General features: G+C 37.8%; 1 protein-coding gene and 1 non-coding gene across 2 annotated transcripts; one reads left to right on the top strand and one right to left on the bottom strand.

Annotated features, from left to right (window-relative positions):
* Nucleotides 1-28484: 28484 nt before the first annotated feature.
* On the bottom strand, nt 28485-28591 carry LOC141625566 (small nucleolar RNA R71). Its single transcript, XR_012535343.1, has one exon. It is a non-coding gene; the product is annotated as a small nucleolar RNA R71 (small nucleolar RNA).
* Nucleotides 28592-56894: 28303 nt separating this feature from the next.
* Nucleotides 56895-58932, top strand: LOC141658243 (uncharacterized). The gene is made up of 4 exons (XM_074465378.1): nt 56895-57066; nt 57596-57769; nt 57868-58187; nt 58393-58932. The coding sequence occupies exons 1-4, from the start codon at nt 56895-56897 to the stop codon at nt 58930-58932; spliced, it is 1206 nt and encodes a 401-aa protein (XP_074321479.1).
* The last annotated feature ends 13157 nt before the right edge of the window (nt 58933-72089 follow it).

The following is a 72089-nucleotide window of genomic DNA, read 5'->3' as shown; positions in this document are numbered from 1 at the left end:
GGATATTAGAGTTAAATGAATATTCGTACATTGATAAGAGTCTTGTCATGTTCAAAGGTATTGGACATATAGAAATTGAATCCACTTGCTTCCGCTGCGGGATTAATTCATTACACTTAGATGTATCACCATTATTATACCTCGTATACTTGGAGTATGACGAGATGTTACAAATCGAATTTTTGAGAGAAGTCTCTATATAGCCATATAGTTCATTGGTTAGTTCTCTTGGAGCACTAAAGAAATGAAGCTAAGTGATTAGAGTTGATATGGATTTATGTGCAAGGAGTTACACGATAACCATATTCTAAACACACTAGGATGGTTAGAGAACCATCTTGGCTATATTATTTAAGGAGGATATTTGCTAGATACGCTCTAGGCAGTAGAATAATGAGAGATTTACAATGATAATTGAGTACACTTGCAATTATGAAAAATGCAAGTAAGAAGGGATGTTATTAGGATTCGGTTTTATGAATTGGAGGAACCATGGTAGTTCGTTCCAAAAACCGAAGGTCCTATCCCTAAACACTGTGAGGACAGTGGGAGTGATTCCAAGGCTAAGGAACCTATCTCTAGATTGGATCTGGACATGTACTCAAAAGGTTGTTATAATAAAGATTATACAAAGGGAAATGATATAAGGTTAGGGAAAGTGCAAAGTGTTTCTAAAACTTGCTAACCAAGGCCTTTTCATAGGCTAAGCATGATAAGTCATGCCATTTCAATTAAGTTGAGATGTATAGTTGTATTCAATATTGAGTATGGATTATAGATTATGTAGTAATTGATATGGTATCAATTTTACATATGTGATAATGCATTCATCATTTGAATTTTATTAAAACTCTTTTATTACTTTGTTATATCCAAATAGGTTTTAAGGAAAACGTTTAACCCTATTAAAGTGAACTGGATTAACATAGTATTGGCCCCTAGTTGCTTATATGAGGTGACGTCTCGAAGTAACTAGAGTGTGATGCGATTGATGGCAAGTTCAAGTGCCATAGAGTCACGAAAGATGACTAGTCGATCACATAGGCCGACTGTATGGGATACTCTGTCGGGTTGATGACCGCTTATAGAGTTCTGGAAATTTTTATAGCCTGGTCGTGGCGAGAGCTACTATAGTATTCTTATGAGTCGATTCTTTGACTAAAGACTGTTCGCCTAAGATAGCACAGTTTCAGAGTGACTTTGATTTATGTTCTACGATCTTCGTAATTGAGGTCAAATGGGCATGTTTTGGGTCATGATAAGTTGTGGCTATTCGAAGGGAATAGTGCAATAGGAATTGTCCATCCCTAGTCAGGGTTATCTTATATCTCAAGGCCACTCGAGGAGTAATGAACTGAAAATGCGTGGCCACGCTCGGAAGGTATCTACGGTAGATAATTTCGGTCAGACAGTTATTCTCCAGATCGAGGAAACCACTCATGATATGATCAAATGCAAGTACGACCTGCAAGACACCTTGCATTGAGTGGGAGATAGTAATGGGACCAGAGAATTGGTGACGCACACTTGTCGCGGACAAGTGGGAGATTGTTGGAGTATGTGTCCTCGACAATAATGCGATCACATGTTTAAATCTCATAATAAGAATACATGAGGAAAAGTAATATTTTATTGTCAACTGATCCACATTAATCGGTAATGGTTGGCTGACTAGAGTTTGACATTACTGTCGTATGACGGTGGTGATCAGTGTTGGAAATCATATTTTAAATATCACATATTTTAGTTTAAAGTTTTAGTCATAAAAACTTAAAGATCTTATGCATGCAAACATAAATAAGAAGAGATGAGAAAATCGTTTTCTCACCATCAAAAATTCGGCAAAATGGGCACAAATGAAGGTCTCCTACCTTCATTTGTTCTTGAGCTAGAAAATACATTATGATGTTCATCCATGACTTCAAAATAGAAGCCCTCCAATAAGTAGCACCCAAGACTATCCCAAAATCCCACAAAATAATATGTACTAGATATTTGAAATGTGGTTTACCTTAAAATCGATTACTAATACTCATATACTACTACTAGTATTATTAGTGATTGATTTGTACAAATTAGATTCGTAAAAATATTTTTTATGAAGAACAAGAGAGAGAGAGAGAGAGTGTTGGGTTTTCATAAACATGAGAGAATGAATAATTGAGAAAAAACTCTCAATTGTAGCTACCAAAAACCGGTGGGTAGAGGAGGTATTAGGACCCTTATTGTTTTTCCTTTTTGTCTTCACGAGACTAATTTGTGTAAGCCTTTGTCATAGTCAAGTCACTATCAAGTGTCATAGACAAATGAATAAGACAAAACTTCTAAAATTGCCCATCAATTTTCGATTATCATGTGTAACATGGAGTTCATTTTATTTTTGTCAATTGTACAATTGTATGTCATGTGACATGTCTTATGTCATGTTTTAATTTAAAATGCATATTTAACAAATTAAATATCATTTACAAATTAAATAAATCACATTTAACAAATTGACTAGTAATTCAAAATTACTTTCACATAAAATGGTCATTTAAATACTAGTTAGTATAATTCACAACATCTTGTAATTATAACCAACTTATCATTCTCATCTCGCGTGTTTCGCAAACACCGATTAATTTTAGTAATATAACTTCTTAAATTACTAAATAAAATCTTATTTAATCACATTATAATAAGATGTCATTTTCTCTCTTATGATAATAATTTGTTTAATTTTAAGGAATTAATTAATCTGTATTGACATACAATTAATTAACCTTTTTCAATTAAGGGGAATCGTCCTTTAGGTGTGACCTCAAGGGATTAACTTATCACCACCGTCGCACGACAGTAATGTCAAACTCTAGCCAGCCAATTATTACCGATATTTGTGGACCAATTGATTATATATATGTAATGTATCATCCCTTTCGTATTCTTGTTATGAGATTTAAATATGTGATCAATATGATCGACAATTGTGATCGCATTATTGCCAGGGACACTTACTCCAACAATCTCCCACTTGTCCTCAACAAGTGTGCGTCACCAATTTTCTTGTCCTATTTCTATCTCCCATTCAATGCAAGGTGTCTTTCGGGTCGTACTTGCAAGTGATCATATCGAGAGTGGTTTCCTCGATTTGGAGAATAACTGATTGACCGGAGTTATCTACCATAGATACCATCCGAGCGTGGCCACGCATTTCCAGTTCATTTCTCCTCGAGTGGCCCTGAGATATTGTTTTAACCCTGACAAGAGGGTGGACAATTGCTATCGCACTTATTCCCTTCGATTAGCCACAGCCATCATAACCCAAAATATGCCCATTTGACCCCATTTACGAAGGTCGTAGTAACACAAATCTAAGTTAATCTGAAACTCTGCCACCTTAGGCGAACATGCTTTAGTCAAAAGAATCGACTCATTAGAATACTATAGTAGCTCTCGCAACGACCACGCTATATAAAATTGCCAGAACTCTATAAGCGGTCACTGCCCGACAAAGTGTTCCTAACAGTCTGCCTATGTGATCGACTAGTCATCTCACATGACTCTATGGCACTTGAACTTGCCATCAATCGCATCTCACTCTAGTCACTTCGAGACGTCACCTCATACAAGTGACTATGGGCAAATACCATGTTAATCCGAGTTCACTTTAACGGGGTTCAATATTGTCTCTACGACCCGTTTGGATGTAACAAGGTATAAAAGGAGTTTTTAGATTTTAAAAAACTCGAACAACAAATGTGATTATCACATATGAATAGTCAATACCTGATTACTACTTCATGTTTTTATAGTCCATTTTCATCATATATGTAGTTGTTCATCTCAATGCAATTGAAATGACATATGACATGACTCATCATGTTAAGCCTATGAGAAGGCTTTGGTTAGTAGGTTTTATCAACTTCTTGTACCTTACTCAACCTTACTACATACTTGTTTTTCTTTGTAATGTATACATTTGCATCACAAAACTTTCTAAGTACGTGTCTAGATCCAATCTAGACATAGGCCATCTAGCCTTAGAACAGCTCCCACTATTTTCACAGTGTGTGGGACTCATCCTTCTTGCACATCTCATGATTGCAAGTGTACTCAATTTCCGTTGTAAATATCTCTCATTGTACTTCATTGCCTAGAACGATTCTAGCAAATCTATTTCTTAAATAACATAGCCACAATGGTTCCTAAACCATCCTAATGTGTTTTGATTATGGTTTTGTCGGAAACCATGCGCAATCTCAATTGTCAATTGTCATTTGTGTAACACCCTTGCACAAAATTGCATCAAAAACACTTTGCTTTCCATCCTTAATGCTTCCTCAAGCACTTAAGAATAATCTATATGGCTACTTGGTAACTATTACTTAAATTCGATTTTGAAACAGTTCATCATACTGAAAGCATATGAAGTATTATACATCATTACTTATTTAATTGATCCGGCAGCGGAAGCAAATGGAATCAATCAAATATGTTCAACTCGATTGAACTAATCATGAATCTTATCAACATAAGACTTCTTATTTGACGCTAATATCATGTAGATTTATCTCCATAAATCCGGATATTAAAGATGTATTATATTACTCCAAGTCTTAAATCATTCGCAATGATCAATATGTCATCCACATATAAGACTACTAAAATTTCCGTAACTCCCACTAAACTTCATGTATAAACACAACATCTCGACTTATCGAGAAAAGTTTTATAACATGATCAAAACATTGATTCCAACTCATTGATGTCCTACTTAAGACCCTCTCTTAAGTTTCACATTATCTTAGGATTGCAAGATTCTACAAAACTCAAGACATGTATCGAATACATTTCTTCTTTGAAGAAATGGGTATTTGGATTCACTCGCTATATATCTCATCATAATGAAATACAATCCTTAGACTTAAGCTTCTCAACTAGTGCAAAACCCTTTGCAACCAATCTAGCTTTGATATCTAACAAATCACTTGGAATTTATTTCGGATTTTCATGGCTCTAAGCCTTGTATTGAGTTGTGACTTAAACACCCTCATGTAAGTCATATGTTCATTACTTTCTAGTCGGTCGCAGCTATATTCTATTTTTCGGAACAATTGTCGTTGGAAGCACCTAGACCAAAAACACAATTTATAACTTCACTAACAACTCTACAATTAGTAAAGAGGCAAGTAAAGATCGGATCCCAAGGGACGGGAATTGAGATGAGATTTCTATTGAAACTAGTGGTGTCTTAGGGGTGTCACAATTTGGGTAGATGTAGAAGGTCACTAAACTAAATAGCAATGAAAGTAAACAAGCAAGATGAATTAAAAGGATTGTAAACAATTGATAAAAAGCACTAGGGTGTCATGGGGTCATAGGGGAATCATGGGAATTGATCATACAAACATGTTCTCAAATTATAAGCAAGCAATTATTGTTGTGATGGATTGAGTTGGGTTATATCTTATAATCCTAGGAAAGTTTGGGTCCCGGAGCCGAATCGATTAGATTGTACAACACCTACAAGTCGACTTAATCTTCCCTACTCAACAACATGCATGGTCTAATGAGACTCGAGTTGGTTTATGTCTTACAAGTCTCATTGAAAAGATAGGTGATGGTTAAAAAATGCAAGGATTCATAGGCTCGTATTTCATCAAACATAACATGTGCATGAGTTGAGATCAAAACAAGCAAGCAAATAAACCATGAAAGCATATTAATTTAAGCATGAATCATTCCCCATGTTGGTTTCCCCTAATTACCTATTAACCCTAGCTAGGTGACTACTCACTCATTATCATGTTGATCATGCTAGCAAGGTTGTCAATCATACCAACAAAGTAAAACATGATGAATAAATGAAAGTAATTAACAATAATTAAAAAGGGATTAAGAGGATTATACCTACTAATGATTCCAATAATAAAGCAAGAATAAAAGAAGTACTTGATGCTTGATTGAGAGGTTGTCAATCTCCCAATAATAACCCAAATAATCTTCAATTACCCAAAATAAAGGATGAACAAAAGAGAGATTAAGGAAATAAAACTTGTATTAAAACTTGAGTAATTGTTGATTACAAAACTAAAGAGAGATTTGATTGATATTAACTACTCTAAGAATTGATAAGAAGAACACGCTCTTCTAATTAGACTAATGGGGTATTTATAGTGGAAATTAGGTGGATGCATTAGGGTTAGCTAAGGGCTAAACTAGTAATTACACTTTTTAGAATTGAGTAGGGAAACGCCGGTATTTTTCGAAGGAAGGGCATCTTTCTTTGAAGCTTGAAGAAATGGATTTGTGCTGGACTGGAATCCGTGCGTCTTAGGCTCGGGACGGCCGGATTTGTGAAGCTCTGCCCGAGCGTCTTCAAGGGAATCCGGGCGTCTTCTGGGCTTGCTGCCCGGGCGTCTTTGGGAGAAGACGGTCGGATTGTGGAGGTGGAGGACGGGCGTCTTCAAGTCAATCCGCACGGATTGCTGGACAGCTTCATTCCTTTCTTCTTTTCTTCCTTTCCTTCATAAAATCCTTGGGGATTTCCTCGGGGATTGAAGGATCTTTCCTCAACATTGCCCAACTACTATAATATGTACAAAGGTCTTCTACTCTTGTCTCTCCTTGGTGCTTGGTCATTGAATTCAATCAATTTAGTCTCGTTTTGCCATGAAATGTAAGATTCTTACTCCTTTCCTACCAAGGGGATCAAAATCTCAAAGAATATGCAAAACAAAGAACTAAAGACAATAAATGACCCAAATATGCACTAAAAAGCATGGGAATAAGGCTAATTCGGGGGCTAAATATGCGCTAATTATGGTCACATCAAATATCCCCAAACCGAACCTTTGCTCGTCCCGAGTAAAGAGGTGACAAAGACTAGGACCATTATTTAAACTAACTTAATAACATAGCCGATATGAGACAATTACCGGGTCTCACTCCGCCCCTTCAACTTACAACAAGACAACCATGAGGTAGGATGCCTTCTTGCAAGGCAAGGTGGGTCTTGCCAAAATGGCGACACATCCAAACATTAAGCACACAAAGTCACATAATGGATGCATCTACAAAAGGAATAGCCACTTCCTCATCAAGTGGCGGAGGCACTAAAGAGGAACAAATTTAAGAGCATATAATCCTTCACATATACTAGTTCAACAAATTACTAAGGCTAAGAGGATGGCACTAAATCACCTCCAAATGGTGTTAAACTAGACTACTTTTGTCCTCAATTTCCAAATGCTTTCGTCAAGAGCGATCGGATGGTGGTGGAATGATGATCCCTATGATGCTAGTAGCATATGACATGACAAGTCTCGAATTCTCTACAAAAGTAAAGGTCATGGATCGTCCCAAGCTCGACAAAGTGGCTTGACAAAAAGGCTTTTTGGGAATGAAATGCTCAAATCGTTATAAACAAAGGGTGGATATGACTAGTATTCAAAAATTAACCTCATTCAACTTTCACATTTCAAAAATTTAAGATGGGGTTTGTCCCTGCCGGGCTAGTGTCCTTTGCTTTCTCCAATCGCTTATTAGGCAACCGGTTAACCTCTAGACAATAGCTTTTCGGGGTGATAGTCACTCTGTCTCTGGGCGGTTGAATTCACAACCATGTGGGGGCTCAATTCAATGGATCCCTCTCCAAAGCACATCGAAGTGGTACGCCTCCATCAAAACAATTAAATTTCTCAATATTTCAACATTTCATAACAATTGAGGTTTCCTTAGCAATAAATTACTTCCACATACAAAATCTTCGAAATGAGCACTTCAAACTTATTGATAGAAAGTATTTTTGGGTTGCCTTACCACAAGGTCAATCAAGGTCACCTAGACAAGTTAACCAAGTCCACATCGCATCACGGGGTTGGATAGGTGACTCACATGCAAACCCTTGACTAGGCTTTGGGTCATGGGTCAAAAGATACTAGTATGACACAATCTAGGGTGTTTTACAACCATTCTAGTAGGCAAAGTCTTAAGTTGAAAAAGTATTTGTAATGGGTTAGTTGCTCTTGTCAAAGTTCCTAATTAGGCATTTTTCAAAAATTTTATCTAAATGCAACTATATGCCATGATGCAACTATTATATACACATCCTAATGCAAGTGATTCTACCAACTAATATGACATATAAACTAAATGCAAGTCCTAAGTTCACATTGTTATACCGCATCAATCAAAATAAAGCCACATAGTCATTAACATAGAGAGGAAAAAGGAGATTGGAAAGATCATACCATGCGGTCTTCATGATCCTCATGTCTCGGATGTGGCTTAGTCGATCAATGTGAACAAGGATAGAACAAACACAATATATACAATAATATATACAAGACTACACTACAAAGGAAAAGAACTTGTTTTTGGCTTTTTGAATTTTTCAAATTTTTATGATTTGTCGAAATTTTTCAATTTTTTTGGATTTTTGAATAAGAAGTTAAGTTAGAATTCCCCATCCCCACACTAATATGGGCATTGTCCTCAATGGCCAAAATGATGGGAAATTATGCAAACATGATGCATGATTTCTATACTAAATGCAAGCTACACTAATCTACACTACATGATGCATGGTTTTTGTTTATGACAGAGAGGATAATTTAGATTACCTCCCGTTGTGAATGCATTGACTTCCCCAAACCGAGTTAGACATTATTGCTAATGTCCTAAGGATGGGTGTAGTTCATGCACAAACTATGCAATGCATGAAACTAATTTGTCATTTTGGATTTTGAAAGGTGGGAACAATAAAATGAGAACACCTCAATGGGGTCGAGGTGTGAGTCCTCTATGGTGCTAGGACTACTCCAACAATGATCAAGATTAATAAAATACAAGTTAACAAAATACAAACTTCTTTTCATGAAACTTGAAAATTAAAGAGAGGAGATGAGAAAACTTCACTTAAACTTAGGTAGGTGCCTCTCGCCCGCTCCACCTAGCTATGAAGTAATCCTCTAGACATCGGCATCATCTCCTTCTAGATCGCTATCCCATATCTCCTTTGATGCATCACTCATACTTGGGTCCATGAATTCGTCCTCTTCACTTTCAAGCTCCACTGTGTCTCCTCCACAAGAATTGCCGCTCCCCTCCTCTTGTCTCCCGTTTGCCCCTTCATTAGCCCTCTCTGAATTGGGGAAGAGCAAATCCAATTGAGCCCATGAGGGAAATGCTCCTTCCTCACTAATCCGTCCTCTTCGAACCATCTCGTGATATTGAGGATAGAGAGCATAGTAATTGTCCACGGAGGTTTCGTATTGACGGTAGTGCAAATCTTGTAAGATTCCCGTGACAAAGTCGTCACGGGGAAGGATGAAGGGGTTGGGATGGTTGTACGGTTGGTAAGGAAATGGGTAGGGAGGCACTTTGATCTTCTCATCTTGAGTTTGTTGTTCTTGTTGTTGTTGTGGTGGATTTGGAGGTGGTGGTGCTTGCCTTGTTTGATTCGGGATGAGGTAGGATGGAATTGGAGCTAAAGGTCCTCTTCTTGGGGAGATACGTGGTAGGTCGGCCATTGGAAGATAAATCGGATCGCTTCCTTTCATTAACCACTTGATCCGCTTATCGAACCCCTCAAGGGTTATCCAATGGTGATGAATAAGAACAAGATCTTTGTTTATCCTTGTGTTTCCCAAAAGAGGAGCATACTCATTATTCTTATTGAATCTCGGGTTGAAATGCTTCGCAAGCCTAGTAATGAGTCCTCCATTCACAATGTGCTTCATTCCATCATCGTCACCATTCCTAAACTTTGCCCATTTCTCTAGTAATACTAGAGGTGCTTTGAAGTGGTACACATTTCTTCCTTGAATATTGAGGTAGGATTCCATAAACACAAGGTCAAGTTGATTCACTATGGCCGGATCTCGGCGGGCAAGTAGAGTGCCCGAAAGGAATCGATAAGTAAGCCTCAAGATAGGGTTTTGGATATGAAAAGCGAGACATTCCTTGGTGTGTATGAAATCCCGGCCGGTCATGGCCCTCCACAAAGGTTCAACACTATACTTCTTTGGCTTCGATGTTCGGGTAGGCGAAACATCGAGACCGAGTACATTTGCAAATTCTACAAGGGTCATCATCCTAGAAACATTCTCCAACCTAAATTCTATGCATATTGTTTTGTTCAAGGTTGTAATCTTCAAAAAGCTATAAAATTCAAGCACAAGAGATCGATAAGTTTGTTCATACATGCGAAAAAGGGTTGAGAGACCAAATACTTCAAAGAGAGCTTCCACTTGGTGATAAATCCCAAGTTTCCTCAAGGTAGCATGACATAAAAACTTAGTGGGAAGAATATTCTTACTTAGAAGCCGGTGGAAGACTAATCTTTGCACATCATTGACAAATTCCACATTTGAGAAGTCATCAAGCCTTGTGAGATCTACAATCTCTTCATGCTCCCTTCTTAATGTGTTGACATGGGAGGTGGAAGAACTTCCCCTCATCCTTGGTCGTCTCCCATTCCTAAAAGAGGATCTCCTTGGTGCCATTATTTGATTATTGAGCTAGATTCTTTTGATTTGCGAAAGGATAAGGATGCTCCTTGTTGATTGAGTGTTGCCTTTGGAAACCCTAGAAAATTGGGGCTTTTTGATTTTGTGGGGTTTAAGTGTGATTTGGATATGCTTGGGAGTCATAAAGAGGTGGGTTTTATAATGCAAGTGGAAGGAAGAGTGATGTGTCACTAAATGTGTGGTGGGGTGTAATTTAATTAAGAAAAGACGGGTCATATCACCGCGGGAAGGCGGGCGGATTCGAGCAGAAAACGCTCGGATTCAGGCTTCTCGGGACGGGCGGATTCTGGGTAAGACGCCCGGATTCTGTCACAGCTATCTTTCCAAAAATATGACGCCACAAAGACGGGCGTCCCGAGCATGAGACGCTCGGATTCTTTCTTATCGGGACGGGCGTCTTCTTCTGAAGACGGGCGGATTCCTTTCCAGGGATTTTTCTTGTTTTCCTCAGCCAAAAAGACGGGCGTCTTTCAGTGAAGACGGGCGGCTTTTTGAAGACGGGCGGATTCTGTATCAGGACGCCCGGATTTGCTTACTGTCTAAAATTTCAAAAATTTAGCTCATAAAGGACGGGCGTCTTCTACCCAATATGCCCGGATTGTCTGAAGACGGGCGGATTCTCTTGAATCCGCTCGGATTCTAACCCTTTTACCCGGATTCAGTTCCATCCGTGTACTATGCATATCCCTTGTCATTTTTCATTCTTCTTCATATCTTGTGTTCTTCATTGTGGGGGCACTACTAAGGCATGGATAGCCTAGGCAATTGCTATCCCCACACTAAGCTAAAGCACTACACAATAATTGAAATCATTAGTCCCTCCCTCACTTCTCTCAAACATGACAATTATCTTGATCAAACTATAAAAATCCAAAAATAACAAAAATGCAATACAAGAATTGAAATGCGAGTTAGGGAGTTAGAAATATTTACAAGTGGTGGTTTAGGGAGGACTCCACCAAACTCTCCCTTTTGATGATTCTTTCAAGGATGAGGAGGCCCAAGGTAGGTGACCTCGACCTCTCCAATAAACACTCCCTCATAGTATGGCTTCAACCTTTGACCATTGACTTTAAACTTGCTTCCATCCTCCGCCTTGAGTTCAAAATCTCCATATCTTCCAACTTCGGTTATCACATAGGGACCCATCCATCTAGAGTTCAACTTTCCCGGAAAAAGTCGGTAGCGGGAATTGAATAGAAGGACTTTGTCCCCTTTGTGCAAGGCCTTTTGTCTGATTCTCTTGTCATGGAGTAATTTTGTTCTTTCTTTGTAAATCTTTGCATTTTCATAGGATTGTAGTCGGAATTCCTCCCACTCATGAATTTGAATCATCCTCTTTTGCCCACTCCATTTGAGATCAAGATTAAGTGCTCGGATTGCCCAAAAAGCTTTGTACTCCAATTCGATTGGCAAATGACATGCTTTTCCATAGACAGGCTTGTAAGGGGAGGCTTCTATGGGAGTCTTATAGGCCGTCCTATAAGCCCAAAGAGCATCATCAAGCTTTGTGCTCCAATCTTTCCGGGTCTTGTTCACAACTTTCTCAAGGATTTGTTTGATCTCTCTATTCGAAACTTCAACTTGACCGCTTGTTTGAGGATGATATCCCAAGCCGGTTCTATGTTGAACACCATATTTAGTCAAAAGAGATGCAAATATCTTCTCATAGAAATGCGTTCCTCCATCACTTATAATTGCTCTAGGAACTCCAAATCTTGGGAAGATTATCTTCTTGAAGAGCTTGGTGACCGTTTTTGCATCATCATTCGGAGTGGCAATTGCCTCCACCCATTTTGAGACGTAGTCTACGGCCACAAGGATGTATTTATTCCCATTGGATGTCACAAAGGGACCTTGGTAGTCGATTCCCCAAACATCGAAGATTTCCACCTCTAGAATGCCCCTTTGTGGCATTTCGTTCCTCCAAGAGATATTCCTCATTCTTTGACAAGCGTCGCAATGAATGATGAATTCTCTTGTGTCTTGAAACATTGTAGGCCAATAGAAGCCCGATTGAAGAATTTTTGCAACGGTCCTCCTTGCTCCATGGTGCCCACCGTAGGGTGATGAATGACAGCCTTCCAAGATTCCTTCGACTTCCCATTGAGGGATGCATCTCCGGTAGAGCCCATCACTACACTCCTTGTAGAGGTTTGGATCGTCCCAAAAGTACCTCTTAACTTCGAATAGGAATCTCTTCCTTTGGTTGTGGTTCAAATTTGGAGGGAGTACTTTTCCAACAATATAATTAGCATAATCGGCAAACCATGGGGTGATGTGCCTTTCAAGTTGTGTTTGAATGGCCATTAAAATGTCGTCGGGAAATGAGTCATTGATCGGGGTTTTTCCATTTTCATCATGAAACCGGATCCTTGACAAATGATCCACCACTACATTCTCGGCTCCTTTCTTGTCTCTTATTTCTAAGTCAAATTCTTGAAGAAGCAAAATCCATCTTAACAATCTTGGTTTTGCCTCCTTCTTTATCAAGAGATGTCGGAGAGGACGGTGATCCGAAAAGACTATCACCTTAGATCCAAGTAAGTAGGAACGAAATTTGTCCAAAGCATAGACAATGACAAGAAGCTCTTTCTCGGTGGTATCATAGTTCACTTGGGAGGGATCAAGAGTCTTGCTTATATAATAGATGGCATGAAGAGCTCTTCCTACCCGTTGGCCAAGAACCGCTCCAACGGCATAGTTACTAGCATCACACATAATCTCGAATGGTAGTTCCAAATTTGGAGGTTGGATGATCGGTGCCAAGATTAGTGCTCCCTTGATTCTATTAAAGGCTTCAACACACTCATCAGTGAATTGGAATTGGGCATCTTTAAGCAATAGTTGAGTGAGGGGTTTCGCTATTTTTGAAAAATCCTTTATGAAACGGCGATAAAAACCCGCGTGACCGAGAAAACTTCTCACCCCTCTAACATTCACGGGAGGTGGTAGTTTCTCTATCACCTCAACTTTAGCTTTATCGACCTCGATGCCCTTTTCCGAAATCAAATGACCCAAAACAATTCCTTCATTGACCATGAAGTGACACTTTTCCCAATTTAAAACAAGTCTAACATCTTCACATTTTTGCAACATAAGAGAAAGATTATGCAAATATGAGTCAAAGTCCTTTCCATAAACACTAAAATCATCCATAACAACTTCCATTATGGTCTTTAAGTAATCGGAGAAGACACTCATCATGCATCTTTGGAAAGTGGCGGGGGCATTACATAAACCAAAAGGCATCCTCCTATATGCAAAAGTACCATAAGGGCATGTGAAGGTGGTCTTATGTTGGTCATCCGGGTGTATAGGGATTTGGAAGAATCCCGAATACCCGTCAAGGTAACAAAAGAATTTGTTGGAGGCCAACCTCTCAAGCATTTGGTCAATGAATGGTAGGGGGAAGTGATCCTTTCTTGTTGCGGAGTTTAATTTTCGGTAGTCAATGCACATACGCCAACCGGTGATCATTCTTGTGGGTATTAGTTCATTCTTTTCATTTGTCACTACCGTGGTACCTCCTTTCTTAGGTACCACTTGGAAAGGGCTAACCCACAAAGCGTCCGATATGGGATATATGATTCCCGCATCAAGTAATTTCATAACTTCTCCTTTGACAACTTCTTGCATGTGGGGATTCAATCTTCTTTGAGGTTGAATGGTAGGTCTATGGTCTTCCTCTAGATGAATTCTATGCATGCAAAAGTTGGGACTTATCCCCTTAAGGTCATCTAGACTATAACCTATAGCCTTTTCATGTTGTTTCAACACATCAAGCAATTTTCCCAATTGGTTCTCATCAAGTCTATCATTAACAATCACGGGTTTGGTCTTTGATTCATCAAGGTAAGCATATTTCAAATTTGGAGGAAGGGGTTTTAAAGTAGGAGTTTGTACCTCACTTTCCTCCTTTGGAGTTTCATTGAGAATTTTCTCCATCTCCATTAGACATTCCATTCTCATAGCATATTCAACTTGTTCTTCATTCTCATCAACCTCATCATATTCAAACTCCATGATGGGTTCCTCTTGCTCTTGAGCTTGTAAAATATCTTCTAGGATAGATTGCTCATCTTCTATGGGTTGATGACATGGCTATCGCAACCCTATCAAAGATAAAACCTAACGGTCTCAACTAAAATGTAGCAGACGCAGTCGAGTATCGAATCCACAGGGAGGTAATGTAACTATAGCTGTCTATTTCTAATCCTATGGTAACAATTGGGGGTTTATTGAAATTGGTTCTTAAACTACGAAGTTTGAAAAGAAGAGAAATAAAATAAAGAGCAGTAAAGGCAATAAAATACGATTAAACTATCAAGAAAAGAGGGACATGTCGGGATTTCGGTTCACTACGGTAGTCCAATAACTCAGCTGTAAATGATTCAGACGAACTAATGTGAGACGGATGTTAAAAGGTCCTTTCGGTCCACTTTCTATCCTAAAATACCACTAACTTAACTTTCATCCTCATTAGGGTAGTCTACTGTTTATAGCAGGCCTATTTAGTCCAATCTTTCGATCCAGGATTAATTTTAGCCAGATTAAAGGTTGACATAGAAGCGTGCACTCAACTAGGTCGGGAATTACAGTTAAATTGCTATAGTGACAGAGTCTCGTGATTAATTCGTCTAATTCATCTACTAAATCGTCATCTTTCTACCGCAGAATCCTAATCCCAACATGAAGGGAGTTTAGCTACTCATATAAGTGATTAAACTAACAGCAGACAAATTTCCAGCAGAAAACATAATGAATAAACAATAAATCGCAATAATGAAAATTAGGGCAAAGGGAAATAAGAACACAATTGAGAAATTAAAGCAACAAATGATTATTATTAAATAAGGGAGAGAAAGGATTACAATCAGTGCGAATCCGGCGTAAAGAACAACTGAATCCGAGCAATAATAACCCAACGTAAAGTAACAGTAGGGAAAAGCAAAGCAACGTACTAAAGTTACAGTAGAGAGTTTGATAATATGATAGATCCTAATTAATCTAGTAATGCGTGCTTAAATAGCAAATAAAACAAGTTTATGCGAAATAAAACATCACGCGGCTAATTAAAGCCCAAACCCATAAAAACCACTCGATCGAGTGGATTAAAACCACTCGATCGAGCAACTGACCAGAAAGGCACTCGATCGAGTAGAGGGTATTTGTGCAAGCTAAGGATCGAGTGAAAACCACTCGATCGACCACCAGAGGGCAAGAAAACCACTCGATCGACTTGTAAAAGAGCTCGATTGAGTACTTGACTTCATTTCAGCTCACGTCTGCGTCTAAGTGCCTCGTAATGCGTGCCACGACGCCTCCAAATGCAGTATCTTACTCTGGGACAATCCCGTCTCCTCTAAATGCATGCAAAAAGGACAAAAAGGAGTGTGGTTCCACTACTTTCGCGATCATTCCTACAAAAAGGACAAAATACACCAAAGTAGCCAATTCGGGGCAAAATACCATAAAAACAGTATAGAAATGCATAGAAATACGTGCTGAAATAGGCTAAAAAGACTATACATTAGGCACGTAGCAAATCTCCCCAAACCAAACCTTTCCTCGCCCTCGAGTAAACTCAAAACTAAACTAATGGAACGGAAATGATAACTCAGAGCTAGCTTAACTTGTCTACTTGAACCAATTTAATGCAACAAAAATCAACAATTAAAGCCAAGCAGTCGATACGCAAACGAATTATAAGCCGTTCAGAAATAAAGCTCATGACCTATCGACCTTGCAAGACCAACAAAACTGGACTCTCGCGTGGTCACTCTTCTCTCATGAAGTAAAGGGCAAATGTATTATGTAAGAGAGAGAAGAAAAGACAGTCACTCACCTAACTGCGACCTACGTAGCATGCATGCAACAAAAATGAAAGACAATTCAAGTACTAATGCACAAATTCCAACCGATAATGTCCGTCACAGCCGAGGGTTTGCAAATAATATGGGAATAGTGAGGTTCAGGTGAGAAAAGGCAAAACAAGTTATGGAAATGTGGAGGTAAAAGCGTCAAGCTAGTTCCTAACAAGACCATAATGAAACCATCCGGATCTCAACTGACTGAAAAACTAAGTACAAGTGCCCTTCACTTGGCACAAAACTCACTAGACTCAAAGCATAATCTCCTCAAAAAATATGGGATAGAACGGAGGAGTCAGACGGTCACAAACTTCCTCTTTAAAAGCACCGTCTGAAACAACTGACTGAAACAAACAACCCTTTTCGATTGCACGTCTTCAAACATCTTCTCAACTCTGACAAGAGGGCACAACTGTTTTCATAATTTTTTCTTTCCTTTTTTTTTTCGTTCCAGCTCTTTTTTTTCTGTTTTTCATTTTTTTTGCTTTCTTTCACAATTTCCTTCTCCTTTTTTTTTTTGTTTTTTTTTTGTTTTTGTTTTCAATACTTTTTTTTTTCTTTCCTCCTTCCTTAGTACAAACACCAACTCCAAACAAGAATTACGGACCAAACTGCAATGGAAGACATACCACAAAAGAACATACTAACTAGCTTGACTAGGCAGACTTAGTTTGGAATGTAGCTAATGGGTCAAAAAGGCAAGTTTTGGCTAATGTGGAGCTAAATGGGTGAAAGATATAAAGAAAGGGGAATTTACGAGACCCTCCCTGCATGTGACACCAACCACAAACCCGAATATGTGCATTTGACGAGAAATTGAATGTCATAAATGTGCAAAAGAGATGAACATGCTATGCAAGGAGTACTACTCTCAAAATTCCTAATAAACTGGTCATAAATGGCACCAGTTATGGCTCTAAAAACTCAGAATTTTTAAGTAGTTTGCCAGTTTATAGGTCAAGTCTAAACAGTCAGCTTATATTTGAACAGAAATTCGTAGATTATGCGTATGACAAGGCTAGAAACTATCAATAAAAGTGCAAGGCTCAAGTAAATTGACAAGTTATAGTGCAATTTCATCACGGAAATCTACCGTTCCGACTCAACCTATATGCAAAAATAAACGTGAAATGTTATTGAATTTTTGAAATTTTCTAATTTTTTGGATTTTTTTGATTTTTTATTGAAAATAAACAACAATGCAAGCTGAAAAATTAAACGTGAATGTGAAACAAATGCAAATGCAGACTCAAAAGGATGCAATACCCTCCCCAAACCAAAACGGACAACGCCCTCGTTGTCCTCTAGCATACACCAGCAGAAAAATGGGGGATCGGGAATACACAACCTATAAATAAAGTGAATACAATAAATAAAGGAGACAAAATAAAAGAGTAAGAAAACATACAAAACACGAACTTCCCCAAACCAGCCAGAAAACTGGGGAAGTGAGTAGACCAGTAGCTACTCGTCGTCGTCGTCGCCATCTCCATCTCCCTCCCCCCGGTACAACGGGTCTCTCGCCTCCTCTCTCCTCTCCCGCTCCTCAGCGCGAGCTCTCTCCACCGCCACCTCTGGGTCCTTGCTCTCCTCCTCGTCCTCTGACACCGGGTACCCCTCGGTGGGAACAGGAAGAAGGAAGGGTGTGGCCAACCCTCGGGGATTGGTCTGTGTCTCCGCAAGTGGTACTCGTACAGAGGGTGTAGTGTCAAAGCTAAGTCCCTCTCCATACGAGCCTGACGCTCTGCAAGCTCAATCAACAGACCGTAAAATGCGCCCCCTTGGTCCTGGACCGTGGGCGCTACAAAGGGAGGAGGTGGTCTAAAAGTAGCCGGAAAGACCGGCTCGAGTCGAAAGTCGGGTCGGGTGCAGTCGGTGGGAGGTGGGGCGGGAGTAGGAGTAGTAGTAACAGCGGGAGTAGGGGTCGGATCGGGAGTAGCCGTAGAAGGCTGGGTACTCCTTGCAGGTGTAGACCCCTCTCCAGTCTCAACGCGCCGCTTTTTAGCGGCGGGCTCATCGGGAGATGGACGAGGCGGAAGGTGAAGTAAGGGCAAGGCAGGCAGACGGTGGCCCTTTGGCACGAGGTAAGGGCTCGGGACGGGGAGGCGTCGCAAGGTAAGTCAACAGACAAGGAGCCGTCAATCTTCCAAGTCCGGTAGTGCGGGGTAAGCCAATGCGAGCAAGCATGGCGGCGGACTCGGTGACCTCTCTCCGTGAGGTGCGCAAGTCACGAGGCCAAGGGGAGAAAAGGCGATGGGCAAGAATGGTGGCTATGCCACCGCAGGCAATGGTTCCGTCTCCTTCTTCCCCGGGTCGTGGAGGTCTTGGCGTGAGGTAGGCAATGTTGAAGGTAAAAGGACCCTCACAGTCGACATTCAGGTAACCGCCCAGGATGGAGAGCTCGCGGTTCGTGATGTTATTCGACTCCTTTCGGCCGAAAATAGAGCTCCCCATGAGTCTGAGAAAACAACGGACGGGGGGGGTGGACTGGTGGAGCTTTCGCTCTGAAAGCGGGTGCGGGCCAAGCACCGCGGACACGCTTGTAAACCTTCCTCGAGTCGCGTCACCCCGAGGAGGTAAGGTCTAGCAACCTACCAAACTCGCCGGGGGCATCGAAAGGTCCGGTTAAATAGCAGGAAAGAGACCGACGAGCGATCGGGGTCGATAGCGTATGCCCCCGAGGAGAAGGTAAAAGAGCTGAGAAACTCGAGACTCAGCTCGAAGAAGGTGTGGCCTCTCATGGTAATGAGGCTAGGCATCCCCGTGACCCGTAATAAATCACACACTGACTCGTAAAGGCCAAGTTTCTCTAATGCCGATTTGTCTAAAAATCGAGAAGGCATATGTTCACACTTCAGCAGGTTATAAAATTTATCGCGATGTAAAGCATTGACGAATAATACTGCGGGAAGTCCGGGTGAGAGTCCGGGAAGTGTCCCCTCGGACGAAGAATCGCATCTCGATAGTAGGCGGGTCGGCAGCTGAAGTAGAAGCAGAAGCGGGGGCAGCAGCTGTGGAAGGGCTGGCTATGGCGGAGGTAGAAGTAGCTGAAGCTGGTGTAGCTTTGACTAGTCTACGACCCCGGCCTCCGTCTCTGGAACGCAAAGCGGCGGCCCGCTCTCGGACTGTGTAAGGAACTAAAGCAGCTCTGAAGGCAGCTGAGGCTGCTGGTGAGTGTGCCATAGGTGTAGAAGTGGTGGCGAAGTGGTGGTGGAGTAGCTCGACCGAGCTCCCAGTGAGCGGGTTGGAGCGTAAACCGTCCCCATTTGAAACAAGGAAGACTAGGGCTGCGGTGGTGACGAAAGTGGAGCTAGTGGCAACAGCGGGGGCCACCGACTCGCTCAAAGACGGATTTGGAGGTGGTGCGCGAAGGTAAAGTACTAGACTCCATCCTATAATCAAAGCAAGGGACATGATAAGAAAGAATGGCCGCTAACCGTGGCTAAAACAACGCGTTAACCAAAGCATGTGACAAAGCATGTAAGTCCCTAAAAGTCGAAAAAATCGACTCTGACAAAGATAGCATTCCCAACAATCCTCAACAAATTCGAAATGGCAGCACATGAGTGGTGATAATGTGACAACGTAATGACTGCTAATGGAGGCTAAAACAAAGATGAAAGCGCATATGGAAGCATGTAAGACTCTAGCGATCGAAAATTCCGACTCACAAGACAAGATTTCCCAAAGCAATTCACAGCAAGTAATGGCGATAGGGGACGGAAAAAGCAGTTAACAACAGTAGTAAGTAAGAAAGAACTGAGGTTAAACAAAGCAAGGCAGCATAAAGACCGCCTGACAGTCGAAAAAGTCGACTTAAGAGCCCTAATCGCGGAAATCTCGTGCAAAATTCGAATTAAGCAAGCAACAACAGCAAGGAAACGGGATGCGATCATCAAGCAAGCTAACTAAGGCATACAAACACAATTAGGTCGAGAAATTCGACTGAACATGGATTTTCGAAACCCTACATTACCTCTACCTCATAAAATTCGAAATAATTGAAATTAAAATGCAAGAGGAATGAAGAAACACTTACTTGATGATAGACGACCTACAAATGCAATTAATCCTCAAGAATTAAGCAAAAACAAACGATTTTTCAGTCGAAAAACCGCAACCCTAAATCCCTTTTTAAAACCGCGAAAATGGACACAAATAGGGATGAAATTAAGGGGCTTTTGAAGACTAAAATGCAAGCAATGAAATGTAGGTGACGGATTTGGTGATTTGGGCAAGAAAATAAGGGTTTGGGGATGAAATCAATCGCACAAAAGGGAAGTGTTAGTCGAAATTTAGGGAAGAATGAGTTAGAAAAGGAATTAAGGAGTTTATGTTAGAAAACTCCCTTGTCCTGCTCAATTCCACTCGATCGAGTGGTTTTAAACCGCTCGATCGAGCACTGTTGATCCTCTAGCTTCCTATCGAGTAAACTGTTACTCGATCGACCATTCCCTTATTTGGCTTTACTCGATCGACTGGAAAAACAGCTCGATCCACCATATTTTCACTCGATCGAGTACAAAAAGTACTCGATCGAGGACTTCCTCTTATAGACTCTTGAATTTTCGTCTTTTCTTCCTTGAATTGCATGAAGCTTCCCCAAACCTGCATAAAAACACATCCAAAAGTTTCCCAAAATACCAAATACGCAAAAACACAGTCTATAGTCTTACGTCTATGCTAAAAATTGTCTAAAACTAATTGTCCTAATTAAAACGCAATAAAGCAAATTCAAAAGAAATTCAAAAATTGTCTATTACAAGGTGTTACACGGGGTATTTCCCCGTTTAATTCCCATCAAATTTCAGTAGGCCCTTCGTGGGCTTCTGACTGGAGGACGTCACCTCAGCAACGCTGACTGTCCTCTTCATCTTCCATGAGCTTGAATTATCCTTTGAAACAGTAGGAGGAATGTATTTCCAATCTATGTAGGTTCGAACTTGCTTCGTTCTTGCTCTTCTGTCATCTTCTTTGGCATCCTTTCTTCCAATTTGATTGATAATGGCTACACCATGTCCCTTGACAGCCCCATCCTTGCTTTCATCTGTACCTGCAGTGAGGAAAACAGACGAACTTTCCTCCTTTTTGCTCTCAATCTGAGGCGAAGGGTCAACAATAGCGGCACAATCCTCCAAACTTTCATTTGGAGTGTCAATAATAGGAACAATAGAAGAGAGAGCATTGCAAGGCTGGGCTTGCATGTGAGCTCTCCGGAACTTGGACTGATGAAAAATCAGCTCCTCATCCCCTACCTGAAAGGTCAAAGTCTTCCCCCTGACGTCTATTACTGCACGGGCAGTGGACAAAAATGGTCTCCCTAAAATGATTGGGGTGTGTGCATCTTCGGGGATATCTAAGACGACAAAATAAACGGGAATAAAGAACTTCCCGATTTGAACAGGTACGTCTTCTACTATACCTAACGGCCATGATAGACTACGGTCGGCCATCTGGACAGTCATGTTGGTGCAACTCAGTTTTGTCAAACCAAGTCTCTTAGCCAGAGACAAAGGTAAGACACTTACGCTAGCGCCTAAATCGCATAGCGCATTATCAATTAATTGCATACCGATATGACACGGAATTGAAAAACTACCCGGGTCTTATTGCTTAGGGGGTAACTTATTTTGAAATAGGGCTGACCCCACCTCAGTCAAAGCTACGGTCTCACTGTCATTAATAGTCCTCTTACGTGCTAAAATTTCTTTCATAAACTTTAAATAAGAGGGTACCTTAGTCAGCAATTCAGTGAACGGCACGGAGACTTCCAAGCTCTTCAAAAGTTCGACAAATTTGCCAAACTGTTGATTAACTTTGGTATTCTGCAGCCGCCTCGGGAAGGTAACCGTGATTGATATCTCGAGTCCCATGTTTCTCTCTTCCAACGTATCTTCCGGTGCAAGTTCGGTATCCTTTGGACGCTTCTTACCTCTAGAACGAGGTCTTTCCGTTGATATCTCACTTAAACGAGCACTAGCAGGCTCTCGTATAAGCTTCCCGTCATCAATACCACTCGATCGATCAACTTCTTGATCGATCGAGCGGTTTCTTCTTCAACAAGCTGATCGATCGAGCAAAGTTTCTACTCGATCGACCAATCTCATTATCGCTTCACTCGATCGAATAGGAATCCTACTCGATCGACCAGTTTGTTCTACGTTCACTCGATCGAGTGGAAAAATCACTCGATCGACCACTATCATCCTCAATTCTACTCGATCGAACACCGGTCTTGATCGATCGAGTAGTTCCTTTGTCGTGAGCCCTTTTCTCTCGACAGATTAATCGCATTCACCATCGTAATGGCTTCCCTAGGGTCTCGATTTCTTCATACGGTCCCTCATAAGAAAGACCGATTCTCAATTCTATCAGGTTTACCGTCTCGTGTGGATTCTTCTCATTTTGAGTCGGTAATTGACCCGGCTTTCTCGAGGATTGATTTGCAGCAAGTTGGGCAACTTGAGTCTCAAGTGCCTTAAATGACGCATTTTGCTGTTGATTTTGTTGATCATTCAGCTGCAATTGCTTCGATATGGCTTGCATCATGGACTTAAGCTCACCCATTTCACTCACCCCACTAGAAGATGATGCACCTTGGTTAGGAGGGTTGAAAGAAGGAGGCTTCTGATAGCCCTGTTTATTCTTGTGTGGAGGAATATACGGCTGATGCGGAGGGGCAGTGGGATTGAGTACATTCTGACTACTCCACCTCAAAATGGGGTGAACATTCGGCTCGTAGTAACTGTTGTTCTGCCTGTCGTGTTGGAAGGCAGCGCATTGCTCAAAAGGACTGGGACAATGATTTGAGACATGCCCCTCTCCTCCACATCTTCTACAGACGAAAGGACCGTCTGTCATAGCATTAACCTGATACATCCGTCCCTTGGAAGCTCCTCCTAGCTCATACTTGTCAAACCTTGCAGTAAGAGCTTCAAGCGCAGCGACAGAAGAAGATTCAGCAGCTCTTCTTTGATTTCCTCTCGAGTTCCCATATTCAGCCTTATGGTTGGCCAAATCATCTATGATCTTCCACCCCTTGGTTGCTCCCAAGTTTTCAGCAAATCGGCCATTGGCTGCAGCATCCAAAATAGCCCTCTGATCGTCGTACAGACCATTATAGAAATGATTGCACAAGCTCCATTTTTCGAAACCATGGTGCGGTATGGTACGCACTAGCTTCTTAAATCGAACCCATGCTTCGTGAAAGTTCTCGTCAGGCCCTTGTTTGAAGCTCGTTATCTGAGCTCTAATGGCAATAGTCCTCGATGCAGAAAAGTACTTCTTATAGAACGCTAAAGCCAGTGAATTCCAATCAGTTATACCGTGAGCAGCTCGGTTCAAATCCCTATACCACTCCCTCGCAGCATCACGGAGTGAGAAGATGAACATGGTTTCTTTTATCTGATCCGCTGTCACGCCAGCAGGTGGGGGTATGGAGCAGCAAAAATCAATAAAAGTCTCCATGTGCTTCGCTGCATCCTCGTTTGCCGCCCCACCGAACTGATTCTTCTCAACCATATTAAGGTAAGAAGGTTTCGGCTCGAATTTCCTGGATTCCCCTGGTAGCTCGAACCCCTTGTAAAGATCCTCAGCTGTGGGTTCAGAATGACTGGCAATGGTCGCTTCTTCGGCCATTTCGGGAAAGTCTGGAAAAATAACGGTTTCAACTGATGAATTGGAAACTGGAGAAGACGGTAGATTGACCTCGAACAGTTCGTTCTCGTAAAAGTTGGAATGAGAACTAGACTCTTCCTCTAACTGTTGATCTTGAAACAATCTCCTCTTTACGTGCAAAGATCTTTCAATCTCAGGATCGAATGGTAATAGTGGACCACCCTGCGACCTGCGCATAAGAAGAAACTACAACAGAAAATAAGAATAGTCTAAGGAACGGGTGTCCCTTAGACTGGAAAGGACTAAAAATAAAGCAACTAATAAATTGAACAATTGCCTCCCCGGCAACAGCGCCAAAATTTGACACGGCTATCGCAACCCTATAAAAGATAAAACCTAACAGTCTCAACTAAAATGTAGCAGAGGCAGTCGAGTATCGAATCCACAGGGAGGTAATCTAACTATAGCTGTCTATTTCTAATCCTATGGTAACAATTGGGGGTTTATTGAAATTGGTTCTTAAACTACGAAGTTTGAAAAGAAGAGAAATAAAATAAAGAGCAGTAAAGGCAATAAAATACGATTAAACTATCAAGAAGAGAGGGACATGTCGGGATTTCGGTTCACTACGGTAGTCCAATAACTCAGCTGTAAATGATTCAGACGAACTAATGTGAGACGGATGTTAAAAGGTCCTTTCGGTCCACTTTCTATCCTAAAATACCACTAACTTAACTTTCATCCTCATTAGGGTAGTCTACTGTTTATAGCAGGCCTATTTAGTCCAATCTTTCAATCCAGGATTAATTTTAGCCAGATTAAAGGTTGATATAGAAGCGTGCACTCAACTAGGTCGGGAATTATAGTTAAATTGCTATAGTGACAGAGTCTCGTGATTAATTCGTCTAATTCATCTACTAAATCGTCATCTTTCTACCGCAGATTCCCTAATCCCAACATGAAGGGAGTTTAGCTACTCATATCAGTGATTAAACTAACATTAGACAAATTTCCAGCAGAAAACATAATGAATAAACAATAAATCGCAATAATGAAAATTAGGGCAAAGGGAAATAAGAACACAATTGAGAAATTAAAGCAACAAATGATTATTATTAAATAAGGGAGAGAAAGGATTACAATCAGTGCGAATCCGGCGTAAAGAACAACTGAATCCGAGCAATAATAACCCAAAGTAAAGTAACAGTAGGGAAAAGCAAAGCAACGTACTAAAGTTACAGTAGAGAGTTTGATAATATGATAGATCCTAATTAACCTAGTAATGCGTGCTTAAATAGCAAACAAAACAAGTTTATGCGAAATAAAACATCACGCGGCTAATTAAAGCCCAAACCCATAAAAACCACTCGATCGAGTGGATTAAAACCACTCGATCGAGCAACTCTTCAGCAGTTTCTACTCGATCGACCAGAAAGGCACTCGATCGAGTAGAGGGTCTTTGTGCAAGCTAAGGATCGAGTGAAAACCACTCGATCGACCACCAGAGGGCAAGAAAACCACTCGATCGACTTGTAAAAGAGCTCGATCGAGTACTTGACTTCATTTCAGCTCACGTCTGCGTCTAAGTGCCTCGTAATGCGTGCCACGACGCCTCCAAATGCAGTATCTTACTCTGGGACAATCCCGTCTCCTCTAAATGCATGCAAAAAGGACAAAAAGAAGTGTGGTTCCACTACTTTCGCGATCATTCCTACAAAAAGGACAAAATACACCAAAGTAGCCAATTCGGGGCAAAATACCATAAAAACAGTATAGAAATGCATAGAAATACGTGCTGAAATAGGCTAAAAAGACTATACATTAGGCACGTATCAGTTGACATGCTTCCACAAGGATGTTATGCACTAATTCGGATTGTGCATGAGTAAGTTCTTTGTTAGCTAGAGCGGCCTCAAAAAGATCCACCTCCAATTCCCAATACATATTTTTAGCCTCACTTGCTTCCAAGGCTTCCAATGCTTGCATGGGATCTTTGAAGAATGGTATACTTAAGTGATGTGACCATAATTAGCGCATATTTAGTCCCCAAATTAGCCTTGTTCCCATGCTTTTTAGTGCATATTTCGGTCATTTATTATCTTTAGTTCTTTGTTTTGCATATTCTTTGAGATTTTGATCCCTTGGTAGGAAAGGAGTAAGAATCTTGCATTTTCATGGCAAAACGAGACTAAATTGATCGAATCCAATGACCAAGCATCAAGGAGAGACATGATTAGAAAGCCTTTGTACATATGATAGTAAAGGAGCAATGTTTAGAAAGGATCCTTGAGTCCCCAAGGAAATCCCCAAGGAATTTATGAAGAAAAGGGAAGAACAGAAGAAGAAATCTTGCTGAGGCACAATCCGTGCGGATTGACCACAATCCGGCCGTCCTCCACCTGCACAATCCGTGCGGTTTTCCACCAAGACGCTCGGGTTTAGCCACCACAATCCGCCCGGATTCTCTTGAATCCACTCATGTTCCTTCGCCAGAATCCGCCCGTCCCGACCCTGATCCGCTCAGATTCCTCTACAGCGCGATTTCCCCTTCTCCAAGTTACAAAGCAAGAAGCCCTTCCTTCGAAAAATACCGGCTCCTCCCTGCTAAATCTAAAAAGTGTAATTACTAGTTTAGCCCCTAGTTAACCCTAATGCATCCCCCTAATTTCCACTATAAATACCCCATTAGTCTAATTAGAAGAGCATGTTCTTCTTATCAATAATTAGAGTAGTTAATATCAATCAAATCTCTCTTTAGTTTAGTAATCAACAATTAATCAAGTTCTAATACAAGTTTTATTTCCTTAATCTCTCTTTTGTTCATCCTTTATTTTGGGTAATTGAAGATTATTTGGGTTATTATTGGGAGATTGACAACCTCTCAATCAAGCATCAAGTACTTCTTTTATCTTTGCTTTATTATTGGAATCATTAGTAGGTATAATTCTCTTAATCCCTTTTTAATTATTGTTAATTACTTTTATTTATTCTTCATGTTTCATTTTGTTGGTATGATTGACAACCTTGCTAGCATGATCAACATGATAATGAGTGAGTAGTCTCTTAGCTAGGGTTAATGGGTGATTAGGGGAAACCAACATGGGGAATGATTCATGCTTAAATTAATATGCTTTCATGTTTTATTTGCTTGCTTGTTTTGATCTCAACTCATGCACATGTTATGTTTGATGAAATGCGAGCCTATGAATCCTTGCATTTTTTACCCATCGCCTATCTTTTCAATGAGACTTGTAAGACATAAACCAACTCGAGCCTCATTAGACCATGCATGTTGTTGAGTAGGGAAGATTAAGTCGACTTGTAGGTGTTGTACAATCTAATCGATTCGGCTCCGGGACCCAAACTTTCCTAGGATTGTAAGATATAACCCAACTCAATCCATCACAACAATAATTGCTTGCTTATAATTTGAGAACATGTTTGTATGATCAATTCCCATGATTCCCCTATGACCCCATGACACCCTAGTGCTTTTTATCAATTGTTTACAACCCTTTTAATTCATCTCGCTTGTTTATTTACATTGCTATTTTAGTTAGTAACCTTCTACATCAACCCAAATTGTGACACCACTAAGACACCACTAGTTTCAATAGAAATCTCATTTCAATGCCCGTCCCTTGCGATCCGACCTTTACTTGCCTCTTTACTAATTGTAGAGTTGTTTGTGAAGCTATAAATTGTATTTTGATTCGGACGTGACCCAACGACCACATCTTTCTATTTGTGAACACGAAACGGACCGATCAAAAATGGCGCCGTTGCCAGGGACGGTGTTTGCTTGATTTAGATTTCTTTATATTGTTATTAGTTGTGTCATTTCTTTGCCTTGGGGAAGTAAAACTCCTCAAGGTTTGTTCTAATTGTTTTCAAGTTGTTTGATATTTTGCATGTCTAGAAGGTCACAAGGTGACTTGTTACCTTTTGATCGTGAAATTGAAAGAACTTTGACAAACAATAGGAGACTTGCTAGGAGGAATTTGAGAGGTATTAGTGAGGTTGTTCAACCAACTATTGAGTTCATCAACCCTTTTGCAAGAGAAGGTGAGGAGAACCCATTACACAATACCACCCAAAATCAACCTACAATGCCTAAGTTTTCATCACATTCCGTACCCACTGAGGAGAACCTACCCAATGGTACTCCTACACCACAACATCTAACCGGAAATTTTATTGCCAAATCCGCCTTTATCCAATTAGTCGAAAGAAGCCAATTTGGGGGGATGCCTAGTGAAGACCCTCATTCTCATATGAAAACTTTTTGCGACTATTGTGATGCGATTTCTCAAACCGGTGTAACTCAAGACCAAATTCGATGGGTCTTATTTACTTTTTCACTAATTGGCACCGCGAAGCAATGGTTGAAGGGCCTTGATAAGGCCACTCTCGGAATTGATTCTTGGAAGAAGTTGGCTCTAACTTTCTACAAAAAATTCTACCCACCGAAAAGACTAACATGCTAAGAGCTCAAATTACGGGTTTTAAGCAAAGGGATGAAGAATCTTTGTATGAAGCTTGGGAGCGGTTCAAGGGAATTTGTCGCTCATGTCCTCACCATGGACTTAGTGAATGGTTCTTGGTACAACAATTTTGGAATGGTTTATACGAAGATTCAAGGAACATTCTCAACATGGGATCAAATGGAATGTTCACCGAAGTTGATGACAATCAAACATGGAACAAGATTGAGGAAATGGCGGTCCATAACTCACAATATAGTAGACCTCGCAAGGCTACTAGAGGAGGAAAGCATGAAGTGGACTCCGTTACTCAATTGGGTGCTCAACTTAGTGCTCGCATTGACACAATCAATTTGAAGTTTGAAAAACCTATGGCTAGACTTGAAGAAGTCTCAAAATCACCAAAGCATCATGTTAATGCCATGACGGCATCTTCATCAATCCCAAGTGGGATATGTGAGAATTGTGGAACTTTGGGACATGACCAAAGTGAATGTAGGGGAACAAATGAACAAGTGAATGCTTTCCAAGCATACAAGAGCGGTACCCCTTATTCCAACTATTACAATTAAAACACCAAATTCCATCCAAATCTCTCATACAAAAGCCAAAATGTTCAAAACCCTCAAACAGCATAAACCCCACTTCCCATGAGAAACCAAAATCAAAGACCCTTTTACAATCAAAACCAAGGTTACCAAAATCAAAATCCATACAATCACCAAAATGACCAAGGTTTTGATGTCCAAAAAGCGGTCCTCCAAATGCAAAAGAATCAACAAGAATTTTTCACTCAAATGCAAAAAGATAGCCAAGCAAAGGAAACAACCATCAACAACATTCTAGCTCACACCAAGATGTTGGAAACCCAATTGACTCAACTAGCATCTTCAAGCTCACAAAGACAAAAGGGGCAATTACAACCTCAAAGTAATCCCCCAAGACATGAAACGGTTAGTGCCATTCACTTGAGAAGTGGTACAAGGTATGAAGCACCGAAGAAGAAAGTTGAGGATGAAGTTGTGGAAGCTAGTGATAAGGAAGAAATTGTGCAAAACTCCAAAGATGGAGAATCATTGAAGGAAGAAAGTTCATAGAAAAATGAAGACAAGGTCAAGGAGAAAGAACCCGTTGTGATTAGACTTCCTTTTCCAAGTCGTCAAGCCAAGCCCAAATTTGATGATCAACTTGGAAAGTTTATGGAAATTGTCAAGAATTTGGAAGTCTCGATTCCTTTCACGGAATTAATCAATCACGTACCGGCCTATGCGAAATACATGAAAGATATCCTCACAAAGAAGAAGTCAATCCGGAAACTTGAGACAATCGCCTTCACTAAGGCGAGTAGTGCAATACTTCAAGGGAGTTCACCTCCAAAACTAAAGGATCCGGGAAGCTTTTCAATACCGTGTACCATTGGCGACACAACGATCAACAAAGCCTTATGTGATCTACGGGCTAGTGTGAGTGTTATGCCATACTCGGTGAGTAAAAGGTTGGGGATGGGAGAGCTTAAATGCACCAATATCACACTCCAAATGGCCGATAGATCGACGAAGACACCATTAGGGATATGGGAAGATGTTCCCGTGCGAATTGGGAAGTTTTTCATCCCGGTGGACTTTGTCATTGTTGATATGGAGGAAGATTCCAACATTCCGATCATTCTAGGAAGACCTTTCCTACACACCGCGGGTGCGGTGATCGATGTGAAACATGGTGAGCTCACTCTAGAAGTGGGAGATGAAAGCATAACCTTTAATCTTGACAAGACTATGAGAGCTCCTCGTTTGCATGAACCGTGTTTCATGATTGATCATTATAGCCGGAAGGATGAAAGGAAGAAGTCGGAACTCCAATGGAAGAAAAAAATTGAAGATGCTCCATTCAAAGAGCAAGTGAATTGTGACAAGGAGAGCTTGCAAAGCTCATCAAAATCAAGCAAAGAAGAAAAGGATGGCCTCATTGGCCAAGAGAAGAAATTGGGAGAGTTGTCTCCATCAAATCAAGAGATTTTCAATGATCAACTTAATGAAGTTTGTGGTCTTTGGGACGACGAATTTGAAGGGATTTTTAATCCCTACATTGGTAATGCCATTGATCAAGAACGACAACAAGGGCAAAGGTCTATTGAAGAGCTTTATAACGATAATGAACAAGCTTTTGTTTATTTCTTCAAGGTGTTGAGCAACATCAACAACACCTTGAACATGCCCCCTTGACATCTCATCAAGAATGAGAGTTTGGTGGAGTCCTCCCTAAACCACCATTTGTAAATATTTCTAACTCCCTAACTCGCATTTCAATTCTTGTATTGCATTTTTGTCATCTTTGGATTTATTTTATTTACTTTGATCAAGATAATTGTCTTGTTTGAGAGAAGTGAGGGAGGCACTAACAATTTCAATTGATGTGTAGTGCTTTACCTTAGTGTGGGGATGACAATTGCCTAGGCTATCCTTGCCTAGTAATGCCCCCACAATGAAGAACACAAGATATGAAGAAGGATGGAAGAATGGTAAGGGAAATGCATTGTACACGGATGGAACTGAATCTGGGTACAAAGGGGTCGAATCCGAGCGAATTCAGGAGAATCCGCCCGTCTTCAGATAATCCGAGCGTACTGGGTAGAAGACGCACGTCCTTCTGAGCTGAATTTTGAAAAATTTTTGACTGTAAGAGAATCTGGGCGTCCTGAACAGCAATCCGCCCGTCTCTGAAAATACGCCCGTCTTGAAGGGAAGACGCCCGTCTTCTCAGCTGAGGAAAACAAGGAAAAATCCTTGTGAAGGAATCCGTCCGTCTTCTGGAGAATCCGCCCGTCCCGTATCAGCGAATCCGAGCGTCTTCTCTTGAATACGCCCGTCTTTAGGCGAGTTTTTCCCAACCCAGAAAGTGCAGAATCCGCCTGTCTTGAGCAGAAACCGCACGGATTGCCCCTGCGGTTCGAAAATTTCGGTCTTTATAAAACCCCTCCCACCTTCATTCATTCATTCATAACACTCAAAAACATCAAAACCCTCATCCTCTCCATCACAAAAACAAAATCCCTCAACTACATTCACCAAAATCCAATCAAACCATCCTTCTAACAACAAATCAATCACTCCTTTTCCAATAACAATCAAAACCAAGCACAAATCTTCAACCTTTGAGTCGATTTTTGAATTCATAAAGGCAAAGCCTTTCACCTTTAAATCGATTTGGGTACACTACAAATTGAAGATTTTTCATTCATTTCTTGGTTAATTCATCAACGGCAAGGACTAAGGGAGCAACAAAGGCAACAAAGGCACCAAAGACACTTTCACAAAGGCAAAAGGCTATTCAAGCAAAGAAAGCATTGGCTATGGTGGTAGCAACCTCAAACTTGGAAGTGCAACAACAACAACAACCTTCTATGGGAGCAACAACATCTACTACTCCGGAAATCAATCAACTCTTGCATTATCCGGAGGTAACTTTTATTTCCAAAACCCATAGAGATACTTTTGCCAAGTTTGCTAGGAAATCACTTCAATCCACCAAATTTATTTGTGAAGATACCTTAGATAAATTAGGTGTCCTTGAGCAAACTAGAGCCTTTTTCAAAGCAATGGGATTGAAGAAATTGTTTGAAACAAAGGAATTGACATACCCCTCCCTTACCTTGGAGTTTTTGAGTTCTTTGAAAGTCACCAAAGTTGAGACTAGGGAGAATCTCGAGTTTCGTCTAGCTAATGTCAGTAGATGCATTTCCTTTAGGGAATTGGGTGAAATTTTGGGTCTTAGTGATGAACCGAGTTATTTCAAGAATTATGGAAAGTATGACCCCGACCCTCTTTGGGAGGCAATTTCTGGAAGGAAATTTGAAGACTTTCATGCGAGTCGTGCTCTTTTAGTCCACCATCCGGGCATAAGAGTATGGCACAAGGTCATAGGAAACACCATTATTGCAAGGAAAGATACCAACCATTTCACCAAACTTGATTTTATTCTTCTTGAATCGGCTTTGAATATTGGGAGAGTACACACCAAGCCCTTCAACTCTTTAAGGCTTTTGGTAGATAGATGGCTCAATAATGATTGTGGGAAGAAAGGCACTACCGTTATTGTCAATGGCGGCTTAGTCACTATCCTAGCCAAATACTTTGATCCTAACTTCAACAAGGATAGCAAGTATGAAGCAAAGGAGGGTGGTCATCTTGTTGATATGCATACTATGATAAACAAGTACAAGTGGGTTGCCCATAACCCTCTTGACACCAAGTATGGATGGCTCACTAGTGAAGCTAAATCGTTTACTTTGCCTTCAAAGATTTGTCGTCTAAGCGTCCACCGGACCAATTATCTACTTCCCCTTTCTAAAGAGACCGAGTATATTATCCAACAACAAAAGGGTGAACTTGAAATTCCCTCCTCTTCCATTGTCATACCACCTTACCCTTTTGAGTACGAAGAGTTCAAGCCCGAGGGGGTTGAAGCAAGAAATGATTATGTGACTCTTCTCATGCAAGCAATGCACAAGCAAACCTTTGAGGATCGGAAAAACGCTTACTTGGCTCAATATCCACCCCTCCTACACTTAGCTAGGCAAGGACTACTTGATCCATCATGTCCTTTGCCTAGTTGGGCGGATAGAGAAGTCCTATTTCCGGGTGCATCTAGGGTCGTTTCGGGTGACAATGAGGTTGTTGGTAATGAAGAAGTTGATGATAACATTGGTGAAGAAGCAAGTGAAGAAGGAGGAGAGGATGGTGAGCAAGATGGTGAGCAAGATGAAGAAGAAAGTGAAGAGGCAAATGAAGAGGAAGGTGGCAATGAGACCACTTCTAATGAGGAAAGTGGTGATGATGATGATATGATGGAAGATTAGCAAGCCTTGGAGGCTCCTACCCTCTCATGGTTTGTCTATTTCTCTCTTTGTTTTAATTATTTTTCTTGATCATTGTTGGAGTAGTCCTAAGCACCATAGAGGACTCACACCTCGGTACCATTGAGGTGTTCTCATTTTATTGTTCCCACTTTCAATATCCAAAATGACAAATTAGTTTCATGCATTGCATAGTGTGTGCATGAACTACACCCATCCTTAAGACATTAGCAATAGTGTCTCACTCGGTTTGGGGAAGTTAATGCATACACAACGGTAGGTAATCTAAATTATCCTCTCCGTCATAACAAAAACCATGCATCATGTATTGTAGCCTAGTATAGATTGCATTTAGTATATAAATCATGCATCATCTTTGCATAATTTCCATCATTTTGGCCATTGAGGACAATGCCCATATTAGTCTGGGGATGAGAATTCTAACATTTAACTCTTATTCAAAAAATCCAAAAAAATTGAAAAATTTCGAAAATCATAAAAATTTGAAAATTGAAAACCCAAAAACATGTTTATTTTCTTTTGAATAAATTGTCTTGTATATATTGTGTTTGTTCTATCCTTGTTCACATTGATCGACTACGCCACCTCCGAGACATGAGGATATTGAAGACCGCATGGTATGATCTTTCCAATCTCCTTTTTCCTCTTTATGTTAATGACTATGTGGCTTTATTTTGTTTGATGCGGTATAACAATGTGAACTTAGGACTTACATCTAGTTTATATGTCATATTAGTTGGTAGAATCACTTGCATTAGGATGTTTATATTAGTTGCATCATAGCATGTAGTTGCATGTTAGAAAAGTTTTGAAAAATGCCTAATTAGGAACTTTGACAAGAGCAACTAAGCCATTACAAATACTTTTTCAACTTAAGACTTTGCCTACTAGAATGGTTGTAAAACACCCTAGATAGTGTCATACTAGTGTCTTTTGACCCATGACCCAAAGCCTAGTCAAAGGTTTGCATGTGAGTCACCTATCCAACCCCGTGATGCGATGTGGACTTGGTTAACTTGTCTAGGTGACCTTGATTGACCTTGTGGTAAGGCAACCCAAAAATATTTTCTATCAATAAGTTTGAAGTGCTCATTTCTAAAGTTTTGTCATGTGGAAGTAATTTAATGCCATGGACACCTCAAATGTTATGAATTGTTAAATGTTAAGAAATTTTTAAGTTGTTTTGATGGAGGCGTACCACTTCGATGTGCTTTGGAGCGGGATCCATTTAATTGGGCCCCCACACGGTTGTGAATTCGGCCGCCCAGAGACAGAGTGACTATCACCCCGAAAAGCTATTGTCTAGAGGTTAACCGGTTGCCTAATAAGCGATTGGCGAAAGCAAAGGACACTAGCCCGGATGGGACAAACCCCATCTTAAATTTTTGAAATGTGAAAGTCAAATGAGGTCAATTTTTGAATACTAGTCATATCCACCCGTTGTGTATAAAGATTTGAGCATTTCATTCCCAAAAAGCCTTTTTGTCAAGCCACTTTGTCGAGCTTGGGACGATCCATGACCTTTACTTTTGTAGAGAATTCGAGACTTGTCATGTCATATGCTACTAGCATCATAGGGATCATCATTCCACCACCATCCGATCGCTCTTGACGAAAGAATTTGGAAATTGAGGACGAAAGTAGTCTAGTTTAACACCATTTGGAGGTGATTTAGTGCCATCCTCTTAGCCTTAGTAATTTTTTGAACTAGTATTTTTGAAGGATTACATGCTCTTAAATTTGTTCCTCTTTAGTGCCTCCGCCACTTGATGAGGAAGTGGCTATTCCTTTTGTAGATGCATCCATTATGTGACTTTGTGTGCTTAATGTTTGGATGTGTCGCCATTTTGGCAAGACCCACCTTGCCTTGCAAGAAGGCATCCTACCTCATGGTTGTCTTGTTGTAAGTTGAAGGGGCGGAGTGAGACCCGGTAATTGTCTCATATCGGCAATGTTATTAGGTTAGTTTAAATAATGGTCCTAGTCTTTGTCACCTCTTTACTCGGGACGAACAAAGGTTCGGTTTGGGGATATTTGATGTGACCATAATTAGCGCATATTTAGCCCCCGAATTAGCCTTGTTCCCATGCTTTTTAATGCATATTTGGGTCATTTATTATCTTTAGTTCTTTGTTTTGCATATTTTTTGAGATTTTAATCCCTTGGTAGGAAAGGAGTAAGAATCTTGCATTTTCATGGCAAAACGAGACTAAATTGATCGAATCCAATGACCAAGCATCAAGGAGAGACAAGATTAGAAAGCCTTTGTACATATGATAGTAAATGAGCAATGTTGAGAAAGGATCCTTGAGTCCCCAAGGAAATCCCCAAGGAATTTATGAAGAAAAGGGAAGAACAGAAGAAGAAATCTTGCTGAGGCACAATCCGTGCGGATTGACCACAATCCGGCCGTCCTCCACCTGCACAATCCGTGCGGTTTTCCACCAAGACGCTCGGGTTTAGCCACCACAATCCGCCCGGATTCTCTTGAATCCGCTCGTGTTCCTTCGCCAGAATCCGCCCGTCCCGACCCTGATCCGCTCGGATTCCTCTACAGCGCGATTTCCCCTTCTCCATGTTACAAAGCAAGAACCCCTTCCTTCGAAAAATACCGGCTCCTCCCTGCTCAATCTAAAAAGTGTAATTACTAGTTTAGCCCCTAGTTAACCCTAATGCATCCCCCTAATTTCCACTATAAATACCCCATTAGTCTAATTAGAAGAGCATGTTCTTCTTATCAATAATTAGAGTAGTTAATATCAATCAAATCTCTCTTTAGTTTTGTAATCAACAATTAATCAAGTTCTAATACAAGTTTTATTTCCTTAATCTCTCTTTTGTTCATCCTTTATTTTGGGTAATTAAAGATTATTTGGGTTATTATTGGGAGATTGACAACCTCTCAATCAAGCATCAAGTACTTCCTTTATCTTTGCTTTATTATTGGAATCATTAGTAGGTATAATTCTCTTAATCCCTTTTTAATTATTGTTAATTACTTTCATTTATTCATCATGTTTTATTTTGTTGGTATGATTGACAACCTTGCTAGTATGATCAACATGATAATGAGTGAGTAGTCTCTTAGCTAGGGTTAATGGGTGATTAGGGGAAACCAACATGGGGAATGATTCATGCTTAAATTAATATGCTTTCATGTTTTATTTGCTTGCTTGTTTTGACTCAACTCATGCACATGTTATGTTTGATGAAATGCGAGCCTATGAATCCTTGCATTTTTTACCCATCACCTATCTTTTCAATGAGACTTGTAAGACATAAACCAACTCGAGCCTCATTAGACCATGCATGTTGTTGAGTAGGGAAGATTAAGTCGACTTGTAGGTGTTGTACAATCTAATCGATTCGGCTCCGGGACCCAAACTTTCCTAGAATTGTAAGATATAACCCAACTCAATCCATCACAACAATAATTGCTTGCTTATAATTTGAGAACATGTTTGTATGATCAATTTCCATGATTCCCCTATGACCCCATTACACCCTAGTGCTTTTTATCAATTGTTTACAACCCTTTTAATTCATCTTGCTTGTTTATTTACATTGTTATTTTAGTTAGTAACCTTCTACATCAACCCAAATTGTGACACCCCTAAGACACCACTAGTTTCAATAGAAATCTCATTTCAATACCCGTCCCTTGGGATCCGACCTTTACTTGCCTCTTTACTAATTGTAGAGTTGTTTGTGAAGCTATAAATTGTGTTTTGATTCGGACGTGACCCAACGACCACATCTTTCTATTTGTGAACACGAAACGGACCGATCATTAAGTGGTCCTCTACAAAACAATCTATAAGGTCCATCTTGCAAAATATCGAACAACTTGAAAACAATTAGAACAAACCTTGAGGAGTTTTACTTCCCCAAGGCAAAGAAAGACACAACTAATAACAATATAAGAAAATCTAAATCAAGATAACACCGTCCCCGGCAACGGCGCCATTTTTGGTCGGTCGGAGCTATATTCTGTTTTTCGGAACAATTGTCGTTGGAAGCACCTAGACCAAAACACAATTTATAACTTCACAAACAACTCTACAATTAGTAAAGAGGCAAGTAAAGGTCGGATCCCAAGGGACGGGAATTGAGATGAGATTTCTATTGAAACTAGTGGTGTCTTAGGGGTGTCACAATTTGGGTTGATGTAGAAGGTCACTAAACTAAATAGCAATGAAAGTAAACAAGCAAGATGAATTAAAAGGATTGTAAACAATTGATAAAAAGCACTAGGGTGTCATGGGGTCATAGGAGAATCATGGGATTTGATCATACAAACATGTTCTCAAATTATAAGCAAACAATTATTGTTGTGATGGATTGAGTTGGGTTATATCTTACAATCCTAGGAAAATTTGGGTCCCGAAGCCGAATCGATTAGATTGTACAACACCTAGAAGTCGACTTAATCTTCTCTACTCAACAACATGCATGGTCTAATGAGACTCGAGTTGGTTTATGTCTTACAAGTCTCATTGAAAAGATAGGTGATGGGTAAAAAATGCAAGGATTCATAGGCTCGCATTTCATCAAACATAACATGTGCATGAGTTGAGATCAAAACAAGCAAGCAAATAAACCATGAAAGCATATTAATTTAAGCATGAATCATTCCCCATGTTGGTTTCCCCTAATTACCCATTAACCCTAGCTAGGTGACTACTCACTCATTATCATGTTGATCAAGCTAGCAAGGTTGTCAATCATACCAACAAAGTAAAAAATGATGAATAAATGAAAGTAATTAACAATAATTAAAAAGGGATTAAGAGGATTATACATAATAATGATTCCAATAATAAATCAAGAATAAAAGAAGTACATGATGCTTGATTGAGAGGTTGTCAATCTCCCAATAATAACCCAAATAATCTTCAATTACCCAAAATAAAGGATGAACAAAAGAGAGATTAAGGAAATAAAACTTGTATTAAAACTTGATTAATTGTTGATTACAAAACTAAAGAGAGATTTGATTGATATTAACTACTCTAAGAATTGATAAGAAGAACATGCTCTTCTAATTAGACTAATGGGGTATTTATAGTGGAAATTAGGTGGATGCATTAGGGTTAACTAAGGGCTAAACTAGTAATTACACTTTTTAGAATTGAGCAGGGAAACGCCGGTATTTTTCGAAGGAAGGGCATCTTTCTTTGAAGCTTGAAGAAACGGATTTGTGCTGGACTGGAATCCGTGCGTCTTAGGCTCATGACGGCCGGATTTGTGAAGCTCTGCCCGGGCGTCTTCTGGGCTTGCTGCCGGTAGTCTTTGGGAGAAGACGGACGGATTGTGGAGGTGGAGGACGGGCGTCTTCCAGTCAATCCGCACGGATTGCTGGACAGCTTCATTCCTTTCTTCTTTTCTTCGTTTCCTTCATAAAATCCTTGGGGATTTCCTCGGGGATGCAAGGATCTTTCCTCAACATTGCCCAACTACTATAATATGTACAAAGGCCTTCTAATCTTGTCTCTCCTTGATGCTTGGTCATTGAATTCAATCAATTTAGTCTCGTTTTGCCATGAAAATGCAAGATTCTTTCTCCTTTCCTACCAAGGGATCAAAATCTCAAAGAATATGCAAAACAAAGAACTAAAGACAATAAATGACCCAAATATGCACTAAAAAGCATGGGAACAAGGCTAATTCGGGGGCTAAATATGCGCTAATTATGGTCACATCACTTTCCATAAGTAATCAACTTGAATCAAACAATTTCTTTGTAAGCTGTAAGCTCTTTACTTTCTTAAAAGTAACATGAATTCATCATCTTCAACAAGTGACGAATTTAACCTCCCAGGTTTTGAAGAAACAACGTTTTATACAAAACGTCTCATGTAGCCAAGAAAGACCAGGTTCTTGCGACATAACATTCTTTGTGGCTCTTTAAATATTTTCTCTCACTCTGTCTTCTAGAAATAAACTTGTATTTTAGATAGACAGCTTCACGAGCCACAAACCCGGTGTACTCGTGATTATAATAAGGAAAAATGAGCATTTGTTTCTTTGAAAACTTACAAACATGGTACCCTACCATTTCATATCTCATATGATTCGTTTTAGATTTAGTGGAAAAATAATTTAGACAAAATGATAAAATTTCCAAAAGGATCAAGTAACTCAAAGTAACTTGATTGAAGTCCAAACCATATCGAATAGCGTTTGATTTCTTATCCAATTACATATTATCCCATAATGTGTGTTAAGAGAGATTAACTTGTGATACTATATCACATTTCATTTGGCTTATATCAAAGTCTTCACTTTGATAATCCCATCACGACTAAATCGTGATTCCGTGAACTCTTTGAACTTCTTCAAAGATTTCTCTATTTACCTTATTAAGTGAACATATTAGCGTCAACTTAAATCGTTGGTAAAAGAAAATGATCAACCTATTTTGGATCAATGATTTACAACCTTGATCTCCTTTTCAACCAAAAGGCACGAGACATCTTGCTTTGAATACAAGATACGCATATACCATAAGATCTAATGGTTTCAAGAGTACCAAATAACTCTTTGCTTTCATCATTCCAGAATTTAAAGTTTAATCTTGGGTTACCAATTTGAGTCTTGCATCATCTACATGATATATCATTCTAGTTTGGTTTAGAATATAATCACCTTGATAATGGGCTAGCCACACATCAAATCGTGGTGTATAGGGTAACAAAAGTGAAACCTCTTTGTATCTTAACAAGTTTATAATCTTATTTAGAATTTATGCACTTAATAGTCATAATTAAGTACAACTATAAACCCAAAACTAGATTGATTACACAATGACTCTATCTCTCAACATCATGGTTGCTAGTCGTCATATTCTAATCATCCTATGTATCAAATACAATGATGAAAACCACCACTGGTTTCCAATATTGACGAAGTAGTACTAGCAAAATTTATGTCAATCAAATAAACATTTAAAGAAGAAGGTCCCATTAGATGTCCCAGAACTAATATGTTGATTCTTCAATAATTTGGGGTAGTTTCCTTTCTAGCGTCCAACAATTAAGACAATGGAAACTTTATCAGTCGGGATTGATAGGAAGATTTTATTTGTAATGTATTTTTATTTTGTCAATTAAGACAATTAAGACAATGGAAGATTTTATTTTGTCATTTGTCAATTATGACATATGAGACATGTTACTTGACATGTGAATTTGTAATGTATTTTTAACATATTAAAAATCAACATACTCATAAAATATGTCATATACAAAATCCACTAGTAATTCGTAATCACTTGTACCAAAAATGGTTTATCAAATTATAAATTACAACGTCTTGTTTTTATAATAAATTATTCATTCAATTTCAATTGTTTCGTAAACAATAATTTTATCTAAGTAATAAAATAATTCGATTACTTAGACCGTATCTCATTTAATCAAATTACAATAAGACACGTTAACTTTACCCACAAAATCATCCGTCAATTTTAAGCAATTTAATTAACTCGTATCGGCATACGATTAATTAAATAATCAATTAAGAGTATTTCCCTATAGGTATGACCTAAGAGGATCAACTGATCACCACCGTTGCACGACAGTAATGTCAAACTCTAGTCAGCCAATCATTACCGATATGTGTGGACCAGTTGACTGTAAAATATTACATCCCACATGTATTCTTAAAATGAGATTTAAACATGTGATCATCATGATCGACAGTTATGATCGCATTATTGTCGCAGGACACTTATTCCAACAATCTCCCACTTGTCCTCGACAAGTGTGCGTCACCAATTCTCTTGTCCTATTACTATCTCCCACTCAATGCAAGGTGTCTTTCAGGTCGTACTTCCAAGTGATCATATCGAGAGTGGTTTCCTCGATCTGGAGAATAACTGATTGACCGGAGTTATCTACCATAGATACCTTCCGAGCGTGGCCACGCATTTCCATTTCATTACTCCTCGAGTGGCCCTGAGATATTTTTTTAACCCTGACAAGGGGGTGGAAAATTCCTATCGCACTATTCCCTTCAACTAGCCACAGCCATCATAACCCAAAATATGCCCATTTGACCCCATTTACGAAGGTCGTAGTAACATAAATCAAAGTTAATCTGAAACTGTGCCACCTTAGGCGAACAGTCTTTAGTCAAAAGAATCGACTCATTAGAATACTATAGTAGCTCTCTCCACGACCAGGCTATATAAATTTGCCAGAACTCTATAAGCGGTCATAAGGCTCGACAAAGTGTTCCTAACAGTCTGCCTATGTGATCGACTAGTCATCTCACATGACTCTATGGCACTTGAACTTTCCATCAATCGCATCACACTCTAGTCACTTCGAGACGTCACCTCATACAAGTGACTATGGGCGAATACCATGTTAATCCGGGTTCACTTCAACGGGGTTCAATATTGTCTCTACAACCCGTTTGGATGTAACAAAGTATAAATGGAGTTTTCAGATTTAAAAACTCGAACGACAAATGTGATTATCACATATGAATAGTCAATACCTGATTACTACTTCATATTTTTATAATCCATTTTCATCTTATATGTAGTTGTTCATCTCAATGCAATTGAAATGACATATGACATGACTCATCATGTTAAGCCCATGAGAAGGCTTTGGTTAGTAGGTTTAATCAACTTCTTGTACCTTACTCAACCTTACTACATACTCGTTTTCCTTTGTAATGTATACATTTGCATTACAAAACTTTTTGAGTACGTGTCTAGATCCAATTTAGACATAAGCTCTCTAGCCTTAGAATAACTCCCACCGTTTTCACAGTGTACGAGATCCATCCTCTTACACATCTCATGATTGCAAGTGTACTCAATTTCCGTTGTAAGCATCTCTCATTGTTCTTTATTGCCTAGAACGATTCTAACAAATCCATTTCTTAAATAAAATAGTCACAATGGTTCCTTAACCATCTTTAGGTGTTTTGAATACGGTTTTTGTCCGAAACCTTATACAATATCAACAGTCATTAGTGTAAGCCCTTACACAAATTAGTGAATTACATCAAAACACTTAACTTTACACCCTTAATGCTTCTACAAGCACTTAAGGATGATTTATATGGCTATTTGGTAACTATTACTTAAATTCGATTTTGAAACAATTCATCATACTCAAAGTATATGAAGTGTTATATATCATTACTCATTTAATTGATCCTGCAGCGGAAGCAAATGGAATCAATCAAATATGTTCAACTCGATTGAACTAGTCTTGAATCTTATCAACATAAGAACTCTTATATGATGCTAACATCATATAGATTTATCTCCATAAATCCAGATATTATAGATGTATTATATTTCTCCAAGTCTTAAATCATTCCAAATGATCAATATGTCATCCACATATTAGACTAATTAAAATTTCCGTAACTCCCACTAAACTCCATGTATAAATACAACTTCTCGTCTTATCGAAAAACGTTTTATTACATGATCAAAACATTTATTCCAACTCATTGATGTCCTACTTAAGACCCTCTCTTAAGTTTCACATTATATTAGGATTGCAAGAATCTACAAAACTCAAGGCATGTATTGAATACATTCCTTCTAATTGAAGAAGTGGGTTTTAGATTCACTCGCTATATATCTCATAATGAAACACAATCCCTAAGAAGATCCAAATAGACTTGAGCATTTCAACTAGTGCAAAACCCTTTGCCACCAATCAAGCTTTGATATCTAACAATTCACTTGGAATTTATTTCGGATTTTCATGGCTCTAAGCCTTGTATTGAGTTGTGACTTAAACACTCTCATGTAAGTCATATATTCATTAATTTCCAGAAGTAATTTGAATCAAACAATTTCTTTGTAAGTTGTAAGCTCTTTACTTTCTTAAAAGTAACATGAATTCATCATCTTCAACAAGTGATGAATTTAACCTCCTAGGTTTCGAAGAAACAACTTAAATTGTCCAAGAAAAACAGTTTCTTGCGACATACAATTGTTGACACAATTCTTTTGTGGCTCTTGAATAATTTCTCCCACTCTGTCTTCTAGAAATAAACTTGTATTCTAGAAAGACAGCTTCACGAGCCACAAACTCGTGTACTCGTGATTATAGTAAGGAAAAATGAGCATTTGTTTCTTCTAAAAACTTTCAAGCATGGTACCCTACCATTTCATATCTCATATGATTCGTTTTAGATTTAGTGGAAAAATAATTTAGACAAAATGATAAAATTCCCAAAAGGATCAAGTAACTCAAAGTAACTTGATTAAAGTTCAAACTATATCGAATAGGGTTTGATTTCTTTATCCAACCACACATTATCCCATAATGTGTGCTAAGAGAGATTAACTTGTGATACTATATCACATTTCATTTGGCTTATATCAAAGTCTTCACTTTGATAATCCCATTACGACCAGATCGTAATTCATGGAACTCTTTGAACTTCTTCAAAGATTTCTCTATTTACCTTATTAAGTGAACACATTAGTGTTAACTTAAATCGTTGGTAAAAGAAAATGATCAACCTATTCTGGATCAATGATTTACAACCTCGATCTCCTTTTCAACCAAAAAGCACGAGATATCTTGCTTTGAATACAAGATACGCATATACCATAAGATTAACAATCTAATGGTTCCAAGAGTACTCGAAAAATCTTTGCGTTCATCATTCCAGAATTTAAGGTTTAATCTTGGGTTACCAATTTGAGTCTTGCATCATCTACATGATATGTCATTCTAGTTTGGTTTAGAATATAATCACCTTGATAATGGGCTAGCCATACATCAAATTATGGTGTATAGGGTCACAAAAGTGAAACCTCTTTTGTATCTTAACAAGTTTATATTCTTATTTAGAGTTTATGCACTTAATAGTCACAATTAAGTACAACTTTAAACCCGAAAACTAGATTGAGTACACAATGACTCTATCTCTCAACATCATTGTTGCTAGTCGTCATATTCTAATCATCCTATGTATCAAATACAATGATGAAAACCACCACCGGTTTCTAATATTGACGAAGTAGTATTAGCAAAATTTATGTCAATCAAATAAACATTTAAAGAAGAAGGTCTCATTAGATGTCCCACAACTAACTTGTTGATTCTTCAATAATTTGGGGTAGTTTCCTTTCTAGCGTCCAACAATTAAGACAATAGAAACTTTATCGGTCGGGATCGATAGATTTAGTATCGTTATTCTCAATAACTTTACTTTTAACATTACCTTGTATCAATTCCATTCTAATTTTACTTCTTTTAAACCTTATCCTTTTCTTAACGGTTTAAGAGAATGCTCCTACTCATTTCAATGAGTCTTTGTTTAGAGAAGCAAAATTGAATTTCATGAAGACTACTCTTCAATTCATTTGTTTAGTCTTAAAACTTTCATTGAAGTGGTTGCGGTATTTTGGCCAATTTTGATTTCAAACAAATCTAGTTACCAAAATAATGTAACGTTTCAAAGTACTTAACTCAATTAAGCATATGAGAAACAATTCATTATAAAGTAGATATGTTAGTCAAAAATCAAAAACCCTTTTGATCATGAATAACTTTTATCTATACTCTTCACAAGAGATCCTTACAATGGATAATACGTGGTTTTAGATGAAAATTCAAATTTTGTCTTTAGTTACGACGTTTTAATGGAGATTTGAACTAAAATCGAAATGATATCGTATATAAATTGTGGAGAAGAAATAGAATGATGCGAACGATGCGACAACAGAATGATGAAAACTAACATTTATCGTTATAATAATACTTGTAAACAAGTATAGCATTTACATAGTGACCTCTACCCAACTATGATAAATGATTCCAAGATCCAAATTCATATTAACTTGGGCACGGTATGGCCGATTTATCCCTTATCAATATAACTCGGTGGATTAACTCTTTAATTGATTCTACTTTTAGAACTCTTGGTCGATAATATTACATTAACATTTATCTTTAGCCCAAAACACATCCGATAAGGGTACGGTGTGGCCGATTCATCCCTTATCAATACTTTTGTTCAGTTCAATCCAAATTTCGAATAAATGTGTCCATGATCCAAATCCACATCAACTTGGGCATGGTGTAGCCGATTCATCCCTTATCAACATGAATTCGGTGGATAGACATTTATCACCCACTTCCCCTACGTAACAAGGTTTGTACTCCGGTGTGGCCGAGCGCACTCCCTCATGAAATAGGTTTTCATGGTTTCTACTTTTTGGTAAGGCTAAGTCTCAATTGTTTATTTTAGCTAGAGGTCATGTCAATTTATTATCTATCACGTTTTAAGTGAACTAAAGCGGTGAACTACGATAATTGTAATTGACACGGTCGATAAACTCGATTTAAAATGCATGTTTAGTTATGGCGATTTAGCGATGCATGCAACATATAAATAAAATGCAAAGCATAAAAATAAAATCCTAGTATGGCCTTCCTAAAATAGTAAATCTAATAAACTATTACAAATTCGGAAACCAACTCCTTTGGTCCCTTGAACTTCGGTCTTGGCATGCATTTCAAGGCAACAGTTTCTTTAATGGATCGCCTTCTCGAGTGGCACCATATTCAAGGAACTCCGGAATAATTAAATTACATAATAAATTACATAATTTCCTATTATACATTTGTAACTAAAAATAAAATAAATCTATTAAGTTACAAAACGGTGATACGAGATCACAATAAATTACAACCGAATTGATATTCCCATACATTTCGGGTAATATCAATTAAAATAAGGCCATACTAAGTAAAATTACATAATTCAAAAATTATATAAAATAAAAATATGACAATCATAGATAAAATGCAGCATTATAATATGTATGAACATGATTAATTTTATGCTAAATCGCCTTTAAAGAGCCAATATCGTATATTAATCGGTTTTTACGGATTTGCGTGATTTAACTTATTAAAATCACAATAATTACATAAATTCATATTTATGTACAAGTTAATTACCCTAACCATCTTAGGACTCAAAATTAGTCTCCACTAATATTTTGACAATAATTAAACTTGATTTCTTAATATTGTTCATACATGGACCTAAAATACAAAATTATGCTATAAATATCAAATTAAATTATAAAAATTTCAAATAAATTTGAAATTTGAAATTTAAACTCATGAACATTCTGGAAAAATACCATGACACTCATAATGTTCAAAACTTAGGTTAAAAAATTTCGAAAATTTATCGAGAAAAACAATGTTGCGGTTTATCGGTTTTAACAATTATGACCATAAAAATATGAGAAAAATTATATTCATCAACTTTTCACTTTTAGATCTGAAATATATGATAAAATGCAACATGTGACGTTTTTCCTTTAGTCATGAAGTATGTTTTAGCATTATTACTAATTATAGTCACTATTTATGTTATTTTTCATCAAAAACTCATAAATCATCCAAAACGACTTCATTATAGCCAAATATTTTAGACATATCTTGTAAAATTTCATGTGACAACATACTAAATTTTCATGACCAGATTCGAAATATAACTCATATTAACCTATTTACCCATTTAAATACAATTTTAACTTGAAAAATCGATATTTCGAGCAAAATAACTCATTTTATCATGAACATTTACAGGCCATCAGTAGATAATATATGTGAAAACATATCCAGAAACCACTGAAAAATTCGAAGTTTAGCTATTTTTAGTCCAAAAATAACATTTTTATCATAAAAATCACATTTTAATGCCAATATTATATAAAATGAACAATAAAATCCATAAATAAACCAAAATGTACTAAAAATCACTTAGGACCAGAAAATTTTAACATGCAAGGTTATTTTTATGTTTATTTTCATAAAACCAAATTAATTAGTTTTGTATGTTAAATCATATATCTCGGAAAAAACTATAAACCGATTTGCATGCAAACAACCTAAGGCTCATGATACCGCTTGTTGGAAATCATATTTTAAATATCTTATATTTTAGTTTAAAGTTTTAGTCATAAAAACTTAAAGATCTTATGCATGCAAACATAAATAAGAAGAGATGAGAAAATCGTTTTCTCACCATCAAAAATTCGGCCAAATGGGCACAAATGAAGGTCTTCTACCTTCATTTGTTCTTGAGCTAGAAAATACATTATGATGATCATCCATGACTTCAAAATAGAAGCCCTTCAATAAGTAGCACCCAAGACTATCCCCAAATCCCACAAAATAATATGTACTAGATATTTGAAATGTGGTTTACCTTAAAATCGATTACTAATACTCATATACTACTACTAGTATTATTAGTGATTGATTTGTACAAATTAGATTCATAAAAATATTTTTTATGAAGAACAAGAGAGAGAGAGAGAGAGAGAGTGTTGGGTTTTCATAAACATGAGAGAATGAATAATTGAGAAAAAACTCTCAATTGTAGCTACCAAAAACCGGTGGGTAGAGGGGGTATTAGGACCCTTATTCTTTTTCCTTTTTGTCTTCACAAGACTAATTTATGTAAGCCTTTGTCATAGTCAAGTCACTATCAAGTGTCATAGAGAAATGAATAAGACAATTGAATAAGACAAAACTTCTAAAATTTCCCATCAATTTTCGGTTATCATGTGTAACACGGACTCCATTTTATTGTTGTCAATTGTACAATTATATGTTATGTGACATGTGACATGTCTTATGTCATGTTTTAATTTAAAATACATATTTAACAAATTAAATATCATTTACAAATTAAATAAATCACATTTAACAAATTGACTAGTAATTCAAAATTACTTTCACTTAAAATGGTCATTTAAATACTAGTTAGTATAATTCACAACAACTTGAAATTATAACTAACTTATCATTCTCATCTCGCGTGTTTCGCAAACACCGATTAATTTTAGTAATATAACTTCTTAAATTACTAAATAAAATCTTATTTAATCACATTATAATAAGATGTCATTTTCTCTCTTATGATAATAATTTGTTCAATTTTAAGGAATTAATTAATCTGTATTGACATACAATTAATTAACCTTTTTCAATTAATGGAATCGTCCTTTAGGTGTGACCTCAAGGGATCAACTGATCACCACCGTCTCACGACAGTAATGTCAAACTCTAGCCAGCCAATCATTACCGATATGTGTGGACCAGTTGATTATATATATGTAATGTATCATCCCTTTCGTATTCTTGTTATGAGATTTAAATATGTGATCAATATGATCGACAATTGTGATCGCATTATTGTCGGGGACACTTACTCCAACAAACAGTTGATCCCTTAAGGTCATATCTCTAGGGTAACACTCTTAATTGATTAATTAATTAATTGTATGTTGATACAAGTTAATTAATTCTTTAAATTGAACAAATTTTATTTATAAGAGAGAGTTTTATATCTTATTGTAATGTGATTAAATAAGATTTAATTTAGTAATTTAATAATTATATTACTAAATTGATTGTTGTTTACGAAACAATTTGTGATAAGAACAAATGGTTAACTGTAATTACAAAATGTTGTAGATTAAATTAACTTGACCCATTTTAAGTACTTGTAATTAAGAATTACTAGTCAATTTGTTAAATGTAATTCATTTATTGAAAATTGATATTTAATTAGTTAAATATACATTAAAATTAATTAGGACATGTAACATGTTACATGACCTACCAAATAGCATTTTACAATTGACAAAGTTAAAATGGAGGTCTCCTAATATGGAAAAACCGGTCCAAAGGGTGTGATGGTTGGTGTTGTTTTGTCAATTATTTTATTAGCATGCTTAAGTACATAATGATGTGCCTTTTGCATAAAACAAGAACAACACCCTACCCTATACTTTGATAAGGCAAAAATGGGTTTTGAGAAGACAAAAATTCCCTTCCCCTATGAGGGAAAAACCGGTGCCCCCATATACACTCAAGGAGTGTAGGTTTGTTTTTCATTCTTATTTTTCTCATGCAAAAATCTCTCTTCCTATCTCTCATAAAAATTGGGTTTTTATACATAGAATTTGTTCTAAAATTACTAATATTATCATCCCATTACTAGTAGTAGTAATACAATTATATTAGTCTTTTTAGAAAGACATATACTAATTTCTAGTATCAAAATTAGTATATGTGTTAAGAGTGATTACCTTGGTACAAATGCTTGAGGAGTAGATCCTACTATTGGATCTAAGAGTTTTCTTGGAGCACTTGGATTTTCTAAAAGAAGACTAATTAGGAAGGAGTCCAATTAGTATATCCATTTCGGCACCTTTTGTAAGTTGATTGATTTTCTTCTTACTTTGTACTTTAAATGTTTTGCAAGCATAAGATTTAATTAGTTTATGACTAAACTAAATCAACATAGTTATTAGAAGTGTCTAATAAGAGATTAATGAATCTTACATTCATGATCACTAAATACAATTCATGGGCTTCTCCTCTTTACTGGAATTTCGCTTGCGATGAACCGAGCGGATTTTCTCCTCAGCGGTGCCAAGGACGCGTCGTTATAGATCAAACACTTTTCCTCAGCGATGCCAAGGACGCGTCATTTTCGATCTATTATTTTCTCCTCAGCGGTGCCAAGGGCACGCCGTTGTCGACTCAACATATGATTTTTCCCCAGAAGAGTCATCAATATGTTCCCCAGCGAGAGTTCGTTGCCGCTTACAGATCACGTATTTCTCAGAAACAGAGTTCGCTTGAGACCAACGCAAGCAGATTCCCCAACGGTTTCTTCCAACGTCCTGCTGACCCTCATATGGTTTCCTACGGAGTTCGAGAGAAACAACTACCGAAGAGTTCTTAATCCTTCAGATCTTTCAGAAACTTGCCTTAATCCTTCAGGATAACCTTCATATGGTTCTCTTTTAGACAACTTTCCGAATGACCTTCATATGTTCTTTCTTCAGATAGCCCTCAGATAATCCTTTTAGTAACCTTCAGATAACCCCTTTTAGTAAATTCCAGAAGTTCTTTTTAGTTAAATCTTCATGTTCAGTCCTTCAGAGAGCTGTCCTCCAACCTTTCCTTGGAGATAGCCTTCAGAATTAGCCTTTATAAGTGTTAAGAAGTTTCTTCAGAATCCCTGTAACCCCTAATGCCTTCAGACACCAAGTTCTCTTCAGACAAAAGAGTTTTGCCGAAGCGCCTTCAGTCATGTTTCACCCAAGGGTGTCTCAGGTATGGTTTCTTATTATGGCTGGCGAGCTCCCTCACGTAGTCTAATGGACTTTAAACGACCCTCCCCGATAGTCGGCAGACTCTAAAACGTTCCCGGCGATAGGTCCTTGGTTAAGACCCCTTGAGCCGCCTCGCGTCGCCAAAGTCGTCAGGTTATAATCTTCGAATGACCTAAGGGCTATACTTTGACTTTCGCCTTGTCCAAGCCTCAGTCAAAGTGGGGGCTCTGTAGACACCTCATTTCTGCACCTCCTACCAAACACCCAGCGATGATTGGGCCGCATATTTAGCATATGTCGTGATTTTATGACATTTTATAAATTGGTTTATAAAAGGTAACTCGTACACTTGTGTCTACCCCTTGGTTGTCATCTAGGTGTCATTATGGTTGTTTTGGCAGTAATTAGAGTACATTTGGAGTCCGGGTCAAAAACCGTCTTCATTTCCTAAAACCGTCAAATGACGAGTCAAAAAATAATGTGCTTGTCTACCTAAGGTTAGGATCTCGAAAAATGTTATGAGTATATCTCACTTTTAGTCCCATATCACTTCTTTAGGCTAAACTTAAACTTTACATTAAATGTGCATTTCATTTAGCTAAAATAACAACCCGACATTTAGGCCTGTTTTACGAGGTGATAACGACTTTTTTGGGTCTGACCTATTTCACAAAAAGGTCTACATCTTTTTCTTAGATTTCCAAGGCCACTGAAATCATCTTAATCCGAGTCTTGTAGAAAATCTTATACCTAAAATACGACAGGCTGTCAAACGCGTTATCTTGCGCAGAAGAATACTACCCGAGAAAGGACGCACAAGCTGCTGCGCCTCTTCTAAGGGTCGCAGCACCTGCTGCGCCATTTCTCAAGGCTTTATTTTTGTCCAAGTTTTTGTGTTTCAACCTAAGTATGTTGTTTCTGGATCTTTCCTTCCATATCCCTTTCCTAAACCCTACCCCTTGTGATTAGTATAAATAGAGGCCTTCGCCTCACATATTTTTCACGCGAGTGTCCGCCCTTCTCTTCTCCCTTTGCATTCTAAGACCATGCTATTCCCTTTCGACGCCTACATGTTTGATCAATCAACCACGTAAGTTTAGATCATTCTGAGTACCTGTAACGTTTGCATGACCGACCAATTTGACCACTACACAATCAATTAAATCAATCTTTTAAATTCCTTTTTCAAGGGCACTTTCATATTTGCATAGATCGAGTCGAGTTACCACTAAAAACCGATTTAGTTAAATCTTGAGGCACTAACATGTAAGTCTGAGGGTGTAAAATCCCATCTTAATTCTGTATTTATTTTCTGTATTTGTTTTGTAAGAATTCATGTCATAAGCATGCTCAAAACCGTTTTTTTAATCACTTTTTAAAACCCTTTGACGGAAACATCTGATAAACGATGTGGAAAAGAACCGCATCAACTGATGCGCCTTCTGGAAAGGCCGCAACATCCGTTGCGCCTCTTCGAAAGGCTGCCTTCAACTGTTGCAGTTCTTCTTCTTCCTCGGGTTTTTGTTCCTTTCGTCTTTTATTTTTCTTTCTTCGTTCTTTCTCTTATTTCACCTAATAATTTTCAAATTAGTTTTTATAAATCTTTTTTTAAACCTTTTTTGGCTTTAGTCCCTTATAATTAATATTTGCGAGTTTTCGCAAAAAAAATCAAACCCGGATTTTAGAGACTCGATTTATCCATATCAAGTCCCTTGAATTCGTCTTTTGTACATATTTCTCTTTATTTTTCGTATTTTGTTTTCTTTTGCTTTCAACCATCTTTAATTCAAGTTTTGTCTATAAATCATTTCTGACATCGTACAATAACCATAACTTGTAATGTTTCGTTCGTCTTCTATCGCCTTATGACGGTTCCATATGCATGTAATATGATTAAATCACTTCTACTCGAGTTCTATACCAATAATTCACATTAAATAACTAACGAACATTAACAATCCGCGGGTCTAACTTTCACAGTCAGATCCCAGCTCAAGAACAGACGCATGAAGTGATGCGCCTCTTCAAGAGGACGCAGCAGATGTTGCGTGTGTTCTGGGTTGGCTTCTGCCTCTGAACTCTTCTCGTTTTGACGTAGCTCCTAATTATGGTTTAAATCACCTATTACTCGTATTATCACCTCTAATCTGACGTATTTTCATATTTTAATTCTATTTTTCTTTTTTCCTTTTATTTTCTTCTCTGAAATCCCATTTTTTAGCGTGCTTCTGACATAGATCAAATAAACTTTGTAATTCTTGTAATTTTAATTATTTTAATTCATTTATCGTAATTATTATTATGTATGATTTATTTACATGGCTTTCACATGTAATTAATCTAACTTCCAACTTCGACCCAATTGAATGCTAAATTGTTTGTTCACCGACTTATTCTATTTCTCACATGCTAAGATTAATCTATGTTTGTTGCATTGCATGCATTACATCGACGACATATCAAATATGAATGATTTCCTTAATCATTAGTAGAGGCCGTTATCGAGACGGGCGGGATTAGGTGTTCGAATTAAAGAGCTTCCTATTACGTACCTTCACCCCTTACTCAAGCTATCTCTGGACATCCGTGTCCATTGGGATCTCGAGAGTCATTCTAGACATAGAATGCTAAGGGTAACGAGTTCTTAGTGTTCATGTCATTACTTCGTGTTTTGATATGACACGAGGAATTCGAACGGTTTCCAATTTTTCCATAATAAATTGGTGGCGACTCCACAAATGCAAGCTTATTCAACCTTTCACCTGTTTCAATGCCTCACAAATCGCTAACGGCCCATGACGTGCTTTGGCAAACCAAGGTTCCGTGGGAGAAGTGTCGCCGCTTCGAAATCAACGCGTGGGTGTGCGCCGCGCAGGTGGCCCATGTCCACAGTACCCCTTGTTTTTCATAAAAACACTTTGACCGACAATAATTTTGTGTTACGAGTTCAGAAAGCAGTAAAAAAATTTTTCAAACCAATTATCTCGTCAAGGCCTTGAATTTGAAAAAAAAAACTCACTGCTTTTTCAACTCGTAGCCGGTAATTATGGTTAGTCAAAACTTTTTTAACGAATAAATTTTCACTCACCATAATTCCCGACTACGAGTTGAGACGTCGGTGCATTCTTTTTCAAACTGAAGACGTTTTAAAGACGGTCAAATTGAAAAAAAAATTTTGTTGTATTTTGAACTTGTAGCCAAAAGGTATTGACGGTCAAAATTGTTTTGCAAGAAAAGAGGGGTACATCTTAGAAAACTAAAATGTTCAGGAGTACACGAGAGAATATCCAAAAATAATTCGATGAGATTGTGTTAGATAACTGAAAAAACAAATAAAATTGCATCCGAGAGAAAAAAAAAGTGATAAAAAATCAAAGAAAATGAGGGGTAGTTGATGACAATTTTATTTTATTTTATTTTTTATTTTATTTTTTACAGCTGAAAAGAAAGAGTGTTTTACACACTATACCAAATAAGACCTTCAATAACGGTCAGATAATGCAATTACCATTATTAAATAGAAACACGGAACTGTTATTTCAACGACGGTTGTTAAATATATACCGAGGTTGTACAAACACGCGACCGTTATATAACATCAATAACGGATCTATAATACCGTTATCACAACTCAAGAACCGTTATAAAACTGTTGTTAAATATGATTATGGCAACGGGTATACCTTTAAGAAACCGTTATTAAATCTTAATAACGGTTTCAATTCGGTTGTCCTAGTTTACTATTGACAACGGTTTAGTGTTTCCAAAAATGTTGTTAAATATTATATATGATAACGGTTCATTTCGTTATCTTATTTAATTGAATGTCGAAATTTAACAATGGCTTTATTGCGTACAAAACCGTTGTTATATTTATCTATTGACAACGGTATGTAACCGTTCTCTATTTTTATTGATGAAAGTTTGACAACGGTTCTGCTTAAATAAACCGTTGTTAAAGTTTTGAATTCGACAACGGTTATCGTTCAATATCTTATATTTTTGGCGGTTTGAATGGGATGGAAAATATGTCAATGGTTTTATCTAAATAAAATCGTTGTCAAATAATCGTTTACAACGGGTTGTTCTTAACCGTTATTGTATTTAATTTTTTTTTAGAAAAAAAAACAATTGTTTTAGCTTGTTCTAGCAGCTGCTGAAATGCTAATTTTTCAGCAACGTTTCTAGCGGCTGCTGAAATGCTATTTTTTCAGCAGCTGCTGAACAATGGCATTTCACCAGCTGTGCACTGCAAAAATTCAATTCTGCATCAAAATATTACACCCCATGATCAATTAAACCCACTTTAAAAACAGTACAAATAAGATGATCAAAAGCCAATACACAACTTCCTCAAAAAACCAAAAGAAGCCAATACACAACGGCTCTATATATACACACGTACATAAAGCATGAGCAAACTATTGAGACTCCGCTAATGAAACAACATAACTGGCCCACATATTTCTCAACTGGGTTATGTCCTCTAGCGAATATTCTGGGGCTTTGTTGAGTAATAGTGGAAACTACAATTCAAAATATACAAAATCAAAATAGATATAATACATTTCCTCAAAAAAAAAATAGATATAATACATGGAAGTATACAGAATTGAACTCAATTTACATCTGAAATAGTTTTTAAATCACACTAACCTGTATCAGAATGGTAGAATAATTTCCGTTGATAACCTCCCACATGGACTGACAAACGTAAAAGGCGCATTGTTTGTCGTCTCATGCTTTAGGAGACTATTATATAAATCACACACAAATCAGCTGAATTAGATAATCAACCTCTCGCATAAACATAAATTAAATGATACGAGTAATTATTAAGAATACACTTACTGATGGCGTGATAAAATTGGGATCGGTGTTGCTTTCATATTTCCGAAGTGGACATAATCTTATTTTTGCTTCAAGAACACTAATTCATAAATATACACACATGCCATTATTATTTGCATATATATGGCTCAAGTCAAACAATAACAAATGATATTATTGAAGGTTATAAACTTACTCACTTATCATCTTTACACAACTGTCAGACAGTTTGCCTTCGTGAGAGTCAATCCAGTACACTGCTTTTGTTTCCACTTGGATTGCCAGTAGCACCCAATGCTTCCTATTCAATTTGGGACATTGAACTGATAGTTCATTTACACGCATGTAAGCATGTTAATAATAAATTTATAGAACCGTGATTCATTACAATAATAACGTACTATACATACATATTCTCATTGTAGGGGGCAAGCCATAGTTTTTTGGTTGAGATCAACCGACGAGAGATACTATTTATTTGTTCTTCGTATGAAATTCTGTGCACAGAGAACGCCTTAGGACTCAAGAATCCGTAGGCGTGAATTGGGAACTTTCACTCAGCGATCAGATTATTTAGGCACCTATTACGCCTCATGGAACGAAGAATGTTATTGTAATTAATAATTTAAACAGACATCATTATTCTTAAATGGAAATGACAAAATAGTTTTATTAATAAGACTTACTTCATCCAAATCAAAATGTGGAAGAATACGTAGTTTTAATGTTATAATAATATTAAAAAATGGATTAGATACAAAGCTTCTGCTTCTCTCTAGATTGTTAGGGTTCTTATGCACTATGGCTAAGAAACCTAGATCTAAAGCATCCCAACCTAAAAAGAAGATCAAATAAAAGGCAAAATTACGTCTCTCATTTTCTAATCTCTCCAATATTGATTTAGACGATCCTATTGATATGGAAAAAAAGAGCAATTCTCCGGTGATGGAAATTCCTCAATCTGCAGATGCGAAGGGTATGAAAGCGATTAGCGATATGATTGGAATACCACCATTGGATATGGATACTATTGTTGAAACGAAAAATATCTCTAACAGTGACGAAGCGGAACCTGATCCTAGGGGTAAATGGACCCAGGTAATTGGGCGGAGGCGTTCTAGGTCACCTGTAAGTTCACCTAAATGTGCTTCTTCTTAATTGCTTCAAATTACCATGGAAGATGTCCAACCTGAACTGGATTACTGGTCTACTGTTGTAATCTATTATGTTTTGGGTGGCAATCCTCCATGGGAGCTTCTTTCTGGGTTTTTAAACCGTTTATGGGGCAAGTACAAGTATGATAAGATCTCCTTTCTACTTAATGGAGTGTTTCTTGTGCGTTTTCCTACCATGGAATTTAAGGATTTTGTGCTTAAACAGGACCTCCCTATATTTGATAACAAACCATTAGTTGTTAAACCATAGACGGAAACTGCATCTTTGGGTAAAGAAATGGTGAAAGCTGTACCCATTTGAATTCGCCTATATGGATTGGGACTCAAATTCTGGGGTGAAAAGTGTTTGGCTAAGATAGGCTCTCAATTTGGGACATTTATGAGGATTGATGTTACAACTATTGACAAAACTCGCTTAGGTTATGCTCGTTTAATGATTGAGGTCCAAGTTGGGCAAGACCTGCCAGACAAATTTTACTTCAAAGATAAAAAAGGCATGGATGTTAGTGTATCGGTGGAATATGGATGGAGACCGGATATTTCCACTGATTGTAAAGGAGTTGGTCACCTTGCAGCTAATTTCAGAAAAGCCCCTTATTCCTAAAGCACCTGCTCCTGCCCCAGTCACCAAACAGGTTCACACCCAGGTGTGGCGTCCTGTGGTTAGGCACCAAGTAGTGATCAATAAGGGGAAGACACTAATGCAAAATGATGAGAGTACTTCGGTTAGTAATGAACATCCTTTTGGTGCTCTTGTTATTTATAATTCCAGGGTTTTAATACCGGTTTGTCCAATTAGACAAGTTCTAAGGCAGGAGCAAATACTCCTTTCTCTCTAGTTAAAACTTATGTTAGAGCATTATCTTCTAAGGATGGTAGTCCAGAAAAGATTGGGTGAACTGTTACTCCATAATCAATCAATAAAGAATAATATTGGATGTTGGAACGTTAGGGGCATGAACAATCATAATAAGCAAGCTGAAATAAAGTTCTTCTTGCACCTCAATAAAATAGGACTTTTTGGTTTAGTGGAGACTAAGGTTAAAAATCGGAATTTCACTCCTGTTTTAAATAATTTAGGTACTCATTGGCATGGTATTAATAATAATTTTCATCATCCGGGGGGAAGAATTTTGATCATTTGGGTTCCTCAGATGTTTGATATTAAACTTATTGATTGCACTACTTCGCAAATTGCTACTGAAGTCACTGATATTGCTTCTGGGGATGTCTTTTGGTTCATAGTTGTTTATGGTTTTAATGGGGAAGCAGACTAAATTTGTGAAATAAGCTCAAACTTTTAAGAAATCACACTCTTTTACCTTGGTGCATTCATGGGGATTTTAATGTAGTCTTAAATTTCAATGAGAGACTGGGGAGGCCAGTTGTGTGGGATGAAATTGCTAATTTTAGACACTGTGTGGACTATTGGGAACTTCTGGATATTCAAGCTAAGGGTTCCTTTTTTACCTGGAATAACAAGCAAGATCCATCTACTAGAGTTTTCTATCCTCTTGATATGTTATTGGTCTCCAATGAAAGGATGCAGCTATACCCTGAGAGCTATGCCTTCTTCATGAATGAAGGGCTTTTTTATCATTCTCCTATAATCTGTTATAGGAGACATTCCTGTCATTTAGGAAAGCTCCTTTTAGATACTTTAATATGTGGGGTATGGATGATCATTACAAGGCACTAGTCAAAGTTGAATGGGAAAACAGGATTCCTGGGATTTCTATATTCCGGATTATTACGAAACTCAGGAATCTTAAACAACCTTTGAGACTTCTTAATAAGAATAAATATTCTTATATTGAGAAAGCTAATGAAGTTGCAAGGCACCACCTGAATAGTTTCAATCTCAAATGCATCTACAGCCTGATAACTCAGGGATCATTCAGGCTGAGAAAGAGGCTGCTAGGAATTATTATGGGATTCAGAAAGCTTGTTATATTTTTCTTCAGCAGAAGGCTAAAATAGACTGGTTAATGGAGGGTGATGAGAACACTACCTTTTATCTTAGGAAAATCAAAGCTACCCAAGTTCAGAATAAAGTCCTTCTGATTAAGGATATACATGGTAGAAGCCACAATGAACCTGAGGCCATTGAAAAGGTTTTTTTGGATTATTATAAAGAGTTCTTGGGCAACAGTAAAACTGTAAATCAAGTTCACATTCCTACAGTAAGGTCAGGTAACCTTGTCTCTGATCAACATGTTACTATTTTACTGAGTCCTGTCAGTTTCGAAGAGGTCAAACAATGTTTCTTTTCCATTCCTTCCTCTAAATCCCCTGGCCCTGACGGTTATACCAGACAATTTTTTTGTGATTCATGGGACATTGTAGGGAAGGACTTATTCACTGCCATTCAAAAAATTTTACTAATGGAAAAATCCTCAAACAAATCACACTCTTAGTATCACCCTTATTCCAAAAACTTCCAATCCTAGTAGTGTCATGGATTTTAGAGTCATTGCTTGTTGCAACACCTTTTACAAGTGTATTTTAAAACTTTTGTGCATGAGACTGTGCAAGATACTCCCTGATATTGTTAACTGTAGTCAAGGGGGGTTTATAAAAGGGAGAAACATTGTTGAGAATGTGCTTATCTGTCAAGATATTATGACACTTCATAAAAGAAAAGTTACCTCTCCTTGTTGTCTCATAAAGTTTGACCTTAGGAAGGCATGTGATACAGTGGAATGGGAATTTCTTTCTCAAAGGTTAACTGCTTTGAAATTTCCTAAGAAATTTATTATGTAGTTATGACCTGTGTGACCACGACTTCCTACTCTTTGAACTTGAATGACAATATTTTTGGATTTTTTCAAGCGTGTTGACAGGCTAAAGTCGTATGCCTCAAATTACCAATTTATATCACTTAAATCCAAATACTAAACAGTAGTTAAGCGGAAATAAGGGTCGAACCCAAAGGAATCAGATTAACAATTTATGCAAATTGTAATGTTGGAAAAGTTGATCTTTAATGTAAGTAAAGATTGTAGTAACAAAAAAGAGGGGGGGGGGGATTAAATTGATTGTCTAAAGAACTAAAACGAATAACTAATGCATATTAAGTAATAAAGCTAATGACTTGGAGGTGTATCAAATGATTTAAAAGGTCTCAGATCAATAATAACAATTGATCACTATAAGACGGTCTCAATTACTAAACTTGATTACTCTATCTTGAATGACAAATTCCAATTGTCACTACGAAAAGTTAATTAAAACGAATCCCATTCTTAATCAACCCTAACTGCTAAACAATCTTAACAATCCAGTTCAAGATTTAATTCAACAGCAGCAATAAAATATAGAGAACTCGATAGAGAATAAATAATGCATACAATGCAGTTGTACTTTAGATATTTATGTGAATCGTTTCTAAGTACTAATATCAACGTATCCCGTTCAATATTAATTCCTAGTCGTTACTAGAGTAAAGTTAATTAATAAATCCTATTCAATTAACAATACTAATGTTAGAATGAATAAATACACTACTAGTTGTACACCTATCAATTATCAATCAACACCCATAAAATTAATAACCAAACAATTCACAATAATCAAGATAAGAAATTAAAACATTCAAACTCACAATCGTATTAAGAGCTCTTCAATTGCATGAATCCAAGATAAGGAATTAGTTAAACATAGTCTTGAAAGTAACAGTAATAATAATATGGTTTCTCTAAAGCTGCGTAAGTTCTCGTGTCTAAAACTCCGCTAATAACTTATATAGTAATAAGGTAAATAAGTAAAGTAGGAAATAAATTACTAATAATAATAATAAAAATAAAATTCATCGGAACAAACCGAGTCAAATAAAGAAACAAAAATCGAGTCTTTAAAAAACTGAATCACGTGAATTACGCAATGCTGGACGTTGAAATAAGCAGGCTCGCGCTCCATTCGCGCCTCGGTCGCGCCTCAGTCGCACCTGTGTTGAATGCACGTCGCGAAAGCTAATGCCGTGTCTTAGTCTTTGTCCTATGCGCGCACGATTAGTACACCTTAAGCGCACATGTCTCAGGTATCTTCATAGGTATCCGGGCCCATCTTTCCTCGGACTTGGACTCCGTTTTAAACTTGTAAAACTGGCCCAATAGCTAACCAAAGCTCGCTAACAAATAACCTGCAATTAAGCTCCATAACACTACTTCAAACCGTCAAAACCATACTAATTCGCTCCAAATAACTACGTATAAATGAGTCGTATCAAATTCCCCATGCTTGAACTTTTACTCGTCCTCGATGTAAAACCAAAGGACATAATGAAATGTATACCAACACAAGCTCAAACCCAGCACATGGTAGAAAATGACTCACAACAAATTATGCTCTCTTCCCTTATTCAACCTCCAAAACACCTTCTAGTGTACATCACAACCACCGCCTAGTAACACAGCAACAAGCAACAGCTGCTAGCAATAACAACTAGCAACACACAACTAGAAACAAAGCAACACATAATTATTTTTCCGCATCTTCAAAATAAAATAAAGCAACATAGCGGTCATGGTGAAAAGAGGTCACCACAATACACCAATATAAAACAATGCTACGCCCCTTATCGCTCCAACCTAAATGCATTCATATGGCATTAAAATTAGACATGCCCACAACCAGCAAGACATGTTTTACCACTAGAATCTCCAAGCCAAGAGAATCAAGCTAACCTCTTTAGGAAATTTCAGTATACTTCCCTTAAAAAAAAGGATTATAACGAAATTATAATATTTGAAAACTAGTCATAAATGAATTGCATAAACAAAATAGAATAGAGATTAATAATCAACCTTCGGTCCTAGCAAAATAGGCCTAAGAACAATATCGCAATGATATTCGCCTAATCGTTGCACCCAAGATGATATGAGAAATGCCATTTTGTTCTTGCTAGAATCGATCCCCAAATTCACTAATTAATTTAGGATTTTGTGTGATTTTTGATGAGAGAATAATTAGGTCAAAATTAGGTTAAAAAGAGTAAGCAAATGATCTCCCTCTCTCCCTATTATAACCGAAATATGGGAGAGGAATAAGGGAAGATATTTCTTCCTTTTTTTCGATTTGACCACCGAAATAATAAGGAGGATTATCTCCTTATTTTCGGTTTTTCCACCTACCAAAAATAAGGTGATAAAATCTTCTTATTTTTGGTAGTTTACAAAATGTATATAAAGTGTATAATTTATAAATTGTCATTTTATTTTATTCCGTATTAATAAGTCTACACGCAACAGCTTGCAGTCGATTTATTAATGCCGGTCTGTAATAATTTATTATGACAATATCGTATAATATATACTTTAACTTATAAATATCGCATATTTATAATTTGCTAATTAATATAACCGATTACATTTTACTATGAATTAACATCTTAATTCGTTCTAGCTAACATTATATACATTAATTAAATATAACATATTATATTCAATTTACGAATTTGACAGTTAATTCGTCTCAGCTAATATTATTTAATTAGATTAAATAATCATCTCATCAACACATTGACTAACTGTTTAGTCAAATACATGGACTAACCATTTAGTCATAAGGCATCAATGTGATTACATTTCCATGATCACGTCTCTCAAACACATCCTTTAGGTGTGACTTTTAGGGACCAATTGATCACCGCCATCAGTATGATAATAACGTCAAACTTTCTAGCAAGCCAACCGTTATTAAGTAATCGTTAATAAACTGATAATATACGAAGTATACCCTTGTGAACCTATAAGAGATTTATAAATGTTATCACACTAATTGTGGAGGACACAAGCTCCAACAATCTCCCACCTGTCCTCACAAGTGTATGTGCGATAACCGATTCTCATATCCTAAAATTTCTCCTACTCAATGTAAAACAATTTTCAAAATCCGTATTCACAAAGGTCGTATTTTACAAGTGATCAATATCAAGAGTGGTTTCCCCGACTAGAGAGTAACTTAACTGATAAACGAATCATCATTCGAGCATGTCCATGCATTGCAGTTACAACTCCTCGAGTGGCCCTGAGAAATAACTAAACCTGATAAAGGTTGGATATTTTCTTGAACTCGAATCCTACAGATATAAGCATAGTATCAAATGACCCAGAAAAAATCTGCTTAGCCTCCTGTTACGGCAGACCATGAGAAAGAAACCAAAGTCACCCAAAAACTGCCTTAATCTCAAGAGACAGTCGATAGTCAAAAGAATCGACTCTAGGAACACAATGGACATCCAATCCACGACCTGGCACTGAATGTTTTTAAACATTTAGGACTCCATTACGTTGTCACAAAATTATCCTACGAGGTATCATTATAACTCGTATCTGTGATCGATCAGCCAACTATTTGACTTATGGCTTGTTGAACCCACCATCAATCGACTGCACAATATAATAGCCAGAGTTATCAGCTCATGTAGGCGATTACGGACCAAAACAAATATAATGTAATTCAGTTCACTTTGTGGCGTTCAATGTTGTCAGTACAATCCACATGAAAAACAAAATATGAAATAAAACGATGAAGTTATAAATAGTATATGAAAAAGATAATGTATCGAATCCATAATCAACTACTACAACTCAGGAACACGTTTAATTCCCATGGAAATAACGTGCCCTTCATGCTTATCATAATTCAACGGTTTAGTGAGAGGATCCGTGATGTTATCATCCGAAGCTATCTTGTCAATCACTATCTCCTCTTGCTCCACGTAATCACGGATCAGGTGAGCCTTCCGATGTACATATCTAGATTTGTTGCTAGACTTTGGCTCCTTAGACTGGAAGATGGCATTTCTATTGTCACAATAGATGGTGATCGGGTCATTCGAACTAGGAACTATCGTAAGTCCTTGAAAGAATTGACGCATCCATATAGCTTCCTTTGCTGCTTCCGAAGCCGCATAGTACTCAGATTCAGTAGTAGAATCTGCTACAACATCCTGTTTGGAACTCTTCCGGTGACATGACACCATTAAGAGTGAAGACGAACCCGGACTGAGATTTTGAATCATCTCGATCCGTTTGAAAGCTAGCATCTGCGTAACCGATTGCGCATAGCTTAGTATGTCCTCCATAAGTCAATACCCTATCCTTTGTCCTCCCTAGGTACTTAAGGATGTTTTTAACAGCTATCCAGTGTGTTTCACCTGGATTCTTTTGGTACCGACTCGTCATACTCAATGCATATGCCACGTCTGGACGTGTGCATGTCATGGCATACATGATTGATCATATGGCTGATGCATAAGGTACACGACTCATGCGCTCAATCTCTTCAGGCGTCGTGGGTGACTGAGACTTGCTCAAATGCATCCCAGACGTCATTGGAAGGTTCCCCTTCTTGGAGTTGGTAATGCTGAACCTTTCAAGAATCTTATCCAAATAAGACTCCTGACTCAGTGATAACATCCGTCGTGATCTATCTCGATAGATACGGATTTCCAACATGCGTTGTGCCTCACCCAGATCTTTCATCTGGAAATGGTTCTTCAACCATATTTTAACCGAAGATAAGAGAGGAATGTCATTCCCAATCAAGAGTATGTCATCGACATACAATATTAAGAAAACAATCTTGCTCCCACTCGACTTGATATATAAGCATGGTTCCTCGACCGATCGAGTGAAACCATACTCTTTTATCACCTGGTCGAAACGATGCTTCTAACTCCGAGAAGCTTGCTTAAGTCCATAAATGGAACGCTTAAGCTTGCACACTTTCTTAGGATTTTCAGGATCTATTAAACCTTCGGATTGCACCATGTACAACTCTTCCTCAAAATAACCGTTTAAGAAGGCGGTTTTAACATCCATCTGCCAAATTTCATAGTCATGAAAAGCGGCAATCGCTAAGATTATCCGAATGGAACGCAGCATAACTATGGGTGAAAAAATTTCATCATAATGCAATCCGTGCACTTGAGTGAAACCTTTTGCCACTAGTCGTGCTTTATAGGTATCTGGTTGCGCGTCTACAGAATGCTTTATTTTGTAAAGCCATTTGCACTGTATTGGTTTTACCTTATTAAGTAAATCAACAAGATCCCATACGTTATTCTCATACATGGAGTCCATCTCGGATTGCATGGCTTCAAGCCATAGCTTTGAGTCGGAACAGGTCATGGCACCTTTATAGGTAGCGGGTTCATTACGCTCGAGGAGCAAAACGTCACTCTCCTCGACCAAACCAATGTATCTGTCTGGAGGATTAGAGACTCTACCCGACCTCCTAGGTTCCTGAGGAATATTAACCGTATCATCAGTTGGAGGAATAAGTTCCTCCATCTGTTCCTCGGTTGTTGGTTCTTGAACCTCCGACAGCTCGAAGGTTCTATTACTTGTCTTGTTCTCGAGAAATTCTTTCTCTAAGAACTTTGCACTAGCCGCAACAAAAACTCGATGTTCGGTAGGCGAATAGAAGTAATGACCAAACATTCCTTTTGGATAACCAATAAAGTATGTCTTGACCGATCGCGGGCCGAGCTTATCCTCGTGTCTCCACTTGACATAAGCCTCGCAGCCCCAAACCCGAATAAAGGACAAGTTGGGGACCGTTCCCCTCCACATTTCATATGGAGACTTTTCGACAGCTTTAGTCGGACTTCGGTTAAGTATAAGAGCAGCTGACAAAAGAGCAAAACCCCATAATGAATCAGGTACTACCGTGTGACTCATCATGGATTGAATCATATTAAGTAATGTTCGATTTCTCCGTTCGGTCACACCATTCAATTGAGGTGTTCCAGGTGGAGTTAACTGTAAAACGATTCCACAATCTTTAAGGTGTTGATCAAACTCATTTGAAAGATATTCGCCACCCCGATCTGAACGGAGTGCTTTAACCTTTATTCCCAGTTGGTTCTCAACCTTATTCTGGTATTCCTTGATTTTTTCAAAGGACTCACTTTTATGCTTCATTAAGTAGACATATCCGTATCTACTCAAATCGTTCGTGAAAGTGATAAAATATCTATAGCCATCTCTAGCGGTAATTGACATAGGTCCACATACGTCAGTATGTATGAGTCCTAATAGGTCACTAGCGCGCATTCCAACACCTTTGACGAAAATTCGAGTCATTTTGTCGATGAGACATGATTCACACGTGCCAAAAGTAGAAAAATCGAATGCGGGAATAGTCCCATTCTCGACGAGTTTCTTTACACGTTTTTCATTTATGTGTCCCATCCGACAATGCCATAGATAAGTTTGATCTTTGTCACCAACCTTTAATTTCTTATTATTCACATGTAATATATCTGTGGTTTGATCTAAGATGTAAATTCCATTCATGGAAACTGCTTTGCCATAAACCATTTCATTAAAAGAGAAAATACAGCTATTATCCTTTATTGAAAATGAAAAACCGTCTTTAGCAAGTACGGAAATAGAAATAATGTTCTTAGACAAACTGGGTACATAGTAATAGTTATATAAATATAACTCAAAACCACTAGGGAGTTGGATTACGTATGTTCCCTTTGAGACTGCATCAACTCTAGCTCCATTCCCGACTCGCAGGTCCACATCACCCTTTTCGAGAGGTGTGATGTTTTTTAGGCCCTGCAAATGATTACACAGATGAGAACAACAACCAGTATCAAGTACCCAAGTTCCGAAACTTGCATGGTTAATCTCAATCATATGAATATAAGAAGACATACCAACAGGAGTGACGCGGCCTGCTTTTATGTCCTCACGGTACACGGGACAATTCCTCCTCCAATGTCCAGTCTTGTGACAATGGTGGCACTCAATGTCACCGCCCTTGCTCTTTGCCTTGCCTTTTGAGCCACTAGTCTCACCAGGCCCACTCTTATCATTTCATGGCTTCTTAAACTTTGGCTTACCTACAGTTAGGTCGCAATGAGCCTTGCCCTTACCCTTATTCTTGTTGGAAATCATGAGAAAATCTTGCTTCATTCTCCCACTCAATTTCATATCCTTCTCGGTCTATAGGAGAAGTGAGTGAAGCTCATGAGGACTTTTCTTCATGTCATTCATATAGTAATTTGCCCTGAAAAGGGCAAAACCATCATAAAGTGAATGAAGCATACGGTCAAGGACTATGCTCTCACTGATTTTGCAATCAAGTGCCTCCAGCTTCTTAACATTCTCAATCATGTTAAGAATGTGTGGGCTAACCGGTTGGCCCTTCTGGAGTTTCGCATCAAAGAAGTGACATGTATGCTCATAAGTAACGATCCTCGGTGCTTTTGAGAACTCGTTAGTGAGCGTGGTGAAAATCTTGTTTGCACTTTGGGCAATGAAGCGTCTTTACAAATAGGTTTCCATTGCAAAAATCAGTACGTTCTTTATCGCACCCGCTTCCATAACGAAGTCACTATAATCAACTGTCTCGTTAGCTCTTGCATTTGGGCCTGGTTTTGGCGGTATTGGCTCAGTTAAGTACTTGAGCTTACCGTCAGCAATGGCAGCATTCCGCAATGATGCCTCCCAGTCCGCAAAATTGGACCCGTCATTTTTCAGACGTGCGAACTGATTCATGTGGTCCATGAAAGCTTTCAGCCAGGACTCGCGTCCAAGTGTGGCACTAGGCATATGGATTTCGTTATTTCCAGCCATTTGTTGTAACAGTATTATCGAAATAAAACATATTCTACACTGCGAAAAGAAGAAAAATTTAATAAGCATACTCATCGTTTAAGATTTAAGTCTAATGAAATATTGTTATAACGCGAAGACTCAAGCATTTATACAATTGACCTCCCTCAAGAATTATATAAATGATCCCAAGACTCAATTATCTGTAAATTGATAAGCCAACCTCTTGGCTAATTCTACTTTTAGAACTCTTGGTCGATAAATTTCTTTAAATTCTATCTTTAGTCCATCATAATCACGAGAAATTCTTCGGACTATAATGTTGAGATAAACTAAGTCAACACAAACTACTTACCCAATGTAGAAGGGGTCATATAAAGAGTAAGGTCTTATATGTCTACCGACGAAGAAGGGATTCATAGATGTTTGGCCTATTAAGACTAATCTCAATTTCAGTTTTAGAGGAAGATCCCATCAACTTTATTTAATTCATTTTAAGTGAACTAATATCTAGCATGCGAGAATGAATAAACTAAGGTGATGGCTTAAATGAGTGTGACATCTGTATGTCTATGAAAACTAACATTCAATATATATGAGTCAATTTTCATGTATTTTAGTAGTAGGTGGTTTGTTTTATGCGGAAAATGGTGCACTAACTATCATGTAAATGAAAAGTAATAAGAATGGAAAACGTAAAAACAATAATAAAGTCCTAGTCTGGCCTATCTACCAAAAAGAACATAAATACAATTTTGGAATCCATCCTTGGACCCGAGAAGCTTGTCTTGATGTTCCATCTTGGTCCATGTAGCGGGAGTGAGCAATCCAATCTCCATCTTTAGTCTTCTTTAAAATTACAATTAAAATTACAAAATAAACCTATTGACATTCTAATTTCAAAACATAATACTTAAAGAAAATAAAAGGAGATTCGAGATCTCAAAATTACATTAAAAATTATGTTTCCATCATTACGAAAATATAATTTAACTAAGGCCACACTAGGTATTACAAATTACAAACGATTGCAAAAATACGTAAATTAAACCATTCAAGAAAACATTCAACTAAATAAAAAATGCAGCAACTAATAAATTAAACATGCAAGACATAATTCCTTAATTATGTAGAGTAATGTATCCAAACCACCTATTTAAATGATCAAATTATGTGACAATTCCTCAATTACTCACATTAAATTTAATCTGAATACATATTACTCTTGTAATATGAATTAATCCAACATTATTTTAAACCTCTTTAAAATAATTAGGTATCTTAATTTGTGAACTTTTTCACAACAAACAATTATACAAAATATTGAAATGATGTATAATAGTAAATTGGCCAAAACAAAACAATTTTTTTTTTTATTTCGGCATAAGTAAAAAAACGAAAAACCAGTTTTTTTCCTTTTTGTCACGACATACTAAAAACAAAAAAACAGAAAACCTTTTTTTTTCTTCTCTCGGTAATTCCACAAAAACCGAAAAACAGAAAACCTTTTTTCTAGCTCACGACAAACAGCCCTAAAAATAAAAACAGAAAAACAGAAAACCTCGGCATCTAACAATAAAAAAAAAAAAAAGAGAAATTTTTCTTATCTTTCTCGACTGAAATTAAAACGAAACAGCCTCTTCCTTTTTTTTCGGCATTATGCCCTAAAACAAAAAAATATCATTTATATGAACAATTTGTTTATAGTTGCTACTAGGTCATGATTGGCATAATCATCAACATTTAAATTAATGAAACACGATTCTTTAAACAACAATTTAATCTCATGTATGCCAAAAACTATATAGCAAAAACAAATTATCATTATAAACAAAGCAATTCCATTTACATATCAAGTTAATTTGATTAAATCAACACATCTACAAATTTATCATATTATCATTTTAACCTATTTAAACAACAATATTAATAAATCAAATGGAAACAAAAACATAAAAAAAAAAACAAAAACTTTTCGGCTAAAAAAATTTTCAATCGGCAAAAATTGTTTTTTACTCGGCCGAACCCTTTCTTTTTTTTTTTCTCAAATTTGTTTAAATCATTTATGAAAATCATCAAAAAATAATTTTGTGGCCTTGGCTCTGATACCACTTGTAGGAAATATCAGTATACTTCCCTTAAAAATAAGGATTATAACGAAATTATAATCTATGAAAACTAGTCATAAATGAATTGCATAAACAAAATAGAATAGGGATTAATAATCAACCTTCGGTCCTAGCAAAATCGGCCTAAGAACAATATCGCACTGATATTCGCCTAATCGTTGCACCCAAGATGATATGAGAAATGCCCTTTTGTTCTTGCTAGAATCGATCACCAAATTCACTAATTAATTTAGGGTTTTGTGTGATTTTTGATGAGAGAATAATTAGGTCAAAATTTGGTTAAAAAGAGTAAGCAAATGATCTCCCTCTCTCCCTATTATAACCGAAATATGGGAGAGGAATAGGGGAAGATATTTCTTCCTTTTTTTCGATTTGACCACCGAAATAATAAGGAGGATTATCTCCTTATTTTCGGTTTGTCCACCTACCAAAAATAAGGTGATAAAATCTTCTTATTTTTGGTAGTTTACAAAATGTATATAAAGTGTATAATTTATAAATTGTCATTTTATTTTATTCCGTATTAATAAGTGTACACACAACAGCTTGTAGTCGATTTATTAATGCCGGTCTGTAATAATTTATTATGACAATATCGTATAATATATATTTTAACTATAAAATATCGCATATTTATAATTTGCTAATTAAATATAACCGATTACATTTAACTATGAATTAACATCTTAATTCGTTCTAGCTAACATTATATACATTAATTAAATACTCCCTCCCATCCACTCTTTTCTTCCCATTTGAAGTGGGCACGGAGATTACGAGTGGGAATATAATATTGATAAAGATATGAGTGGGGTTTGGTAATTGGAGAGATGTATGAATAATTAGGATTAAATATTAATAAAGGAGATGGGTGGGGTTTGGTTATTGGAGAGATGTAGGAATAATTAGAATTAAATATTAATAAAGTATATAGTGGGGTTTGATGAGTGGAGAGAGGTAAGAGTATAATATTAATAAAAACTTTCTCAAAAAGGAAAGAGGAAGAAAACCTGAATAATCCGTTTTAGGAAATAGGGAAGAAAAGAGTGGATGGGAGGGAGTATAACATATTATATTTAATTTACGAATTTGACAGTTAATTCGTCTCAGCTAATATTATTTAATTAGATTAAATAATCATTTCATCAACACATTGACTAACTGTTTAGTCAAATACATGGACTAACCATTTAGTCATAAGGCATCAATGTGATTACATTTCCATGCTCACATCTCTCAAACACATCCTTTAGGTGTGACTTTTAGGGACCAGTTGATCACTGCCATCAGTATGATAATAACGTCAAACTTTCTAGCAAGCCAACCGTTATTAAGTAATCGTTAATCAACTGATAAAACATGAAGTATACCCTTGTGAACCTATAAGAGATTTATAAATGTTATCACACTAATTGTGGAGGACACAAGCTCCAACAACCTCCTCTACCTCGGCACAGCAACATAATGCCAACAATGGCATAAAGAAAGTGCAAACAACAAAAACGAAGCACAGTGATTCTTCTCACCTTAGCCACAAGTTCTACCCGACCGACCTTCTTTAGCACCCTTCTTATGACGCCAAACCAAAAACAGGCAAAAAAAAGTAGTGTGAAATGGATTTTTTATTCCTATTCCTCTCATTTTGCCTAGAGCGCCCGCCCTTGTGGGTTTTCACTCTAGCTATTTTTCTCACACTACTCTCGTAGCACGCATCTCAATTCTTCATTTTACCCGGAGCGCCCTTTCGGGTTTTCTCTCCGTCCTCGACCACTTTTCCCATTTTTGCCTAGGCGCCCGCCCTTGCGGGTTTTCACCTAGCCGGGTATTTCTCTTTTTGTTTTGTTTTTTTCAGTTTTCATTTTTTTTCCAGCTTTTTTTTTCTTCTTTTTTACAAATAAAATTACAAGTGACGGAATAAAATATGTATAAGAGTGCATATTCTCCTCGCCATGCTTGAACTAAAAATTGTCCCCAATGTTGTACGGGAACATAAAAGAAAAGGGTAGGGGCATACTGCTAGTTAGGAAGAAGGAGACCCGAAGCGACGGGTCTGCCGGGCTCTAGCACGAGCCTCTCTGTCAAGACGTCTCATAGCCAACTCCACATACAAGGTAGCCTTAGGGGGTGTGTAAGAAATCGGGTACATAGCTGTGAACATGTCACTCATGGCACGATGAAGTGCCAAACACTCCCTGGTCGCATCATGAACACTTTCTATCTCATCCCGCAATTCCTCTAAATCAAGATCTACATGGTCTCTCCAAGCAGCATCACCAAATGCCTCTCTACCACTACTACCTTCACCATCATCAACCTCATCTTCATCATCTTTTTCAGGTTCCTCCGAACCATCAGCCTCCGCCATCATTAAATCCTTACTAGAAACTCTTTTACTCTTCTTTGAGGCAGCTAGAGCAAGCTGCTCCGGAGGGTCCATGGGAATGAATAGATCACCGTGACGCGGTCCCACTGGAATCAGCACTCCCTCCGGCCTAGGTAGCCTCAAGTATGGTCTCTTTAGAACAGTGCCCAACTACAAAGCATAGGCCAGCTCCTCACAGTCCAGGCGAGCTATCGTCTTCATATGGCAACCCATGGAGGCAATATTCAGAGAAGAGATCCCGCGGACCTGATCTCTAGGGTCTAACTCATACCCTAAATGAATTGCAATCAATGTCACCATGCCTCCCATAGTAATGTTACCAATTATCACTCCCCGAATCTAAATACACATTTGAACAAATTCACACACCCAATCTGGCCGACCGACTCCTTCCGGCCCCATACCCCACAACATTTGAATCTCACTCCGTGTGATATTTGTAGGCTCCCCTTGGCACAAGAATGTCATGACAAGGACATGGTGAA

Source organism: Silene latifolia, chromosome 1 (genome assembly GCF_048544455.1).
Source record: "Silene latifolia isolate original U9 population chromosome 1, ASM4854445v1, whole genome shotgun sequence".
Taxonomy (NCBI): Eukaryota; Viridiplantae; Streptophyta; class Magnoliopsida; order Caryophyllales; family Caryophyllaceae; genus Silene; species Silene latifolia.
Note: the sequence above shows the minus strand (reverse complement) of the source record. Positions and strands in the feature narration are given on the sequence as shown.

Excerpts from the sequence above, each read along its gene's own strand:
- LOC141658243 (XM_074465378.1), top strand. The coding sequence starts at position 56,895 with ATGAGGATTGATGTTACAACTATTGACAAAACTCGCTTAGGTTATGCT. Across the intron at positions 57,770-57,867 it reads TTGGTTCATAGTTGTTTATG|TCTTAAATTTCAATGAGAGA; the intron begins GTTTTAATGGGG and ends ATTTTAATGTAG. Across the intron at positions 58,188-58,392 it reads TAGATACTTTAATATGTGGG|CCTGATAACTCAGGGATCAT; the intron begins GTATGGATGATC and ends ATGCATCTACAG.